Below are 72089 nucleotides of genomic sequence, written 5' to 3' on the forward strand. Positions count from 1 at the left end.
AAGACAACTACAGGCTGAGTGCAGTGGCTCACACATCTGTAATCCTAGCACTCTGGGAGGCCGAAGTGGGTGTATCCCTTGAGCTCAGTTCAGAAACCAGCTGGGGTAACATGGTGAAAACACGTCTCTACAAAAAATACAAAAATTAGCTGGGGGTGGTTATATGTGCCGGTAGTCCCAGCTACTCTGGTGTGTCAGTCGGGAAAATTTTGAAGTGACTTGTGTTTTAGATAATATTATCAATCAATTATAGGTCTCCTGAGTGTCATAATGATTTTGTGGTTACGTAGGAAAATGTTCTTTTTTTTAGAAATATGTAAGTTGAGGCCAGGCATGGTGGCTCTTGCCTGTAATCCTGGCACTTTGGGAGGCCGAGGCGGGCGGATCACCTGAAGTTAGGAGTTCAAGACCAGCCTGGCCAACATGGTGAAACCCTGTCTCTACTAAAATATAAAAATTAGCTGGGCATGATGGCAGGTGCCTGTAATCCTAGCTACTCGGGAGGCTGAGATGGGAGAATCACTTGAAACCGGGAGATGGTGGTTGCAGTGAGCCAAGATCATGCCACTGCACTCCAGTCTGGGTGGCTGACCGAGACTCTTGACTCAAAAAAAAAAAAAAAAGAAATACGGAATTTGAGTGTATTAAATAGTCTGTTCTCATGCTTTTAATAAAGACATACCTGAGACTGGGTAATTTATAAAGGAAAGAGATTTAATTGACTCACAGCTCCACATGGTGGGAGAGGCCTCACAGTCATGGAGGAAGGTGAAGGAGGAGCAAAGTCACCTCTTACATGGTGGCAGGCAAGAGAAAACATGTGCAGGGGAACACACCTTTATGAAACCATCAGGTCAGCTGGGTGTGGTGCCTCACACCTCTAATCCCAGCACTTTGGGAGGCCACGGCTGGTGGATCACCTAAGGTCAGGAGTTCAAGACCAGCCTGGCCAACATGGTGAAACCCTATCTCTACTAAAAATACGAAAAATTAGCCAAGCATGGTGGCAGACGCCTGTAATCCCAGCTATTCGGGAGGCTGAGGCAGGAGAATCACTTGAACCCGGGAGGCAGAGGTTGCAGTGAGCTGAGATCACGCCACTGCACTCCGGCCTGGGCAGCAAGAGTGAAATTCCATCTCAAAAACAAAAACGAAACAAAACAAAACCATCAGCTCTTGTGAGACTTATTCACTATCACGAGAACAGCATGGGAAAGACCTGCCCCCATGATTCAATTACCTCCTACCAGGTACCTCCTCCATGATATGTGGGAATTATGGGAGCTACACTTCAAGATGAGATTTGGGTTGGGACACAACCAAACCATATCATTGAGGAAATGCTTTTTAATCCATTGAGATATGAGAAGGTATTTCTGGATTGAGGCTACAAAAACTTTCTGCCTCTTCCCCAACATAACCTTTCTTACTTGAGATCTAAACTGAATGCCAGGAAAACCCCTCCCCAGCCCCTTCACACATGGACCACTCTTCAAATGGAGTTTGAGGGGCAATGACACTGGGTAGAGTGAAGCAGAAGAGATTTAGAAACAGTCGTGGAATTTGTGGGGAAAATAAATATCCAAAACATAGTACCATATTCCCCAAAACTTTCAGCCTAAAGACTGTGGGTCTCAAAACTGAGAAAAGAATGCCCTTTTCCCCAAAAGTCTACCCTAGGAAGTCTGAGTCCTTAAGGCCCACCTGTATGCAAAAGTCACTGATTTGGTTCTTCCATCTCCAGGTCTGTAACCATCAAAATACTGTTAGACACAGATGGCCCATTTTCCTCTGTTTCCATTCTTCCCTCCTTGATCCTTTGGAGCACAGGATTGTACCCCTAACATTGTACTGACTACAGTCTACCATATATCAGAGTAAGTCTTTATGTGATTACTCCCAGAGCTGTACTGTCCAATACAGTAGCCACTAGTCATATGTGGCTCTTGAACACTTGAAATGTGGCTAGTCCAAAATGAAATGTGCTATAATTATAAAATTTACAAGCACTTTGAAGACTGAGTACAAAAGAAACATTAACTCACTAATAATGTTTACATTGATTAAATATTGAGATGATAATGTTTTGGATATACTGGTGATATGGTTTGGCTCTATGTTTCCACCCAAATCTCACCTTGAATTTTAATAATCCCCATGTGTCATGGGAGGGACCCAGTGGTAGGCAATTGAATCATGGGGGCGAGTTTTTCCTGTGCTGTTCCCATGATAGTGAATAAGTCTCACAATATCTGATGGTTTTATAAAGGGGAGTTCCCCTACACAAGCTTCTTGTCTGCTGCCATGTAAGACATGCCTGCTCTTCCTTCGCCTCCTGCCATGATTGTGAGGCCTCTCCGGCCATGTGCAACGGTGAGTCCATTAAACCTCTTTCCTTTATAAATTACCCAGTCTCGGGTATGTCTTTATTAGCAGCATGAGAACAGACTAATAAAACTGAGTTAAATAAAACATTTTAAAATTAAACTGGGTGTGTTGGCTCATGCCTGTAATTCCAGTACTATGGGAGGCCAAGGTGGGTGGATCACCTGAGATCAGGATTTCAAGACCAGCCTGGCCAACATGGCAAAACCCCATCTCTACTAAAAATACAAAAATTAGCCAGGCATAGTGGCATGTGCCTGTAGTCCCACCTACTCAGGAGGCTGAGGCCTGCGAATCACTTGAACCCAGGAGGCGGAGGTTGCAGTGAGCCAAGACTGCACTACTGCACTCCAGCCTGGGCAACAGAGTGACTCTGTCTTAAAAAAAAATTAATTTTACTTGTTTTTTGTTGTATTAATGTAGCTGCTAGAAAATTTAAAATTACATATGTTTCTGTTGTGGCTTACATTATATTTCTGTTGTACAGTGCTGCTCTAGAGTATCAGAGCCTTAAAGGAAGAGAATTTATCTTGCTCAAATTGTGTTCCTCACAGGTATAGGGGCAATAACCGGCATACTCTTTACATGCTCAAGAGAACTCCATTGACAATATTCAGTATTTGAGAATCTTCTATTCCTTGTATGACAATCAGCCTCTCTCTTGAGTCAAACTCCAATTTCTGGCAATTGAAAGGGGCATTTTTAGTCGGAGAAAGCAGGAGGAGGTAGCCCTAGGCTTGGAAGTTGTGCGGGGTGAGAATGAGCTAAGGATGAACAACTGGGACATGCTTCTGCTAAAAGAAGGCAGCTCTGGATATGGTACATTATGAACCCTTGGGTCAAGGGGTTTTATCTTTCCGTTTCTTGGATCTGTTTCTCCTGTGTTTGCTCCATATCCGGCAGCCTCCCTCCTCTTCCACTGCTAGTAGCTTCCAGGACCATGAAAGCCTTTCAGATTTGTGGCCATTGTGGGAAAAAAGGAAGTCTGTTTCCCTAATAGCTGAAACATAAGTTCAGAAACTGTTCCTGATTGGTAAACTGGGGTTAAACTCTATGCCTGTCTTAGCCAGAGTCTTCTAGAAAACAGAGCCTGAGGCAAGGATTAGAGTACTTTTTTTTTTTTTTAATTTGGAAGGTGTTAAGCACGTAGTAGCATGGATAAGAAAAGAGGGATGTGGAGCAAGTAACAATGTAAAGCAAATTGAAGTGGTAAGTTATTGCACTGGGCTATTGCCTCATGTTGAGACGTGGTTCTCCCAAACTGATTTCATAGTAATTTTATAAAATTTAAACCCCACGTTGTCACTTTCTGATCTCAAATCCTATAGGATAAGGCTTATCTCTTTATTTAGTCAATCCAGCCAGGAATTCAAGGGCTCATCCAAGAAAGATATAAATTTTGTGAGGTGTATCACATGTCATTTCCTTGTATGATGCAAACTAAATCTGGGAGGATGAGTAGGAGCTAACTAAATAAAGAAGTTGGGCTGAGCACGGTGGTTCACACCTGTAATCCCAGCACTTTGGGAGGCCAAGGAGGGAGGATCACCTGAGGTCGAGTTTGAGACCAGCCTGGCCAACATGGCGAAACCCAGTCTCTACTAAAAATACAAAAATTAGCCAGTCACGGTGGCAGGCACCTGTAATCCCAGCTACTCGGGAGGTTGAGACAGTAGAATCGCTTGAACCCAGGAGGCAGAGGTTGCAGTGAGCCGAGATGGTGCTACTGCACTCCAGCCTGGGCAACAGAGTGAGACTCCATCTCAAAAAAAAAAAAAAAAAGTTGGACAGAAGAGGAAATTGCGCCATTGAGGACCAGAAACCATGAAATAGCATGGAATATTTAGGGAACCATAAGATCTTTATAGCTGAAGCAAAATATGCTTGGGTGGAAATTTGGGAGCCACTTCTAGACAAATAGGAAATGCTCTATACCAAGTGGTCTGAACTAAGAAATTTACCTTTTTTTTTTTTTTTTCTTAGACAGGGTCTTGCTCTGTCACCCAGGCTGGAGTACAATGGTGCAATCTTGGCTCACTGCAACCTCTGCCTCCTGGGCTCAAGCAGTCCTCCCACCTCAGCCTCCCTAGTAGCTGGGACTACAGGCATGTACCACCATGCCCAGCTAATTGAAAAAAAAATTTTTTTTTTGAGACGAAGTCTCGCTCTGTCCCCTAGGCTGGAGTGCAGCGGCACGATCTCAGCTCACTGCAACCTCCACCTCCCAGTTGAAGCGATTCTCCTGCCTCAGCCTCCTGAGTAGCTGGGATTACAGGCATGTGCCAGTACGCCTAGCTACTTTTTATATTTTTAGTAGAGATGGGGTTTCACCATGTTGGTCAGGCTGGTCTCGAACTCCTGACCTCAGGTGATCCACCTGCCTCACCCTCCCAAAGTGCTGGGATTATAGGCATGAGCCACCGCGCCTGGCCTAATTTTCAAATTTTTGTAGAGAGAAGTTCTCACTATATTGCTCAGGCTTACCTTTATCTTAAAGTTATGAGAAATCATTGAGGGATTTTAAGCAATGATGTGGTTTGATTAGACATATGTTTTAGAATGATTACTCTAGAAGCAGTGGGGAGGCTAGAGATTAATCCAAATTACAAATAGAAACACCAGTTTGGAATCTTTTAAGCAGTTAGAAAGTGCTAAGAACCTGATTAACACATTGGTAATGGGAATGGAGAGAAAAAGATAGACTGAGAAGAATATACAGGACTTGGTGACTGATTGGGGGAGGTAATGGATGAGAGCAAGAAGTTTAAGCTGGAGAATTGGGTAGATGGTAGTACCACTTCCTGGGTTACGGAATACGGATTTTATTGAAAAGATGATGAGTTGAGTTTTGGACATATTGACTTTGAGGTGACTATGGGATATCCAAGTGGAGATATCCAGCTGGACGTTGAATACAATGATCTGGAGCTCAGGAGAGATTTCTAAGATAGAGACATAGAGTAAGAAGTGTTGGGGCTGGGCGTGATGGCTCATGCCTGTAATCCCAGCACTTTGGGAAGCTGAGGTGGGAGGATCACTTGAGGCCAGGAGTTTGACACTAGCCTGGGCAACAAAGTGAGCCCCTATATCTACAGAAAATTTTAAAAATTAGCTGGGCGTGGTGATGTGAAATATAAAATTTAAAATTTTTAAATTTAAAAAAAATTTTAAAAATTAGCTGGGCGTGGTGATGTGAGGCTATAGTCTTAACTACTTGGGAGGCTGAGGTGGCTTGAACCCAGTTCAAGGCTGCAGTGAGCTATGATTGGACCACTGCACTCCAGTCTAGGTAACAGAGCAAGGCCCAGTCTTTAAAATAAAAAATAAAAAACACAAATAAAATTAGCGTTTAAAAATAAGTGTTGGGATGTCAATAAAATAAATCAGACAGGCCAGGCGCAGTGGCTCACAGCTGTAATCCCAGCACTTTGGGAGGCCGAGGTGGGCAGATCACTTGAGGTCAGGAGTTTGAAACTGGCCTGGTCAACATGGTGAAACCCCATATCTACTATAAAATACAAAAAAATTAGCCAGGCATGGTGGTGCACGCCTGTAATCCCAGCTACTCGGAAGGCTGAGGCATGAGAATTGCTAGAACCTGGGAGGCAGAGGTTGCAGTGAGCCAAGATCATGCCACTGCACTCCAGTCTAGGGGACAGAGTGAGACTTCGTCTCAAAAAAAAGACAATCAACCAGACAAAATGTCTAGCTAGACAAGAGACTATGCCTACTGACACACCCCTAGAGAAGGACATTTCTGTGATCAGCAAAGGGAGGGAATAGTGCCTATGCGGTAAACAGAATAAACAGGCACTGATAACAAGCCAAGCCAGTGGGTAGGCTCTGAAGCATAACATAAGGCTTCCTGGAGCAGTAGTAAACCTAAGAAGTAAACGTCTTTCAAATGGCAAAGTGTGGCTATATTTGGCCAATTAACAGCAGGTGTATGGAAAGCTAGGATGACAAATTTGGAATAAATGTGCTAAAAAATGTGACTCAGTTATAGGATATGAGTAATTGAAGATGGTTATTCTCCATTTATGGGTTTAGATTAGGTGAGTTCCTAAACCCTTCTCAGCTCTAAAATCCTGATCCTATGAGCTGGCATTGAAGAATGGGTAGGATTTGGAACTCTACAAACACTAAACCTTTCCTCTGGGAACTGCTCTCCTGCCCTTCCAGCCACTACTCTATCCATATGGTTCCCATAAAAGCTGACATCTCTGTCTACAGTTGATTTAAGGGTTGGCATCTGACCTAGCTGGGCCAGTAAGAATCCTTACCCCAGGAATTTTACATCGAAAATGAGAAAGAGAAGACAGCTGTTGTCTGGGTGATGGAAACTGAGTATATGTAAAATATGGAACTGACAGTAATCATGATTTGCAATCAGGTGTTTAAAAAGGCAGGGCCAGAATGAAGACAGAAACAGAGGTGAAAGATGGAGAGGAAAAAACGATCTGGGTTTCCCGAAGTCCTTCAAGACCTGGTCCCAATCCACTGTTAGAATGTATCACAGCCCCTGAGTTCCAGGAGATACCCCAATATCCTTCTAATAACATCATCCTCCTTTGAGGCTTCAGGTAGCCCCAGTTGATTTCTAGTTATTTGCAACCTAAAGAATCCTAACAGACTGACTTTGGTCAGACCCATATGGGAAGGAGAAGAGTAAACGGAAGCTGAAGCTATAAGGTAGGACTAGATATAATGAGGATCTTAAGTGCCAGGCTTTGGATTGTAACTGGAGTAGTGGCTGTGGGGAGAGACCTGATGGGAAATCCATTAACACAGAATCACTAAAACTTTCATAAAATGTTATCAGATTGAAAAATAAAACATGTTCAAAATCAGTGGTTGGGCATGATGGCTCACTCCTGTAATCCCAGCACTTTGGGAGGCCAAGGCGGGTGGATCACCAGGTCAGGAGATCGAGACCATCTTGGCTAACACGGTGAAACCCTGTCTCTACTAAAAATACAAAAAACTAGCTGGGCGTGGTGGTGGGCGCCTGTGGTCCCAGCTACTTGGGAGGCTGAGGCAGGAGAATGGCATGAACCCAGGAGGCAGAGCTTGCAGTGAGCCGAGACCGCGCCACTGCACTCCAGCCTCAGCAACAGAGAGAGGAGACTCCATCTCAAAAAAAAAAAACCAAAAAAACAAAATCACTGTGGTGCTGGCTTTGGTATTTAGCTTTCACCACATCATAAGCAAATTTAATTAATGCTCATTCATTAATTTTTATTAGAAAGTTGTGTCTCCTGCTGTCTCCTTCCATGTGTTAACTATAACTCACTAACACAAGCATCCTGTAAAATGCTATGTATGTTCAGGCTATCAGTCATGATAGACCCTGCCATCCTAAATACCTTGCCTCAATCATTAGTCCTCTTCCATTCCAATCAGAAGGATTGCAGCCAAGATTATATTCACTGCAATGAGTCCTTTTAAAGAGACTGATCCTTTTATCTTTTATAATCTAAAAGGATCAGTTTCCTTAAAAGGACTCTCATCCATCAAATAGTTCCAGCCTCGTAAGTCAGAGACTGAGGCAGTTGGTGGAAAGGTGTCTCCTTCTTGAGCTGAGACTTTGGTGAACTTGGTTACCAATCAAGAAGATGCAGATTCCTCTCTGGCTCCAGGTATGGGAAGTGGTCACTGTTTCTAGGGGGTGCAGCTCAGCTGGTCCTTCTAGACCATGTTATTGAAACAAGCTGATGCTCCTCAGATGGCAGACAGGCCTGTTGATCCAGGTCTAGGAGATGCTTCAGCACCAGATATGGCTCCTACAGTTCCATATCTTGCCGGTGGGAAAATAAATAGGTCCAAACCTCTATGAAGGTCCATTTGCCAATATCCATAATAAAAACACATATACTCTCGGCCAGGTGCAGGGGTTCACACCTGTAATCCCAGTACTTTGGGAGGCTGAGGCGGGTGGATTGTTTGAGGCCAGGAGTTCAACACCAGCCTGGCCAACATGGGGAAACTTTGTCTCTACTAAAATACAAAAATTAGCTGGGCATGGTGGCACATGCCTGTAATCTCAGCTACTCAGGAGGCTGAGGCAGGAGAAACACTTAGCCCAAGAGGCAGAGGTTGCAATGAGCCGAGATTGTGCCACTGCACTCCAGCCTGGGAGACTATGTTTCCAAAAAAAAAACAAACAAACAAACAAAAAACCCCACACATACTCTCCAGCACAGAAATTCCAGTTCTAGGAATTTACCCTACATACTTACATGTGCGTGAAACAAAAATGTGTAAGACTATTCACTGAACACTGTATAAACAAAAGACCGAAAATAACCAAAATCCATCCATAGTGAAGTGTTAGAGTACATTTATACCATGGAATACTATGCACCTATAAGAAAGAATAAGTAGGCACTTTATATAGTGAAGAGGAATGACATCTATGATATATTGTTTGGTTTTTGTTTTTGAGACAGGGTCTCACTCTGTTGCTCAGGCTGGAGTGCAGTGGTATGATCATGGTTCACTGCAGCCTCAATCTCCCAGGCTCAAGCAAACCTCCACCTCAGCCTCCCAAGTAGCTGGGACCACAGGTGAGTACCACCACCACACCCAGCTAATTTTTAAATTTTTTTCTAGAGATAGTGTATCACTATATTGCCCAGGCTGGTCTCAAACTCCTGGGTTCAAGCAATCCTTCTGTCTTGGCCTCCCAAAAGTGCTGGGATTACAGGCATGAACCACTGCAACCAGCCTATATTATCATGTAATAAAAGTAACATGCAGGCTGGGCACAGTGGCTCACGCCTGTAATCCCAGCACTTTGGGAGGCCGAGGTGGGTGGATCACCTGAGGTCAGGAGTTTGAGACCAGCCTGGCCAACATGGTGAAACCCCATCTCTACTAAAAATACAAATATCAGCTGGGTGTGATGGTACCTGTAATCCCAGCTACTCAGGAGGCTCAGGTAGGAGAATCACTTGAACCTGGAAGGTAGAGGTTGCAGTGAGCTGAGATCGTGCCACTGCACTCCAGCCTGGGTGACAGAGTGAGACTCTGTCTCAAAAAGTAACATGCAGATGTGTTTGTATAGGAGGTGGCCATTTCTGCTTAAAAAGACAAAGGAGGCTGAGCGTGGTAGCTCAAGCCTGTAATTCTAGCACTTTGGGAGGTGGGCGGATCACCTGAGATCGGGAGTTCAAGACCAGTCTGGCCAGCATGGTGACACCCCGTCTCTACTAAAAATACAAAAATTAGCTAGGCGTGGTGGTGGGCGCCTGTAATCCCAGCTACTTGGGAAGCTGAGGCAGAAGAATTACTTGAACTCTGGAGGCAGAGGCTGCAGTGAGCTGAGAACCTGCCACCACACTCCAGCCTGGGCAATAGAGTGAGACTCCATCTCAAAACAAACAAACAACAAAAAGACAAAGGAAAACTGTATATTTGTATTCTCTTGGATATAAATTTAAAAAGCTGAATGGATACACAAAAAATTATTAAAAATGGTTGCCTCTATGCAGAAATCAATGGTGGAAAATACAGGAAGGAGGCTTTTCACTGTATACAATTGTTTCCACTTTCTGGACTTTATACCATGTGAAAGCTTTCCCCATTAAAAAATACATTATTTTATTCTTTTTTTGTAGAGACAGGGTCTCACTCTGTTGCCCACCTGAAATGGAGTGGTGATCACAGCTCATTGCAACCTTGAACTCCTGGGCTCAAGTGATCCTTCTGCTTCAGCCTCCTGTGCAGCTAGGACTACAGGCACATGCTACCATGCCTGGCTAATTTTTTAAAAACTTTTTTGCAGAGATGGGTCTTGCTATGTTTTCCAGGCTGGTCTTGACTTCTGGCAAGTGATCCTCCTTCCTTGACCTCCCAAAGTGCTGGGATTACAGGCACAAGCCACTATGCCTGGCCAAAAAAATAAAATTTTAATTTAAAAAAATAGGGTTGATGATATTTTAAGTTATAGTTCCCAAATGCTAGTCTGCAAATCATGAACACCCATGAAAAATAATTTATCAATCCACCATGAAATCAGAAAAAAACTATGTTGTGAATTTTTCATAATGCTGAATTCATTTAAGGACCAGATTTTAATCTTAAGTACTTTTTATAGAGGTATTAGTAGTCAGTACCTGTCAATGTAATGTTTATTTACAATGGGAAAAATTAAAAGTTGGCATCATTACACCAATTCCTCATATTTAAGTCCTGAAATTTTAAAGCATTCTAAATCACCAATTTACACTTGGCTTTTGTTCTCATGTCAAATATCTGTTTTTACACATTATTTCGGAAGGCGTTCCTCCTGTGTATTTCATGGTGTCGACTAAGTGATGAGTTATAGCTGAAGGCTTTTCCACATTCGTTACATTCATAAGGTTTTTCTCCAGTGTGATGTCTCTGATGTTTTTTGAAGGATGAATCATGCCTATAGGCTTTTCCACAGCGGTTGCATTCATATGCTTTCACTCCTGTATGAACAGTTTTATGGTTACTAAGGTGTATCCTCTGCCTAAAGGCTTTTCCACATTCTTTACATTTGTAGGGTCTCTCCCCAGTATGGATTCTCTGGTGATGTGTTAGATACGCTCTATGACTAAAGGTTTTACAACATGCAGTGCATGCATAGGGCTTCTCCCCGGTATGAATTCTTATATGTTCACTAAGGTGTCTAATCTGTCTAAAGGTTTTCCCACATTCATTGCAAGTAAAGGGTTTCTCCCCAGAATGAGTCCTCAAATGTTGAACCAAGCTAATGTTCTGGCTGAAAGCTTTCTGACATTTATCACATACATAGGGTTTCTCTCCAGTGTGAGTTCTATGATGCTGATTAAGTGATGAGCGATGTCTGAAGGCTTTCCCACATTCCTCACATTCAAAGGGTTTCTCACCAGTATGGATTCTCTGGTGTGTACTGAGGGAAGCACTTTGACTAAAGGCCCTTCCACATTCCTTACATCTGAAAGGTTTCTCACCAGTATGAATTCTCATATGTTCAGTAAGGTGAATAGGTTGTTTGAAGATTTTTTCACATATATTACATTCATAGGTTTTTGTTCTTATGTAACTTGTTGGATGATTAATCAAATCTAATTTGTATGTGTTCCGCTTTGTAGGTGTATCATATTTATGGTGCCTCTGTTCAATAATAACATTTGAATGCACAATGATATTTTCCCCAAATTTGTTAGTTTCTTGGACTCTCTTCTTATGGGTCAAGATGGCTTGTCTCACATCTCTCACACAAGTTTCCTGGTGCCTTTCTAAGACATCATCATATGTGGAGACTTTTCTCAATGTGGAATAAAGTATATCATCCCTCATGAACCTTTCCATCATAATGCCATGATATAAGCGCTCCTGTGAAATGGCACTCTTTGCAGTTGACTCAGTGGTTTCCATTTTACTCTTCGAGTCTGAAAGAAATGAAAAAAAGCTTTGAAAAACCAATTACTGTAGTGGTTATGGAACAGAGATTTAGACAATAATATGGATAAGTGCATGAGATTTTGACTATATTTAAATATGATTATGCTGCTTGGAGAGGTAGTGGGAAAGGAAATTAAGAAACAGTGAACAGGTTAAAAGTGTCATTTTATATATATATATGTGTATATATATATATACATATATATATATATTTGAATCTTTTAGTCCTGCTCTAATAATACTAAGTAATAAAATTTCAGAGCTATGACTTAAGAATATAAGTATTTTTAACTGACAACTACTTTTGGAAAACAATCTCAGAAAGATAAAAAGATGTTTCCCTCCCCACTCTGGCAGCAGCAGGAGACATTAGTTCAAAAAATACGGTTTGAACTAAGAACATACACAAGAACATTATGCTTTTATTGAAACGTGTGTGTGTGTATATTTCTCTTTCTATAGTTATTAATATGTTCATGGAAGTATTACTTATACAAAGGAGACTTGTAAGAAACCCAGATTGCTATGCTGTTACTACTGCTAGATTCTAGGAAAATACCCTTTAATAAACCTTTAAGATTTTTACTTGATAAATTTGTTGCACCATTACTAATATTTCAACTGACAGGTCTGTATGTATTCCTGAAAGGTTTAATTTCTTACAAATTCTAAATGACGACAGGCAATAATAATGTCTAATAATATCTATGCTCTGCAGGTCCCTGATTCTGGTCTTGAATAGGGGAGGAGGAAAAGAAGATGACGGGGGAAAAGAAAAGAGGCCATTTATGCATCCCTCCCTAATTCAGTATCCGAGCATGAGGGAGTGTCAAGCTAGTGGGGAAGAAGAGAGGGTTTAGTTTTGAATGAAGTTGGGAGTTTTTATTATTGCACTGAACTAAGTAGGCATTTTACTAAAGTCAAGACTGTTCTTGTTATGTAAAGGAATGGGATCATCAATGGAACTCTCTGAGATTTCATCCAGAGGCTGGGAGAGAACATTCATGGTAGCTTTTATTATTATTTTCATTATTATAAGTTGAGGAAGAGAAAACCCAGGAAAATATACAAACAATGATTGGAATTAATAATAGAGTAAAACAAGGTGGCTGCATAAAAGGTCAATATTCAAAATCAATTTTGTTATTACTTACCAGCAACATAATTTTTTTTTTTTTTTTTTGAGACAGAGTTTCACTCTTGTTGCCCAGGCTGGAAGTGCAACGATATGATCTTGGCTCACTGCAACCTCCGCCTCCTGGGTTCAAGCAATTCTTCTGCCTCAGCCTCCCGAGTAGCTGGGATTACAGGCATGTGCCACCACACCTGGCTAATTTTGTATTTTTAGTAGAGACGGAGTTTCACCATGGTGGTCAGACTGGTCTCAAACTCCTGACCTCAGGTGATCTGCCCACCTCAGCATCCCAGAATGCTGGGATTATAGGCATGAGCCACCGCACCTGGCCAGCAACATAATCTTTAAAAATATACCTGTTCACGACTGAGGCTCGGGGAAAAGAAAAGGAAAAAAAATACCATCTACAATAGCAACAAAATAAATATAAGATTTTCAGAATCAATCTAACAAAAAATGTATAATATGTACAGGAGAAAATCCTGAAATGTTACTGAAAAAAATTAGGAAATATCAATAAATGGAGTGCTATATCATATTCCTGGAAAGATTCAATAGCTATTCTAGAAATTCAATTCTATTCCAATCAAAATGCCAGCAGAGTATTTGTGGGTGTGATTTGATGCTCTGATTATATAATTCAAATAGAACAACAAGGAGCCAAGAATAACCAGAACAATTTTAAAGAACAAGGTAGGTGAACTACCTCTACCACATATTAAGTCTCATTATGAAATACAGTTTTTAAGACATCCTGGCATTAGAGTAAGGACAGAAAAACAAAAGAATAAAACAACATAAAGAGAGAAACACGATAGAAAAAGAATATGCAAAACAGAAACAGACCCAAACATATAAAGAAACTTGACAGGTGACAGAGCAGCATTAACTATTCCTGGACTGATTATCCATGTGGAAAAAGTTAATCACATTTCCACCTCATACATACAAATTTATTTATATAAAATAAATTCCAGATGAATTAAACCTAAATGTGAAAAGCAAAACTTTGAAAATATAGGAATATGTAGAAACATGTATGTATGATCCACATATATGATAAATGGAGGATAGCAGGGCACAGCAGCATGCACCTGTAGTACCACCTACTAAAGAAGCTGAGGCAGAAGAATCACTTGAGCCCAGGAGTTCGAGGCCAGCTTGGGCAACATAGCAAGACCCAGGCTCTAAAAACAATTTTTAAAAAAAGTTTACAAAAAAGAATAATAAGGCATAAAAGGGTTTCTTAAACAAAAAGCACAAACAATAAAGCAAAACCTGATAAATTCAGTAACATTAAATTTAGAAACTCACATCTATCAAAAGACACTAATTTTGAAAAGTCAAAGATGGGCCACTGACCTAGAGTAAACATTTGCAAAACATAAAGCTATCAAGGATTATTATCTAGAATGAATACACACACACACACACACACACACACACACATTTTTCTACCAATCAATAAGAAAAAAGATTATAGAAACATTGGTAAGGGATATAAACAGGTAATTAACAGAAGAGCCTGGCATTAGAGTAAGGACAGAAGAAGAGATGGATGGATGGTCAATGAACATGAGAAATATACTTCCTTTCACTGGTAATCAGGAAAATGAAAGAAACAAGATACCATAACCCAGTGAATTTACAAAAATCTTAAAGTTTGACAATAACAAATGTTGACAAAGATGCTGAGTTATGGAACCTCTCAAACCCTGTTAATGGGAGAATAAACTGGTGTAACAGCTTTGAAGAGCAAATTGGTAATACCTAGCAAAATGAAAGTGCATTTATTCTACAACCCAACAATTTTGCTTTTACCAACTATCTTAGAGAAACACTTGCATTATGTATACAATAAGTTATGTACACAAAGGTTTGCTGTAGCATCTTTGTAACCCCCAAATTTGGAAACAATGTAAATGTCTATCAACAGGAAAATGAATAAGAACATTGTGGTTTATTAACTCAATGGAAATGAATGAACTAGAATAACATACTGAGGAATATCACCAGTGTTGAATGAGAAAAGCAAAAGGAAGAAGTATATATACCATTTATTTAAAGAAAGAGAACATGCAAAACAATGCTATATATTGTTTAGTATGTATACACCGATATATAGACTGCTTTTACTACATTATACATGTAATAAAAGCAAGAAGACATGGAAATGATAATTTTTCAACGCAGAGTGGTTATTTCAAAAGGTGTGAGGGGGACAGTGGAGCTTCAACTCTGTTTTATTTCTTAGTCTAGGTGGAAGCTACACAGAAATGTGTTATAATGTTTTCTATGCCTTTCTGAATGTCTAAAATATTTCACAATAAAAAGCAAAGTTTGAGGAGATTGCTAGGGACCCCGAGATTTGGTGAGAAGGAATCCTTTGGTAATTTATCTTACAGAAGTTTTCATAAGTAGCTGTTACAAAAAATTAAGATATATAAGTTAAAAAGAGAATGAGAATTGAAGCTGGAATTGTAAAATGAACACTGGCAAGACGTAAAAATGGAGTGCAGGAAAATTAAAGATTTGTAGAATGCAATGAGAGTCTTGGAAAGAGATTGGTTTTCTGTGAAAATACCACATACATCTGACTGCTTAGAGAAAGCTTTAGATTGGCAGCCCTTAGGATACTGGAAAAAGGGAAAATCAAGCTCAGCCTTAATGAGGACAAGACTGCTCTTTCCTCCAACTCCAGAGGGACTTTTGCAAGGGCTCAGTGAAGGAAAGGGCTAAGGAAGGGACGGGTGATATTAGTTTAGTGGAGGGTCTGTCCAGTGGTCTGAGCCCTCCCCACAGCCGAGGCTTTGAGCACTCTGACCTGCATATTAAAATTCCATCTGCCTTGGTGATTTGGTTTGAATATTTATCCCCTCCAAATTTCATGCTGAAATGTGATCCCCAGTGTTGGAGGTGGGGCCTGGTGGGAAGTGTTGGATCATAGGGTTGGATCACTCATGAATGAGTGTCCTCCCCATGGTAATGAGTGAGTTCTCACTCTGAGTTCACGTGACATCTGGTTTTTTAAAAAGCCTGGCACCGGCCTGGCGCAGTGGCTCACGCCTGAAATCCCAGCACCTTGGAATTGGAAGGCCAAGGTGGGCAGATCACAAGGTCGAGATCGAGACCATCCTGGCCAACATAGTGAAACCCCATTTCTACTAAAAATACAAAAATTAGCTGAGTGTGGTGGTGCATAACTGTAGTCCCAGCTACTCGGGAGGCTAAGGCAGGAGAATCGCTTGAACCCCAGAGGCGGAGGTTGCAGTGAGCCAAGATTGCGCCACTGCACTAAAGCCTGGTGACAGTGCGAGACTCTGTCTCAAAAAAGAAAAAAGGAAAAGAAAAAAAAGAAAAGGAAAAAAAAAAGGCACCTGGCACCTCCTCCTTCACTCTCATGCTCCAGCTCCCACCATGTGATATGCCTTTCACCATGATTGTAAATTTCTTGAGGCCCTCACCAGGAGCAGATGCCAGCGCCATGCTTCCTGTACAGCCTGCAGAACCATTAGCCAATTAAACTTCTTTTCTTTATAAATTATGGAGTCTCAGGTATTCCTTTACAGCAACACAAAAACAGACTAACACACTTGGTCTCACCTGAACTGGGATCTCCTGGGCCTTCTTTCTCTGCCATCCATGGCTCTTCTCCTTTCTCTAACTGGGATATCACACTAGGTTTGGAAAGTTGATATCCTGCTTACGTAGTAGAAAAAAAAAAGTGTGAATGTTTACGCTGATGTCTAAGAACCATCCCCAGAATTTTGTTCGAGTCTTCTGGTATTCAGGGTCTCCACAAGTGGAAAGGGGTGGGTCTTTCTATTCTAACTGTGTGTAGTAAAGGTGTTCCCCAAGAAAGTCAAATCAGATATGCCCTCACTTGGTTTTCAAAGGGAATAAGACATCTTTAATACAGAACCCAAATCAAGCCTCAAGGAATCCACACATCAATAACTTAAAATAATGACTCTCCTGTAATGGGTGGGTTTCTGGATGCATGGATAGCCAAGTCTTACCCACTGACACCAAGTTGCTGTAGTTCTCCAGCATCACCTCTCGGTATAGATTCTGGTGAGCAGGAGCCAGCTGCCCCCACTCTTCCTGGGTGAAGTCAATAGATATGTCCTTGAAAGTCAACAATTCCTAAAACATCAAACACATTCCTTTTTAGCTGGAGACCACTTCTGTTAAGTTCCAAGGAGTTCTGACAGTATTCTAAATTCTGAGAGATTCTAAACTTACTTTTATCAGGAGCCTTCTCTGGATCTGTTTGGAGATACTCTGATCTCCAAATCTGATCAACAAAACTGTCTGGAACTGTAGACTGTTTGGATCTCTAATCTGGAGATTACTATAAATAATGTAATATATAGAAAGACAGATGGTGATACATGCCTTAGAAAAAAACTAAGCAGGTTAAGAGACACTGAGAGAACCACAGCGAGGGTAGGATAATCTTTTATGTAAAGTGGTTGGGGAAGGCTCTCTAAAAGGATGATATTTGACCAGAGACATCAATTCAGTAAAGGAGAGAACCACATGGAAATCTGAGAGAAGAGCATCCTAGGCAGGTGCAAAGGACCTAAGGTGACAGCGTCCTTGGCTTGAGGAACAGGAAAGTGAACAGCATGGCTGGAGGTAGCCTGGTTGATTGGAGAGTGGAAAGAGATGAAATCAAGAGAGGTGGAGATGAGGAACAGGGTGGGATAGGGATAGAGGTTCCCCCACCACCTCGCGCACTTATTGTCACAAAGACCTATGCATTCTTACTGAGCTTGAATTCTGAGGCCCTGCTGGAGTTTAATGCAAAAATGAACAAAACTGTCTGGAACTGTAGTCTAATCCCTTCCTAAGCTCAAATGCTAAAAAGAAAAGCCCTCAGCAGTTGTGGCATGGGCTAATGAGAAGTATACTCAATCAAATTAAAGCTGCATGACAGCCAGAGCTCAGCCACAGCTCTAGGAGGAGCCCCTCACCTTAACCACCAGAGAGATGAAAGGGTTTGCAAATCGAACAAACCAAAACAAATGAATAAACTGTATATATGTGTGTGTGTATACATACAAAACACACACATGTATGTGTGTATATACACATGCACTCCTGCCTTGGCCCCTCAAAGTGTTTGGATTACAGGCATGAGACACTGTGCCCAGCTTAGAGATCACTTTTTTTTTTTGAGACAGAGTCTCACTCTGTTGTCCAGGCTGGAGTGCAGTGGTGCGAGCTCAGCTCACGGCCACCTCCCGAGTTCAAGCGATTCTCCTGCCTCGGCCTCCCAGGTAGCTGGTATTACAGGTGCACGCCACCACGTCCAGCTAATTTTCGTATTTTTAGTAGAGACCGGGTTTCACCATGTTGGTCAGACAGGTCTCGAACTCCTGGCCTCAGGTGATTCGCCCACCTCAGCCTCCCAAAGTGCTGGGATTACAGGCGTGAGCCACCGTGCCTGGCCTGAGAGATCACTTTTTACTGTGATATGCAATTTACTGGAGAGATGAAGTGCTAATACAGAGATGCTTAGCATCACACTGAATTTTAAGTAGATACTCGAAACACCTGAGCACACTACAATAGCCACAGGAGATAGCTATAAAATTATCATACTAATGCAATATGTGTACTATAGTTTATTTTATGCAGTAGTGATTTAATACTGCATCTTTACATTTGTTTACATTTCTCTCAACTGCGAATGGCACCATGAATAGTCTGTGCACATAAGCTTTGAAAATTTTTAACTTTTTATAATAGATAACGTATATCTCTTATGGTAGTAAATGATAAAATAGACTAGTACCTACATATATTTTATGATTCATAACATACCTAACTTTTTCTTAATTTTTTTGATACTCCTAGGCTACACGGTCCATCTGCAAGTTTTTTCAAATTGTCACAAATCTCCAAAAAATGTTTCAATATTTTTACTGAAAAAAGTCTGTATAGAAGTGGATCTGCACAGTTCAAACCTGCGCTGCTCAAGAATCAACTAACTGTAGGCCGGGCGCAATGGCTCATGCCTGTAATCCCAGCACTTTGGGAGGCTGATGCAGGCGGATCATGAGGTCAAGATATCGAGACCAACCTGGCTAACATGGTGAAACCCCATCTCTACTAAAAATACAAAAATTAGCTGGGCGTGGTGGTGTAGGCCTGTAGTCCCAGCTACTCGGAAGGCTGAGGCAGGAGAATCGCTTGAACCCGGGAGGCGGAGGTTGCAGTGAGCCGAGATCTCGCCACTGCACTCCAGCCAAGCAACAAAGCAAGATTCCATCTCAAAAAAATAAAAATAAAAATAAAAGAACCAACTGTAAATGAAAATTCTACAAGTGAAAAATACATCTACAAAATTCACTGGATGGGCTTAAAGTAGATTAGACCATGATGAAGATAAGATCAGTGAAACTTAAGATGGGTCAATAAATATTATTCAAACTACAGTACCAAGAGAAAAAAATCTGTGGGATAATATCAAGTGGTCTATTATACATGTAATTAGAATCTCAGGGCTAGGTGGGGTGGCTCATGCCTGTAATCCCAGCACTTTGGAAGGCCAAGGCAGGAGGATTGCTTGAGCTCAGGAGTTTGAGACCAGCCTAGGCAACATAGGAAGACCCTATCTCTACAAAAAAATACAAAAATTAGCCAGGCATGGTGGCGTGCACCTGTAGCCCCAGCTACTCAGGAGCTCAGGAGGCTGAGGCAGGAGGACCACTTAAGCCTGAGAGGTAGTGATGGAAGGGAGGAAGGAAGGAAGGGAGGGAGGGAGGGAAGAAGGGAGGAAGAGAAGAAGGAAGGGAGGGAGAAAGAGCAATCTCAGAAGAGAGAATAGGTAGAAAAAATATTTGAAAAATAATGGCTGAAGATTTTCCAAACTAACGGGAAAAAAAAATTAACCCACAGATCCAAGAAGCTCAGCAAACCCCAAAAAGGATAAACTCAAAAGAAAATCACAGCAAGGCACAGTGGCTCATGCCTGTAATTCCAGCACTTTGGGAGGCCATGGTGGCAGATCACTTGAGGTCGGGAGTTTGAGACCAGCCTGGCCAACATGGTGAAACCCCATCTCTACTAAAAATACAAAAAATAAAAAATAAAAAAATAAAAAAAAAATAAGGCGGGTGTGGTAGTTAACATCTGTTATCCTAGCTACTTGAGAGGCTGATGTGAGAGGATTGCTTGAACCCAGGAGGTTGAGGTTGTGCAACTGCACTCCTGCCTGGGTGACAGAGCAAGACTCTGTCTCAAACAACAACAACAACAACAAATCACACCTATGCACATCAGATAAAAGTTGACATAAAACAGATATATCACATAAAAAGAATAACAGCTGCCTTCTCATCACAGATAATACAATCTAAAAGATAACGGAACATTTTTAAACTACTTAAAGAAAAAGCAGTCAACCTAGAATTCTTTATCCAATAAGATCCTCAAATAGAAAGATAATATAAAGAAATGTTTAGATCAATAAAAGTTGTGAGAATTTGTCACCAGAACACCCACATTATAAGAAATGCTAAACGAAGTTCTTTAAGCTGAATGGAAATGATGCAAGATAGAAACCTGGAATGAAAGGAAAAAGGAAGAGTGCCTAAATGGATAAATATGAGGGCAAATACGAAAGACATATTGTTTTCCATTTTCATAATTTGTTATAAGACAGTTTACTATTAAAAGCAAAATTAAGAACAATGTGCTGTGGTGTTTTTACATAAAACAAAATGTATACTGACAAAACACTAAGAGTGGGAAGGAGTATATGAAAATACACTGTCTTTCATATCATATGTGAAGCCATAAAACATTAATTCAAAGTAACTGTGGAATGTTACTTTTGTAACGTGTAATGTTAAATACAATTTGTAACATTCCACAGTTACTTTGAATTAATATTATATGGCTTCGCATATAATATGATTGTTTTAAAACCAAACAAACAAAAAAGAAGGCAGGAAAAGAGAAACAAATAAACAAAGTCTAGATAGGACAAATAGCAAACAAAAACAAAAGTATACACTTAGACCCAACCATACTGATTGCTTTATTTTTTATTTTATTATTAATTTTTTTGAGACGGAGTTTTGCTCTTGTTGCCCAGGCTAGAGTGCAATGGCGCAATCTTGGCTCATGCAACCTCCGCCTCCCGGGTTCAAGTGATTCTCCTGCCTCAGCCTCCTGAGTAGCTGGGATTACAGGCATACACCACCACGTCCGGCTAATTTTGTATTTTTAGTAGAGATGGGGTTTCTCGATGTTGGCCAGGCTGGTCTCAGACTCCTGACCTCAGGTGATCTGCCCGCCTCCGGCTCCCAAAGTGTTGGGACCACAGGCGTGAGCCACCATGCCCGGCCACTTAAGCTTTTTACAATCTCAGTTTCCTCAAATAAGAAGTTCAAATGCTAATATCTGCAATCTAGGATTGGAATATATTGCAGCTTTATTTATAGTAATATGGAAGAAGTAATGATAATAGTCTAAAGAGTTATCGCTACATTCTACTTATCTGGAATTTTTCACTTCCTACATTTATCATAAACTGATGGGTTTAAAGGATTAAATTTTTTTAAATTGAAGTACAATTTACATACAGGAAAATACACTAAGAAAGTGTACAGTTTGGGCTGGATACAGTGGCTCATCTGTAATCCCAGCACTTTGGGAGGCCGAGGCAGGATTGCTTGAGCTCAAGAGTTTGAGACCAGTTGGACAACACAGTGAGACCCTATTTTTTTTTGTCATTTTTTAAATTGGCAGAGTATGGTGGCATGTTCCTGTAGTCCTAGCTACTTGGGAGGCTTAGGCAGGAGAATTGCTTGAGCCCAGGAGTTTGAGGTTGCAATGAGTTATGATTGTACCACTGCACTGCAGCCTGAGCTACAAAGTGAGACTCAGTCTCTAAAAAAAAATTTAAAAAGGTGTATGGTTTGATTTTGACATACGTAACATTATGTAATCAAGATAGAGAACATTTCCACCATCTCAGAACATTCCCTCATGCCCCTTTTTAATCCGTATTCCACTCCACCTCCAGTTGATCCATCAGTTGATTCCACCCCACCCCCAGATCTCATTTAAAAATGAGATCTCTATTTTTAAAAAGAATATATGTTCTGCAGTTGTTAGACGTAGTGTTCCATAAGTGTTAATTAGGTTAAATTGGTTGATAGTGTTGTTCTAATCTTCCATATCCTTGATGAGTTTTTGTCTACTGGTTACATCAATTACTGAGAGAGGAGTGTTAAAGTTTCTAATTATTGTGATTTTGTTTATATCTCTCTTTAGTTCTGTTAATTTTGCTTTATTTTGAAGTTCTGTCATCACATGTATAAACACTTAGAATTGTTGACCCTCTTATTATTATGAAATGTCCCTTTTTGCCTAGTAATACTCCTAGGCAAAATACGCAGAAGTCCACTTTGCGTGATATAATATATGCCTCCAATGTTCTTTTAATTATTGTTTGTACGGTATAGCTTTTTTCATCTTTTTACTTTAAACTTGAAACTGTCTCAAAAAAAAAAAAATCTAAAGTAATTGCCCCAGATCACTGAGCAACCAGACAAATGTTGTACCATCTAATTTCAGGACTCCAGTTCGTTTCACTTAAAACTCTTCTGTCCTCCAATAAGATCTAAGTCTTTCTTTCACATATATTCTACAATTTTCCTTCCATTTCATCTCTGTTTCCAATATGCAGTACAGACTATCCCATTTGTGACAAGCTGTTGTAGCTGCTCTCAGTGGCTACTCTAGCTTTTCTGCCCAGCCTGTCTGATGTGTGCACTGTGTGGCCTATTTCTTCTCTACTCACTTCTCCTTTGGTTCTGGTTTGACCTGTGTTTTCAATATTACACGGGTCACCTCTCAAAGTTCACGGTTTAATACATGTACATCGCTAAGAAAGTCAGAACCTTCTTACACATTTTGATTTTGAGTATTTTATTGATATTTCTTTTAGATCTCAAGTGGTATCAGTTGGTTTTTAGGGGCTAGAAGTATATCACTCATTTCACTTTCTTTATAGAAAGTAGCATCATACTAGATTCAGATGTTGGTAAGAAACAAGAGTGACATGGAGGGAGACCCCTATGAGTAGGGAAATTGCCACCACTGGAGCCCAATTTTCTGTAAAAGTGCAACTTGCATTGAGCTCCTTAGGTTGAATTTGTTAGTCTTAATACCCTACCTCACCACCACTCCCACCTCTGCAAAAAAGACAGGTTATATACCCTAAAAACACAAGAAGCAATGTCAAGAAAATGAGACGAATCCCTATTCACCTGGGATTCTGCTGTCGGGAGTCCAGGGGTCACTTCATCCTCTAAACTTTCTCTCTGGGTCTTTATGTGATCAGCATCCTGAGACAGCAGAGCTGGGGAAGGAAAAGAGCCATGAGTTTTGCATCTCCCCAAATCACCCAAATAGAGAAACTGCCTGCAGACCCACTCAATGTGGCTCCTCCACCAAAAAGGTTCACAAAGAGGGACATTGAGAGTGACTCAAGAGCAGCCTGAAGCCTCCTTAATGAGGAGGACCTGCTGCAAGTTGCTTTGGGCATTAATGTTTCCCAATGATCAAAAACTATGTATGAGAGAACAAAGTATTTAAATGGAGAATCCTTTAAATCCCACACCCCCTCCAAAAAACTCTACCAATGCTCAATACTGGTCCAAAAGCACAGCTCTAACAGGCCACTCCTTTGTTCAAAAATCCTTAAAGGTTCCCCACTGACAAGAAAGAAAAATGCAAACACTCCACCATGGACTTCAAGGCACTCTACAATCTGCCCAAAGCATATTTTCTCAACAATGGGTACTGCTAAACCACCATCCCTTATACATGGGACACGTCCACCCACCACATTATTAGTCAGTCAGACTAAAGATTCTCAGACTAAAGATTCCCCATTTTCTTCAAGGCACCCACTTTTGTATCCTTTCCCCAAATCTACACAAAAAACCTAAGACATTCTTCAAGGCCCAAATCAATGCTACCTGCTCTGTGAAAATTTCCTAAATACATACAACCAGGCCGGGTGCGGTGGCTCATGCCTGTAATCTCAGCACTTTGGGAGGCTGAGGTGGGTGGATCACGAGGTCAGGAGTTCGAGACCAGCCTGGCCAATATGATGAAACCCCATCTCTACAAAAAATACAAAAACTATAACAACGTAAAAGCTAATTAAGGTCACAAACTTTGATGAAACCCTTGAAGTCCAAATCTTCTTGATATTGTGAATTGTACTCCTTCCAGTTTAGTTTCTTCTGGACTTCCCTTACTTAACTGACTACCTTTTAAAATTTGCACACATTATGATTAAAATTGGGCCTCTACTCTGATGATTCCTATTTCCTCTCATTTTAAAGTGCAAACTAACATTCAAATAAACATTAGCATCAAGTAGTGCAGACATTTGTATGCATTTCCTTGATTCAATTTTTTTTTTTTTTTTTTTCTAAGACGGAGTCTTGCTCTGTTGCCCAGGCTGGAGTGCAGTGGCGCGATCTCCGCTCACTGCAAGCTCTGCCTCCCAGGTTCATGCCATTCTCCTGCCTCAGCCTCCCGAGTAGCTGGGACTACAGGTGCCTGCCACCGTGCCCAGCTAATTTTTTTTGTATTTTTAGTAGAGACGGGGTTTCACCATGGTCTCGATCTCTTGACCTCATGATCCACCCGCCTCGGCCTCCCAAAGTGCTGGGATTACAGGCGTGAGCCACCACGCCTAGCCTCCTTGATTCAATTTCTTGTGACCTTACTAGCTTTGAACTGGAATTGCACCATTTCGTAGATAAAGGAAACTAAGTACATTGCTGCACTTTTAAGTTTTCAAAACAGTGTTTTAAAATTGCATGATTTTTTTTTAACTCAGTTTAAAAAGACTAAAACGTTCTTTCAAAAGAGGCATCTAACTGTGTTCCTAATTCTGTATATGGGCTTAGGTTTTGTAACCAATAAAAAAAAAAAAGCTGCTATCAAATAAGAAAAAAGCAATGCAAAAATTAGCCGGGCGTGGTGGTGGGCACCTGTAGTCCCAGCTGCTCGGGAGGCTGAGCCAGGAGAATCACTTGAACCTGGGAGGCAGAGGTTGCAGTGAGCTGAGATCACGCCACTGCACTCCAGCCTGGGCAACACATCGAGACTCCATCACAAAAAAAAAAAAAAAATTACAACCAGAACAAAGTTTCCTGTCTCTTGTGTTCCAAAAGAACTTTTCTTAGGCTGCTTTCTATTATTTTGATTGAGGTGTATGCCTATCTCAATCTATTGGTAATCAGAATTAGAGATAATTATTCATTTTTCCATCTTTTAAGATCTTTAGCCAAAGTCCCTGCCTGACACAGCTAGAACAATAAATACTGGTTGAGTGTAAAGCATTAAAAGTATGAATTAAAACACCACATGAGATACATGACTTCCTCCATCCTTCTATTTACTCCTAACCAGACCACTAAATAAGGTGATTGCTGGGCATCTCTCTCACAGTTCAAGATAACATGAGAGTAATCTGGCATGTCATTCCTGCCTCTCAGCAGATGAAAAGAAAAAACTGATACTTGTGATAATATTGGGTTGGGGCTAAAATGACTGGAACCTGTGCAGGAAAACCCTTAGAGGACTTAAGGACGGCAGAAATCTTAGACCCGTGTCTGTGAATCAGATTCCCACACTCAGGCACCACTGGCGAGGATCACCTTGTATTCTGTCTTCCTGCCACATGTAGTATTTGAAGATGGGAGATGAGAGCAGCTGAAAGCACGGGTCACAAGGAGTCCATGCTGGAGCCCAAGATTTTCCCTCGCAGCTGTCCCTTTCCCAAAAACCACAAGAATGAACCCCCAGAGACTTTCTCTCCCTCCTTCTCTCCACTTCAATGAAGTGTGTACCTATCTTTTCACACACAAGTGAGATCCCCTTCTTCCCCCTCCATCAGTCCATTCTCACCTTCTCCTTCAAACATTTTAGTCACATCCTCCCACAGGGGCGCCCCCTCCACAGCCTTCTTTGGATGTCGCAACTTCACCCAGGTGCTGGCCTCGGTAGGCAGGGTGATCAGGAGCTGCTGTGGCATGATGCCTGCCTTACTGGACTTGTCCACTTCTGGTGAGGAAATTGCCAGAAGCTCTTGATGAGACGCTTCACAGTTGTGGGGTGTTGCTCAGATTCCAATCACCTGCCCTCAGGACTTTGGTGTGTCCCTGCAGCACCAGGACCCGGGGGTTCCTAGAGGCTGATGTGACTTTAACAATTCTGGAAAACAAACTCCCCTTTAAATCAAGCACTTTCTTTGGGAGGCAGCCAGTTAGTTAGGTTTGAGTTCATGTCTCCATACTCTTTAGAGGAGCAAAAGGGAAGGGAAGAGGGATCCAGAAGTACTTGTCTCCAGAACTCCAGAATCTGCAGAAATATATTTAAAACTGCAAAATACGCAAAAGAAAAATATGTTATCCATGCAGGAATAAATATAATACATGTTCCTGGATGTGGCTCTATTTCCAGTTCCATACATACATACACAAACATACAAAGATGTACAAACATGCACAGACCCTGCCTCATCTTCCCTCCTTGTAAGCTGCATGCATCTTCTGCCTGGGTACAGACGGGGTTTAAGAGGGCAGGCTTTGAAATCAGCCTGGCTGCTTAGAAACCTGGCTTAGAAACTTAGAAACCTGACACTTGCACTTAAAAGCTCTAAGACACTTCAACTCTCAGCTTCAGTTTCTTAATCTATAAAATGGAGATAATAATTGTATTCTATAGAGTTGTAATGTTGGTTGAGACAATGCTAGGCATACAGTAAACCCTTAATAAACATTGTTATAAACCTGTTATCATATTGCTGAATCATAGTATTAGTTTTTAAAGTTAGAAACAAATCTGAATTTAAAGTTCAAAATATCTCAACTGACAGAATAATGACATAGCTGCATTTTGGCATGAGCAAGCAGTGACAGCCACGTCACCACCCACGCAGATGCCCAGCAGCTGGCAAGTTCCTTTGAACCACACTGGGAAGATGCATCTTGGTTTCAGAAATGTTAAAATTGGGGAAGAGGGTATGTCTTCAAATGGTGTAAATTTAGTATAATGAGGACTATTGCAGAATGGTAATAGGCAAATTTGGAAACCACTCAAATCCATCACCTCAAACAACCCCTAGAACCTGAGCAGGTGCTTTGACCGTGACCAGGTCCAAAGTATACGGCACCCCAAGAACAGTCGGAGCTATGCGGGAAGGGAGCTGGCCCAACTTTTTGAAGTTTGTTGGAGAAGGATGGGTATGTGACTTATGGGCGTGTGTGCGTGTGTGCGTGTCACTATATGCAGAGACAGGAGCTGCGTGTATTCTAGGAATTGGAGCTTGTGAAAAATATCCCACCCCTGAATACATAAAAAGTCTTGTTACCAAAGTGCAGGAATTTTCGAATCTTACTTGGGAAACAGTTAATGGCTGAGAAGCTTCATATCGAAGATGCCCCACCCTCACAGTGCTCCCAGACATGCCACTCTCGGACTTAAAGATTGCACACAGACTCCTACTCACCACATCGGCCTTGGACCCAGGTAGGACCAGAGACGGGGGCGTGGGAGTGCTCGCTCTTGAGGTTTTCAGCGGTAAAGAGTGTCTCTTTAGAGACGGACTAAGTGGTAACAGATATAAAAGGACTGGTCTCAGCCTTTTATAGACAGATCACATCTCCACTCAACGCAATCATTCTCCAAGAAGCGTCCAGCGTTGAGGTCGGCTTCCTTCGGAAGCCCGGAGGACCCTCGGCCTCCGAAGTGGACGAGAGTCTGCTCCAAATTCCCATCAGGGGCCCGCCAGGAGGATGGGCTTTCCCAGCCGCGCCCCCAGGAGCGAGGCTTTGAGGGCCGGAATGGGAGGGATGCCCTGAGCCGGCGTCTTGCAGACCCGGGCGAGGATACACCCCCCTGGCTGCGGCTTTAACACGGGGCCGGCGGCTGCAGCCAAGCCCACCCAGCCTGGCCTCTTAGGCCGCAGCCGGGTGTGTCGCCTGGCCTCTGCCCTCCGGCCGCGCCCTCTCGGCCGCTTGCACCGCCGGCCGCTCTCGCTCCAGCCCTGGCGGCTCCGGGGCCCACCCCGCCCAGTCCCGCTGCAGCAGCCACAACCCGCGCGTCTTCCGGCGGGTTATGAGCCGCCTCCGCCGGCTCCGCCCACAGGGGGCGGCCACGGAGCCCTCCCTCTCCCGGGAAGCAGCGCGCGCCCTCGAACCCGGAAGCTGGAAGCTGCCCGAGCGCGCCTCCGTGGGCCGCCCGGAAACGTGGGTAGCGGCCACCCAGCCACACCGCCCCACGTTTCCTCACAGCGGTCCTTGGGAGACCTCCTTCAGCCTTTCCGGTGAAGCGCCTTCTCTGTCATTCATTCATTCACTCATTCATTCATTCATTCATTCATTCATCTATCCTGATTGTGTAAGATCTACCCCCACATTCTTATAGGCCCTGAGTATACAGCAGTTAACAAAACGCAGTTCCTGCTTTCTTGGAACTTAATTACATTGAAATTAATTGACAATAACAAATAGAAAAATAAATAGATAATACCCCAGGCGATGGTGAGGACCATGAAGAAAAGGAAAGCAGGATGGGGAGATGATGGGCTAGGGTATTTGTATCAACCCACCGTAGAAAACAATTAAATTTAAAAATAAAATTCTGGAATACATATATTTGTATGTGTGTGTGTGTATATACATATATATATATATATATATATAAATTTTTTTTTTTGAGACGGAGTTTGGCTCTTGTTGCCCACGCTGGAGTGCAGTGGCACGATGTCGGCTCACTGCAACCTCTGCCTCCCGGGTTCAAGCGATTCTCCTGCCTCAGCCTCCGGAGTAGCTGGGATTACAGGCATGCACCACCATGCCCAGCTAATTTTGTATTTTTAGTAGAGATGGGGTTTCTCCATGTTGGTCAGGCTGGTCTCGAACTGCGGACCTCAAATGATTCACCCGCCTCAGCCTCCCAAATTGCTGGGATCACAGGCGTGAGCCACCGCACCCGGCATATATATATAATTATTCTTGAGACAGAGTCTCACTCTGTCGCCCAGGCTGGAGTGTAGTGGTGCAATCTCTGCTCACTGCAACCTCCACCTCCCTGCTTCAAGTAATTCTCCCTGCCTCAGCCTCCTGAGTAGCTGGGATTACAGGTGCCTGCCACTAAGCCTGGCTAATTTTTGTTTTTTTTAGTGGAGACGGGGTTTCACCATGTTGATTAGGCTGGTCTCAATCAAACTCCTGGCCTCAAGTGACCCAACCACCTCGGCCTCCCAAAGTGCTGGGATCATAGGTGTGAACCACTGCGCCCAGCAGGAATATATATTTTTAATGTTCTTAAAAGCGTGTTATTAGTTTGCTAGGGCTGCCATTAAAGAAATCACAGATTAGCTTAAACAACAGAAATTTCTCACAGTTCTGGAGGCTAGAAATCCAAGATAAAGTGTGGGCAGGTTTGGTTTGTCCTAAGGTCTATCCCCTTGGCTTGCAGATGGTCACCTTCTTTGTCTTCACATGGTTTTGAGGTAGGAGAGCCGCAGGACTTATTTCCCTGGTAGCTAAGGGATGAAGTGTAAAAACCTGCAAGAACCAGCAGATGGTGAGGAAAGAGATCCCTAGCCACCCTCATTGTTCATTATCATAAGATATTCCCACCAGTGCCAAGACAGTTTACAAGTGCCATGGCAGTGACCTGGAAGTTGCCATCCGTTTCTATGGCAATGACCTGGAAACTATTAACCTTTTCCTAGAGAGTTCTAAATAACCTACTCCTTAATTTGCATGTAATTGAAAGTGGTTATACATGAATATAAATACAGTTGCCCAAAGCCCACACATTGCCAACTATGAGTGCACTCCCTATGAGTTATCCCTGCTCCAGAAGGAACTGTGCAGTTCAGTAAAAGATTACTAACACCACCAACTCACCCTTGAATTCTTTCCGGGGAAAAGGTAAGAATTCTCCTAGGCTAAGCTCGGATTTTGGCTTGCCTATCTTGCATCAATTTCATGTGTGTGTGTGCTCTCTGTGTCCAAATTTCCTCTTTTTATAAGGATACCAGTCAGATTGGCTTAGAGCACACCCTAATGCTTCATTTTAACTTAATCACCTCTGTAAAGGCCCCATTTCTGAACACAGTCATATTGGTTAGGGTCTTGTGAATGGGTCTCTTGAGCCCATGTCGTATCGTATCTAAGATACGACAAGATAGTAGGAGGTCCATCACAGTGGCTCACACCTGTAGGCCTAACTACTTGGGAGGCTGACGTGGGAAGATCCCTTGGGCCCAGGAGCTGGAGGTTGCAGTGAGCTATGATCATGCCACTGCACTCCAGCCTGGGTGAAAGAGCAAGACCCTGTCTCAGAAGAAGAAAAAAAAAAAAAAAGCCAGAATCCAGGTAGGTAATACAACTTGGAAGCTGCTTTTGTCCTGACGGCATTATTTACCTAGAAGGAAAATGATAATCGTCCTTTTGAACTTCAAAGAGGAAAAAAATAAAACACAATGAGTGGGGAGTAAGATAGAAGACCTTCCTTACTGCTGGGCGTGGTGGCTTACGCCTGTAATCCCAGCGCTTTGGGTGGCCAAGGCGGGTGGCTCACCTGAGGTTGGGAGTTTGAGACCAGCCTGACCAACATGGAGAAACCCTGTCTCTACCAAAAATACAAAAATTAGCCGGGCATGGTGGCACATGCCTGTAATCCAAGCTACTTGGGAGACTGAGGCAGGAGAATTGCTTGAACCCAGGAGGTGGAGGGTTTGGTGAGCCGAGATCCCGCCAGCCTGGGCAACAAGAGTGAAACTCCACCTCAGAAAAAAAAAAAAAGAAGAAGAAGAAGACCCTCCTTACACTAACTGGGACCCCAAAGGGCAACAGCCTCAGGGTGAGGATGAATTGAAAATGGAACAGCTTAAAAGGAATTTACAGACTGGATCAAATTGCCTGTCTCGGACATGATCTTGGTTTAAGACTGTCTCTGACTATGGTGTCACCAGATGCTTGGCAAAAGCAAATATGAATCCTTTTGGAGGAAAGCCTTATAATTGTAGGGCCCACATTTTTCCTACACATATGTTTTCATAGACAATGTCAAATACAGAATTAAAGATAACCAGGTACACAAAGAAACTAGAATCTTTTAGTGAGAACCAGCAGAAACACAAACATTGGAAATAGACCTGCAGAAACAACTGCTTTTGGAATTATTTGATGCAAACTACAAAATAATATTTTCTTGGGCCGGACACAGTGGCTTATGTCTATAATCCCAGCACTTTGGGAGGCCAAGGCAGGTGGATCGCTTGAGCTCAGGAGTTCAAGACCAGCCTGGGCAACATGGCAAAACCCTGTCTCTACAAAATATCAAAAATTAGCCAGGCATGGTGGCACAGGCCTGAAGTCCCAGCTCTTTAAGAGGCTGAGGTGGGAGGATCTCTTGAGCCCAGTAGGTTGATGCTGCAGTAAGTCACAATCATACCACTGCACTTCAGCCTGGGTGACAGAGCAAGACCCTGGCTTAAAACATGTATATTTTCTTGCTTACCTATTAGAGATTTTAGGAAAAAAAGTAAAATAAAATCATATTTTCTTTGCCTGAAGAAATAAAAAAGATAACTTGGACAATTTTGGCAGGTACCTAAAAACTATACAAAGTGATAGAGCAGATTTAAAAAAAGAAGTAAATAGACTTCTATGATTGAGAAATATAGTAACTAAATTAAGAACTCAGTTAATGGCAGATTAGACATTGCTGAATGGAGAATAAATTGAAAGGAAGGTAGGTCACAAGAAATTATCTAGAATAAAGCATTGAGAAACAAAAAATGTACTCTACAGAAGACAGAGTAAGAGAGACAGAGAATACAGTAAGAGGACCGAACTAAGTTTAACAAGAGATAAAGCTAGGGCAGAGATAGTATTTGAAGAAATAAGGGCTGAATATTTTTAGTACCTATGAAAGCAACCAGGTCACAGATATAAGATGCCATATAACTCTGTAGTGGGATAAATAAAAGAAACCCTTTTATTTATCTAGTCAAAGAAATCTACACCTAGTAGAAGAAATCCACGCATTATAGTAAAACTACAAATTGTTATAGAACCAAACTGGGATCCACTTGCCTGGTGCAGTAAAAACAGATATCCACACTGAGGTTGCAGTAGTAGAAAAGAAGGCATTTATTTGCAGAGCACCAAGCAAGGAGTTCCAAGCAGCTAATGATCAAATTCTGACCTCCTCCATGGCTGGCAGGTAAGGGTTTTTAAAGGCAGGGGTAAATTTCAGGAAAGCAGAAGCTACAGGCAAAACTGTAAATCAATACATGAAGATTACACGTTTAGTTTTGGCCTAAAAGGGTGGGATATCTTGAAGGGGGGTGGCGTGTAGGGTGGGGATGGCTTACAGGTAATAGGTAGATTGGAGGATTTTCTGATTTGTAGTTGGTTAAGGAAGAGAGGCTTTGTCTTAAAATTTGGGATCAGCAGAGGAAAATGTTAACTGGTTTGGGGCTGTAACTCCCTCCAGGCCCCTCTGGAATAAATTTAGAGCAAAACACTGTGATCGGAGCTTAATCTTCAATTCTCCTTATGTGAGGTCTACTTGCCAGCAGATCTGTTCAGTTAGGGATCCTCAGTGATGGGGTCCGGATTTCCGAAAGACCACTCAGGGACATATGTTAAGATGTCATCTTGGCCAGGAGCGGTGGCTCATGCCTGTAATCCCTGCACTTTGGGAGGCCGAGGCGGGCGGATCACAAGGTCAGGAGATCGAGACCATCCTGGCTAACACGGTGAAACCCCGTCTCTACTAAAACTACAAAAAATTAGCCGGGCATGGTGGCGGGCGCCTGTAGTCCCAGCTACTTCGGAGGCTGAGGCAGGAGAATGGCGTGAACCCGGGAGGCGGAGCTTGCAGTGAGCCGAGATCACGCCACTGCACTCCAGCCGGGCAACAGAGCGAGGCTCCGTCTCAAAAAAATGTCATCTTTGGTTTCTATAGGGAAACCAAACATCTTCGGACTCCAACTTCCTTGGCTATTGTTTTAGGCTACTATTACCTTCTTGCTTAACAAGTTACTTATTTACTTTTCGGAGATAGCTAGGTACCTGGAATTTCCTTTGAAGAAATTCAATGTTTTCCTTTATTTCCATGCTTGGGGGTCTCCCAGGCCCCTAAGAAGGAGTCCCTGCTCCGTCTCAAAAACACTAAAGGCAAAGAGAAAATGGTAAGTGTGGCTGTGATGGTTTCTAAACATTGGAGACTCTCTCGAATGTGAGGCCAACTCACTTCTAAAGAATGGAATGTAGGCCAGGCACGGTGGCTCACGCCTGTAATCCCAGCACTTTGAGAGCCGAGGCGGGCGGATTACGAGGTCAGCAGATCGAGACCATCCTGGCTAACAGGGCGAAACCTCGTCTCTACTAAAAATACAAAAAATTAGCCAGGAGTGGTGACGGGCGCCTGTAGTCCCAGCTACTCGGGAGGCTGAGGCAGGAGAATGGCGTGAACCTGGGAGGCGGAGCTTGCAGTGAGCCGAGATCACGCCACTGCACTCCAGCCTGGGCGACACAGCGAGACTCCATCTCAAAAAAAAAAAAAAAAAATGGAATGTGGTGGAAGTGATGGTGTATGATTTCCAAAGCTAAGCCATGAAAGACATTGCCATTTCTGCCCTGCACACTCTTTGATTGCTTGCTCTCAAGAAAACCATCTGAGTAACCAGGATTAACCTAACAGCCATGTGAGTGAGCCATCTTGGAAGCATATCCCATTCCTTCAGGCAGCGTTCAGATGATTTCAACCTCAGCCAACGTCCTCGACTGCAATTCGTCTTGACTACATCCTTCGCCCAGAATCCGTCATCTAAGTAGCTTCTGAATTTTTGATCCCTGAAAACATTGTAGTAAAAGAAATCCACACATTATAGTAAAACTACAAATTGTTTTAGTGAGATTAAAAAATGTTTGTTTTATTAAGCCACTAAGTTTTGGGGTTATTTGTTATGCAGCAATCCATAACGAATACAATGCATGGCACCACAATTAATAACTAACTCAGGTGACATTGTGGCAGTATTAAGTGGTATTAGTGTCATCAGTATTAATGAAATCCAGAAGACAGTGGGATGAAATCTTCAAAGTGTTGTGAGGAAATAACCAACAACCCAGAATTCAATGCACAGTTAAAAAAAAAAAAAATCCTTCAAGAATGAAGATGGCTCGGCACATTGGCTCACACCTATAATCCCAATGTTTTGGAGGCTGAGGAGGGTGGATCGCTTGAGCCCAGGAGTTCGAGACTAGCCCTGGCAACATAGTGAGACTCCCATCTCTACAAAAAATTAAAAAATTAGCTGGACATGGTGGCACATGCCTGTAGTCCCAGCTGCTTGGAAGGCTGAGGTGAGAGGATCACTTGAGCTTGGAAAGTTGAGGTTGCAGTGAGCATGATTTTGCCATTGCACTCTAGCCTAAGCAACAGAGTGGGACGCTGTCTCAAAAAAAAAAAAAAAAAAAAAAGAATAAAGATGAAATGAAAACATTTTCAGACAAACAAAAACAGAGGGTTTATTTACCACCAGCAGACTACATTAAAGGAAATTCTCAAGTTTTAACTTTAGGAAAAAAGAAAATGATTCCAGGCCGGGCACAGTGGCTCATGCCTGTAATCCCAACACTGGGAGGCCGAGGCAGGAGGCTTACTTGAGGCCAGGAGTTCGAGACCAGCCTGGCCAACATGGTGAAATCTTTCTCTACTTAAAGTACAAAAATTAGCCAGGTCTGGTGGTGAATGCCTATAATCCCAGCTACTCCAGAGGCTGAGGCATGAGAATTGCTTGAACCCACGAGGCAAAGGTTGCAGTGAGTCAAGATCACACCACTGCACTCCAGCTTGGACAACAGAGTGAGACTGCCTCAAAAAAAGAAAGAAAGAGAGAAAGAAAGGAAAAAAGGAAGGAAGGAAGGAAATGATACCAGATGCAAAGATGCAAAGAGGGCTGGGCATAGTGGCTCATGCCTGTAATCCTAGCACTTTGGGAGGCTGAGGCAGGAGGATCACTTGAAGCCAGGAGTTCGAGACCAACCTGAGCTACAAAATGAGACCCTACCTCTACCAAAGAAAAAGTAATTGAAAAACAAAAATTTTTTAAATGCAAAGAGGAAAAAAGAACAAAGTAAAAAACATATGACTAAATCTAAATGAACATAAATAATAGACTAAAAATCTCAATAATCCATGAGGTTTAAAAAATAGATATAGCATATTGAGTATATGTGTGTGTGTGTGTGTGTGTGTGTATTATTATTATTTTTTTTTTTTGAGAAAGAGTCTCTCTCTGTTGCCCAGGCTGGAGTGCAGTGGTGCCATCTCGGCTCACTGCAACCTCCACCTCCTGTGTTCAAGCGATTCTCATGCCTCAGCCTCCTGAGTAGCTGGGATTACAGGTGCGTGACAGTATGCCCAGCTAATTTTTGTGTTTTTAGTAGAGAAGAGTTTTGTCATGTTGGCCAGGCTGGTCTCAGACTCCTGGCCTCAAGTGATCTGCCTGCCTTGGGCTCCCAAAGTGCTGGGATTACAGGCGTAAGCCACCATGCCCAGCCATTTTTTGGCTGGAATTTTTATATGTATTTTTAGCTGGAAGGGCATATTACTGAATGTGAAGACCAAATATAAAATTATAGTAACTAAGACAATGAGGTAGCTATTGGTATAAGAATAGATCAACTGAGCAATGAAGGGAATAGAGTCCAGATGCAGACATACAAATAGACCACCACCTTACATATGACAGGGGTGGGGAAAGGAAGGTATTTTTAATAAATTGGTGCTGGGTCAATTGGATATTCATATTAACTCCTGGTTTACAACATATACAAAAATATTCCAAATGGACTGCAGATCTAAATATAAAATAATAAAACTTTTTAGAAGAAAATCAGAGAATGTTTTTACAACCTTAATATAGGCATAGATTTATTACATGCTATAGAAAGTACTAAACATAAAGAAAAAATGATATATTAACATAGATTAAAATTAAGGACTAGATTTTTCAGATACTGCTAGTGAGACAATACATTGGTACAACTATTTTGGAAAAGTATTTAGCAGTATCTACTGAAGCTGAATAATATGACCCAGCAATCCTGCCCCTGGGTATATACTCAACAGAAATGCATAAATATGTTCCCTAAAAGACATATACTAGAATGTTCATAGCAGCCTGTCAACAGTAGAATGGGTAAATAAATATCTGTATATTCACATAATGAAGTATACACAGCAATGAAAACAAACAACTATGCACAATATTGATGAAGCTCACAAACATAGTTTTGAGCAGAAGAAGCCTGACACAGAAGAATACACACAGTGTGATTCCATTATTTAAAAGTACAAAAGCAGGTGAAATTAATCTGTGGTGTTAGAAGTAACCCTTTTTAGGCTAGTGACTGGAAGTTGGGGGGCTCCGGTGGCTTCTGGAATGCTATAATTTCTGTTCTTAATCCACGAGGTGGTTATACAGGTATGTTTAATTTTGAAGATTCATCAAGATAGTTATCTCTCTCTATATATATATGTAATTTTCTGTATTAATATTGTAATTTAATAAAGTTTTAAAAAAATGTATGTTGTATCTTTCAGAACTAAAAGAACAGAAGCAGAGCACGCAACTTCAGATTAGCAAAGAGGGGGAAAAGCATAATAAAATATAATCAATCCAAAAGTGAATATCTATAAGAAGTGGGGGGCTGTTTTACAGAGGGTAATCAAGGAACATCCCTCTGATAAGATGCAATTTGAATAGAGACCTAAAAGAAGTCAGGAAGTGGACCCTATTGATACCTGGAGAAAGCAAGCATCTTTGCAGAAGAAAAAGGCCCCGAGGTGAAAGCGTGTGTGGGCACATGCATGGACTGGCAAGGAATCCAGGATGGCTTGAGGCAAACCATGGTATGAACTTGGATCTATTCTGAGAGAAATGGGAAGCCTTTGAAGACTTTAGAACTGAGAAAGAGCAGAATCTGATTTCTGTTTTAATACAGTCATTCGGCTGCTATCTGGAGGATAATAAACTGTGGGGACACAAGTGTTCAGGAAGCCAGGTGAGAGAATGGTGAACTGGACTGAATGGTAGCAGTGGAGATGATAAGAAAATACATATTTTGAAGATTCAACTCACAGAATTTTCTGATGGGTTGAATGAAGAGTGTTAAAGAAAGAGGAGTCAAGGATGATTCTGAGAATTTCAGCTTGGGCAACTGAGTGTTCCCATTTACTGAGGCAAGAAATACAGGGGATACAGCAGGTTCAGAAATGGACCTATTAAATTTGAGATGCCTAATACATATCCAAGAATGAAGTATGCACTAGGAGTCCCAAGTGCAGATAGAATTTGGGGCTGGAAATATAAATTTGAGTCTTCGCAACATACATATATGGAGTTGAGGGTGTTTGCAAAATCATGACCAAAAACTGAGTAGGGAAAGGAGCATGTGATCAGGAAAGGTCTGTGAAAAGATGATATGGCATTAGCACAAGTGAGTTTGAAGAAATTTTCAAAACTGGGTACTAAAATGTGTCTGCTGGAAAGAAATACTCCAACTTTTTTATTGTGGTGAAAACCAAGTAACATAAAATTTATCATCTTAATCATTTTTTTTTCTTTTTGAGATGGAGTCTCACTCTTGTCGCCCAGGCTGGAGTGCAGTGGCACAATCTCGGTTCATTGAAAACTCCGCCTCCCAGATTCAAGCGATTCTCCTGCCTCAGCCTCCTGAGTAGCTGGGATCACAGGTGCCCACCACCACGCCCAGCTAATTTATTTTTGTTCTTTTAGTAGAGACGGGGTTTCATCATGTTGGGCAGGCTGGTCTTGAACTCCTGACCTCAGGTGATCCGCCCCTCCTTCGGCCTCCCAAAGTGCTGGGATTACAGGCATGAGCTACCGCGTCTGGCCCATGTTAATCGTTTTTAAGTGTACAGTTTAGTAGTGTTCAGTATATTCACATTATTGTGAAACAGATCTCTAGAATTTCATCTTGCAAATATGAAGCTCTATACCCATTAAACAATTCTTCTTTTTCCTTTTCCCTCGGCCACCATTCTACTTTCTGTCTCTACTAGTGTGACTACCCTAGATACCTCATATAAGTAGAATCATACAGTATTTGTCTTTTTGCCTCAAAGTTTTAACATTGCTAATATCTAGGTTCTGTCATGTTTGTTTTCTTTACCTATCTCTGCTTTCATAAATGAGCATTTACTTTTTTATAACAAGTAAAAAACACAAAATACAATATTAGTAGCTTTTATTTTTGAGTCGTATACGCCTGGTATAATAAACCTGTTGTGTAGTGCCTATTACAAATGCCTCTTTACAAATGGAAAAATAAGACTAAGAAAAGTTAAGTAATTTGACTAAGATCACAAAGGTAGGGTGTGATCAAGCTGGAATTTGAATATGGTTTTTAATGATTCTTGAGCTCAAGCTCTTTACCACTCTGCTATGAATGCCTAAGATCTGAGAACAATTTAATATTGAGTGAAAAATAATTCCATCCCACTTTGTAGGGATGATGTAGTTCTGAATAAGGTCATATATGTAGATGTATATAGAGTGTGTTGACATACACAGTCAATTAAGAAGGGATGACATAAAATGCAAGGTCTTTGGATAATTGATTAGAAATCTGGAAAGCAGAAATGTTTAAGCTGGGTGAGGTGGCTCACGCCTGTAATCCCAGCACTTAGAGAGGCCAAGGTGGGCAGATCATCTGAGGTCAGGAGTTCAAGACCAGCCTGGCCAACATAGTGAAAGCCCATCTCTACTAAAAATACAAAAATTATCCAGGTGTAGTAGTGGGTGCCTGTAATCCCAGCTACTTGGGAGGCTGAGGCAGGAGAATTGCTTGAACCCGAGAGGCAGAAGTTGCGGTGGGCCGAGATCATGCCAATGCACTCCAGCCCCGGTGACAAGAGTGAAACCCCGCCTCAAGAAAAGAAAAGAAATGTTTAGATCTTCAATTACATTGGATGTAAAAACACTAACTTAAAATATAGGAAATAACCTTATCAGTTATGCTAACATCCAGAAAAGTCAGAAAAATATTCTGAGATAATAAAACACAAAAATACTCTAGAATTTGAAGGATGAAAAAAAATTCTGTATGAAGTGATAAGTAAAATATTTTTAAATGTAAAAATGGAATGACACACACAAATAAAACTCGAAGGAAATTAAAATAAGTGTCTATCTTAGGAATGTTTTTACATGAATCCCAGATCCTAGGTATTAATTATCTCACTTCCTGAGTCTAAAAATGGAGTCTATTTTCTGCCCTCCTCGTTGGAAGCACTTGTTCTCTAGATCCTTTGACTGCCTCTTTTTGTTGTTTACTCCCTTGTCTTGATAGAGCACATCCTCCTCCAGCTTCCCAAGAAAGGGTGCAGAGAAGGTAAATTTTGACACCTGGCATATCAAATGTTTTTATTTTGCCCTCACATTTGATTGACAGTTGGCTGGGCATAGACCCCTAGGCTGAAAGTCATTTTTCTCAAGAAATCTTTTTTTTTTTTTAGACACAGGGTTTCACTCTGTTGCCCAGGCTAGAGTGCAGTGGTGTGACCATGGTTCACTGCAGCCTCAGATGCCTGGGATCAAGCCATCCTCCTGCCTCAGCTTCCAGAGCAGCTAGGAGGACAGGCACATGCAACCACACCCAGCCAATTTTTCTATTTTTTGTAGAGACAGGGTCTCAATGTGTTTTCCCAGGCTGGTCTCAAACTCCTGGCCTCAAGTGATCTTCCTGCCTCAGCTCCCAGTGTTGGGATTACAGGCGTGAGTTGCCGTGCCCTGCCCATTTTCTCAACATTTTGAAGACATTGCTCGATTATTGCTGTGAGAAGTCTAAAGTTTTTTCTGCTTCCCGTAAAGGCAAATGACCTATCGTCTTGCCCCAGAAGGCTTTAGGGTGTTTTCTTTTGCTCTGCATATTTAATACTTCATCATTATGTTCCTTGATGTGGGTTCTTTTGAGAAGCAGATTGCCTGGATTCAATTCCCAGATCGGCCATTTACTACCTGGGTGTCCTTACTTGCTTAACTTCTATATGTCTCTATCTCCTCATTTGTGAAATGGGAATAATATTAGCATTCACTTCAGAAGATATTGAGAATTAAATTAGTTGAAATGTATAAAGCACTTAGAACAGTGCCTAGCACATTGTAAATTAATGATAAATGGTAGCTACTGGTAATGACTGTGCTGGGCAGACAGAGGACCCTTTTAATCTGAATATTTGTGTCCTTTGATTCTGAAAAACTGTCTTGTGTACATGTATGAATTTCCTACCATTCATTTTCTCTTCTCTTTATGGAGACTGGAAGCTTGGTCTTTACGTGCAGGGTGTTTAGGCCATTGATATGGTTTGGCTCTGTGTCCCCACCCGAATCTCATCTCAATTTGTAATCCCCATGTGTCAAGGGAGAAAGGTGATTGGATCACAGGGGTAATTTCCCCCATGGTGTTCTTGTGATAGTAAGTTCTCATGAGATCTGATGGTTTTATGTGTTTGGAAGTTCCTCCTTCACTTTTCTCTCTCCTGCCACTTCGTGAAGGATTTGCTTCTCCTTCTCCTGTGATTGTAAGTTTCCTGAGACCTCTCCAGCCATGTGGGACTGTGAGTCAATTAAACCTCTTTCCTTTATAAATTACCCAGTCTTTGGTATTTCTTTATAGCATGTGAAAGTGGACTAATACAGTAAATTGACCTCTATGTTTCACTGAAGTATCCACAAATGTCAGTACTTTTTCTTTGGAGCCATCCAGTTTCTTTTTCTTCTTTCTTTCTTTTCTCTTTCTCTTTTTCTCGTTCTTTCCTTCTTTCTTTCTCTTTCTTCTTTCTATCTTTTTCTTTCTTTCTTTCTTTTTTGAGATGGAGTCTCACTCTGTCACCTAGGTTGGAGTGCAGTAGAGCAATCTTGGTTCACTGCAACCTCTGCCTTCCAGGCTCAAGCAATCCTCCCACCTCGGCCTCCTGAGTAGCTGGGACCACAGGTGCATGCGCTGGCATGCCTGGTTAAATTTTCGTATTTTTGGTAGAGATGGGGTTTTACCATGTTGCTCATGCTGGTCTTGAACTTCTGAGCCCAGGAGATCTACCAGCTTTGGCCTCCCAAAGTGCTAGGATTACAGGCATGAGCCACCACGCCCAGCCTGCCAACCAGGTTCCCCAGAGGATTCCTCCAATCTCCTGCTGGGGTTGGATGGAAGATGGTTGAAGGGATGAAAACCTGGTTTTCACTAGAAAAGGGTGCTGAGGGCCCCACAGTTCAATATGCAGCCTTACATTAGTCCCCATTTCAGCCATATTTTTACCCCAGTCTCTACTGCCTGGTGTCCCTGATTCTAGAACAACTCTGGAATCAAGGACACCAAAGTCAATCCACAAATCACTAACATGACATGAAATTTTTTCTGGCACATAGTGAAGTGAGAAAAGTAAGGACAAATTTGGGAGTTTGTCATAAAGCTGATGTAATATACAGGGCTGCTCCTGGCCGGACATGGTGGCTCATGTCTGTAATCCCAGCACATTGGGAGACCGGTCCTTCACCAGAGAATAAACCTCTAGTCTCCTTTGGGATGAGGGAAGGGTAATGGGATGAAGAAAGGCATGAGGGAAGAATGTGTGCGTAACAGCCAGCTGTATGGGTAGGTGAGGGGGTCTAAGGATCCGACAATAGAATTTCAATGAATCCCCATTTTCAGCCCTCTTTCTTCCATAATGCCCACTGTCTCCGAGGCCTCTGTCTTCCCAGGAACACCCTTGTGCCAGTATACTTTTCTGCAGGCTAAGTCAGTATACTTTTCTGCAGCTAAGTCAGTCACCACTCTTCTATTTTCTCACCACCAAAAACTTGACGTCTCATGTCTGCTTCTATATTCTCCTCTATTGTCTTTTATACGCTCCATTTTGCTTATGCACTCAGGTTCACCAAATAAAGATAAACTCATGTTGTTAATCAGCCATATTTAAATGCATTTTAAACAAATTAGGCTGGGCACAGTGGCTCATGATTTGTAATTCCAGCACTTTTGGAGGCTGAGGCAGGTGATTGCCTGAGCTCAGGAGTTTGAGACCAGCCTGGGAAACATGGCAAAACCCCGTCCTACAAAAAATACAAAAATTAGCCAGATGTGGTGGTATGTGCCTGTAGTCTCAGCTACTCAGGGGGTTGAGGTGGGAGGATCACTTGAGCCCAGAAAGTTGAGGCCGCAGTGAGCCATGATCATGACGCTGCACTCCAGCCTGAGCAACGTAGTGAGACGTTGTCTCAACAAACAAACAAAAACAACCAAACCAAATTAAAACAGAAATACCCTTTTATCTTAAAGTATTGTCAGCTATGATTCTCAAAGGTATACGATTCTCAAATATTGGTCCACTTGCACAGAAAAGAAAAAGGAAACAAAAAATATTTCCTCACATATAAAATGTAGGTAGGAAAGTATATGGATTACATTTCTTTACTTTCATCATGGATACATAGTTCAATTCAGTTCAAATCAAAAGCATTCAATACATATTTACTGAGTCCCTTCTGCGTGCCAGGCACTGTTTTAGGTACTTGTGATACATCAGTGAACAAAACAAAGGCCCCTGCCCCCATGGGGCTTACATTATAGCCGGGGGAAAGAACAGTAAACAATAAACACAAATATGTGAAGTATCTAGGGTGTTAGAAGGTGATAGGTGATATGAAAAACATAGAGCAGGTGAAAGGGGTATGGGATTTCTCGATCTGGAAGGTAGACAGCTGCAGGATTAAATAGTATAGACAGGAAAGGCTTCAGTAAGAAGGCAACAACTGAGCAAAGATGAGAAGGTAAGGGTATAGGGCATCTGCAACAGCTAGTGAAACGGCCCAAAGGTTAGAACAAGGCTGGAGTTCGGGAGGTCTGGGCTGGAGATGCGAATCTGGCAGTTGTTAAACAGAGATGGTATTTTAAGCCAAAGCCTGTACGAGATCACTGAGGCAGGAACTACAGAGAAAAGTCATAGTGATGTCTTTCAGGGAAATAAGCAATTGGAGAAATTCAAATTCTTGGGAAATCTAAGACCATAGAAACATGGTAGAGTAATTTAAAGAAACAGTGTATACTCCACTCTTTTTCTGCCCATCTAAGTCACACAGGACTTAAGAGTTAGAGGCCAGCTTTTTTTTTTAAGTAAATGTAGTAATATGAAAAAGTCTAGAGATACTGGTATATATTCTGGATTTATAGCTTTACTTTAATTTACACTTACAATACTCATGTTTTTGTTCTATCTCCACATACAACAGTAAGAAGTTGAAGTTGACTTACTTCCAATTATGTCTGTAGGGATGGAGTATCTATTTCATCAAGTACAGTGAAGCCAATTCCTCCGCTTTTTCTCCAGATTTCCCTGCCTGAGTATGGCTCCTGCAGTCACCTTTCTCTGGTCGTCTTTGGTGGGCCTCTTCATGTGTTGTTCTAGGGGCTATCTTAAGAGACACTTCCACTTGATACAAAGCATATTTCAAATCTAATGTCGTATGCTTGGCAAAGGAAAAGTTAAATAAAGTTATCTGAAAGGTTTCTCCCCAGAATGAAGTCTCAATATATCTCTCTTCAGAAAGGTATCATTATGTTTTAAGGAATTGTGGTTAATTTTTGTAGGTATAATAATGGCTCTGTGGTTATGTTTTCAAAGAGTGCTCGTTTTTTAGAGATATATCTCAAAATATTTATGGATTAACCACAATAAAAAACCGATCATTATAGAGGGAAGTCTGCATAAATATCTCCAAAAATAATTCCTAGGCTCCAAGACAGCATTACAAATGCAGCGTTTAAAGAATTATTGCAACAAAATACTAAAGGAATTGCTAAGGAAATAATTTATGGCATATACACATACTAACCTGATACTAAATGATAGTCATTTCTAATCATTTTACATACTCTATGTGGGGGGAGAGAAAAATGACAGCCCTTGAGCCAAATGAAAAGTAACAGCTGTTTTTTAAATGCAGTTTATGGGAACCACTACTGCACACATTCATCAGTGGGTCTCAACCAGGGACAATTTTGGCCTCTAGGTACACCTGGCAATGTCTGGAGACATTTGTGACTGTCACAACTGGGGGAGGGGCAGCTATCATCATTGAATGCTGGCATCTTGTGGGTAGAAGCCAAGGATACCACTAAACATCCAAGGATGCACAGGGCAGCTTCCTATAGCAAAGTATTATCCAGTCCAAAATATTGGCAGTGCCAAGGCTCAGATACTCTAGTTTATATATTGTCTCTGGCTGTTTTTGTACTAAAATGGGGAAGTTGAATAGTTGTGACAGGGACCACACGGCCCACAACACCTAATGTATTTACTATCTGGCCCTTTACAGAAAGTTTGCCAATTCTTGCTCTATAGAAAACCATAAAATATAAATAAGCATCTCATGTACAGTAACTTATCTATCAATGCTAGAAAACTCCCTTTAACATTTTTTCTTCTAGAAATGAGAATCAACATTTTAATTTCTATCTCTTCTAGCCACATAAAGGGCTAGAGTAAAAGGCTGTACTATATTTTATTCTGATTTATTAAAGGGATACTTAAAACAGTGTTTCTCAAAAGTCAATCCACAGATCACTAACATGCCATGAAATTTCACTGGCACATAGTGAACTGGGAAAAGTAAAGACAAATGTGGGAGTCTGTCATAAAGCTGACATAATATAAAAAGGCTGTTCCTGGCCAGACATGGTGGCTCATGTCTGTAATCGCAGCATATTGGGAGACTGAGGTGGGAGAACTGCTTGGAGCCAGGAGTTTGAGACCAGCCCAGCAACATAGTGAGACTCTCTCTACAATAATAATAGTAATAATAATAAATTAGCCAGACATAGTGGTGCACATCTGTAGGCCTAGCTATTTGGGAGGCTGAGGCAGGAAGACTGCTTGAGCCCAGGAGTTTGAGGCTGCAGTGAACTATGATTACATCACTGCACTCCAGCCTGGGCAAGAGTGAAACTGTTTTTTAAAAAAGGGTCCGGGTCCGGGGGGCGGGGCAGGCACGGTGGCTCACACCTGTAATCCCAGCAGTGTGGGAGGCTGAGATGGGCGGATCACCTGAATAGTTCAAGACCAGCCTGGCCAACATGGTGAAACCCTGTCTCTACTAAAAATACAAAAATTAGCTGGGAGTGGTGGTGAGCACCCGTAATCCCAGTTACTCAGGAGGCTAAGGCAGGAGAATTGCTTAAGCCCAGGAGGTGGAGGTTGCTGTGAGATCAAGCCACTGCACTCTAGCCCAGGTGACAGAGCGACTCCCTCTCAAAAAAAAAAAAAAAAAAAAAAAAAAAAGAACAGGAAGGGGGAACTGTTCCTACATTTAAAAATATTAAAATGTCCTTTTTTTTCTGAAACAATGCTGATAATAGGTGGTTGTGTTTTTAATATGGCAAAATTAAGAGTTGGGAACATTGTGCCAAACCATTTTTTTAAATGTTTGTTTTTGGAAATCCGAAAATCAGGGAACCACTGATTTAGAATCTTTTGCTCCAACATAGATTCTTTGATGTTTAGTATATTTCACACAACATTGCTGAAGGTATTTCTTAAATGTGTTTTGCAGTGTCTAATAAGGGATGAACTACAGCTGAAGGCTTTTCCACACTCATTACAATCATAAGGTTTTTCTCCAGAATGAATTCTCTGATGTTTAGCAAAGGATGAATCATGCCTAAAGGCTTTCCCACAATGACTGCATTCATAAGGTTTTACTCCAGTATGGACTCTCTGATGGATAGAAAGATGTATTCTCTGGCTAAAGGCTTTCCCACATTCCTTACATTTATATGGTCTTTCTCCAGTATGAGTTCTCTGGTGTTGAGTTAGGTATGTACTATGGCTGAAGGTTTTACTACATACATTACAAATATAGGGTTTCACACCAGTATGAATAATCTCATGTTGCCTAAGGTGTCTAATCTGGAAAAATGCTTTTCCACAGTCTTTGCATGTAAAAGGTTTCTCTCTAACATGAGTTCTCAAATGCTGGATCAGTCCAATGCTCTGGCTGAAGGCTTTCTCACATACCCTACATTCATAGGGCTTCTCCCCGGTATGAATTCTAACATGTTGAGTAAGCGATGAAGGATGTCTGAAGGTTTTCCCACACTCCTTACATTCATAGGGTTTCTCACCAGTATGAATTCTCTGATGTGGAATAAGAGATGAACTTTGGCTAAAGGCTTTTCCACATTCCTTACATCTGAAAGGTTTCTCCCCAGTATGAATTCTCATGTGTTCAGTAAGGTGAATAAGCTGTTTGAAGATTTTTTCACAAATATTACATTCAAAGGTCTTCATTTTTGTATAACTCCTTGAATGATTAACTAAATCTATGTTGTATCTGCTTCTCTTTCCAGATGTGTCATATTTATGATCTCTTTTTCTTGGAAGACCTATTGGTCCTGGCATAACTTCTGACTTCACATTAATTCTTTTCTCAAATCTATTAGATTCTTGGCCTCTCTCCTGAGTGAATGTTTTCTTGCACATCAAGGGGATTTGCCCCTCACCCATTCTTTGGTTCTCTTGTTGGCTTTCTAGCTTATTACATTTGGAGATTCTTCCCCAGGTGGAATACATGGTGCTTCCTTTTGTAGATCCTTCCATGATTAGGCCACAATGTAATTCTTCCCACGAAATACCATTCTGTAAGGCTGACTCTTTGGTTTTTGTTTTGCTCTCCAAGTCTGAAAGAAATAAAAAATAAAATGACCCATATTCCCTGCACTTTAAAAAATTAATTGCCACAGTGAGAATGGGAGGACAAAATACATATACCAGGTACAGGAGTTTTGGATTGTCCTCAAATGTGATTCTGCCACCTAGAGAGCTGATATGAATACAAGTGAAGAAGTAGAGAAAAGAAGCTGTTAGAAGTATGTAAGGTAGACCAGGTGTGGTGGCTCATGCCTATCATCCCAGCACTTTAGGAGGCTGAGGCTGAGGATTGCTTGAGGCTGAGGATTGCTTGAGCCCAGGAGTTCGAGACCAGCCTGGGCAACATAAAGAGACCCTGTCTCTACAAAAACAAAAAACAAAACAAAAAACAAACAAATCAAAAAGCCAGACATGGTGGTGTGTGCCTGTAGTCCCAGCTACTTGGGAGGCTGAATTGGGAGGATCACTTCACATCTCAGCCTGTAATCACACCACTGCACTCCAGCCTAGGCAAGAGAGCAAGACTCTGCCTCAAAGAAAAATGTAAAATGATTTTAGGAAATTAGGAGGAGCTCATCCATGTGAACTGCAAGATAAAATAAACTAATAAGACAATAAGAGCAAATATCAGAAGATAAGATCAAGGAAAATAGAATTTCTTTTGACAGGGTCTCTCACTCCATCACCCAGACTGGAGTGCAGTGGCGTGATCATGGGTCACTGCAGCCTTGACCTACCAGGCTCAAGCAATCCTCTCACCTCAGTCCCCCAAGTAGCTAGAACTTCAGGCACATGCCACCATACCTGGCTAATTTTTGTATTTTTTGTAGAGATGGGGTTTTACCATGTTGCCCAGGCTGGTCTCAAACTCCTGAGCTCAAGCAATCCACCTGCCTTGGCCTCCCAAAGTGCTAGGATTACAGGTGTAAGCCACGATGCCTGGGTGGAAGATAGGATTCTAACATCGTATCTTCTCAAGCCCATATTTCTATGACAACATTTTCTTTATTTACAAATAAAAGTATTTTAAAAGGTATCTCAAATACTTTTAAACACTAAAATAAAACACTGAATAATGTAGGAATGCACTGACTTTTAACAAAGAATAGCATCTCCCTAACTAGGATAAAATTCCCTCCAGTTGCTGAGGATTCTGAAATGTCTCCATTCATACATTTCCCACCAAAATGTATATGTGAATGTATGCATTTGTACATCTATGGTCTTAAATATACAGCTGTTAAAAAAAAAAAAAAGATCATGGTATACATATCTACATCTGTTTTAAGTCTTTTTTTTTTTTTTTTTTTGTGATGGGGTCTTGCTGTGTCACCCAGGCTGGAGTGGAGTGGGGCGATCTTGACTCACTGCAACCTCTGCCTCCCAGATTCAAGCAATTCTCCTGCCTCAGCCGCCTGAGTAGCTAGGATTACAGGCATGCGCCACCACACCTGGCTAATTTTTTTTTTTTTTTTGAGACAAAGTCTCACTCTGTTGCTAAGCTGGAATGCAGTGGTGCAATCTCTGCTCACTACAACCTCTGCCTCCTGGGTTCAAGTGATTCTCTGCCTCAGCTTCCCGAGTAGCTGAGACTACAGGCATGCGCCAACACGCCTAGCTAATTTTTGTATTTTTAGTAAAGACGGGGTTTCACCATGTTGGCCAGGATGGTCTCGATCTCTTGACCTTGCGATCCGACCACCTCAGCCTTCCAAAGTGCTGGGATTACAGGCTTGAGCCACCATGCCCAGCCACTAATTTTTTGTATATTTTTAGTAGAAATGGGGTTTTGCTATGTTGGCCAGGCTGGTCTCAAACTCCTGACCTCAAGTGATCTGCCTGCCTCGGCCTCCCAAAGTGCTGAGATTATAGGTGTGAGCCACCACACCTGGTCTTAAGTCTATATCTTTATGGGCCTCTTTTTATATCTGTACATTAAGTTTTATCTCATTCTTTATTTTTAAAAAATTTAAATTATTATTATATTTTAGAGATGGGATCATGCTATGTTGCTTCGGCTGGTCTCCAACTCCTTGACTCAAGTAATTCTCCTGCCTCAGCCTTCTGAGTTGCTGGGAAGACAGTGTAAGCCACCCAGCTAGGCTATCTTATTTTTTCTACAACTGCATTGCATTCTACCGCATGAACATAACATAATTTGACTTGTCCCTACTGAAAAACATTTCACTTGTCTCCAATTTTTCACTGTTATAAAATTACACCATAGTACATCGTTATACACAAATGCTTGTATACTGCTGTCAGTATTTCATTGGCTTTACTAGAGAAATTGATGGGTTGTGGATGCGTGCACACTCAGCAAATACGGGTGCCTTTCCCTGCATACTCACTGGATTTGATCAACCTTCAAATTTCTGCCAATATAAGAGGTAGAAAATGGCTTTTCAATTTGTGATAAAATGTTAATTACTCTGTAACATCTTTAAGGATAGAGAATATATATTTTATTTATTGTATACCTGGCATAAAATTTTTGGATGAAGGAGTTTCTCTGATATTTACCCTTACTATTCCTATCCATCCATTTTGGACTTTGCCAACCTAAAGCACCAATACTTCCTGTTCACAAAAAAATCTTATTCCTTAGTATTTCTAACTTCACTTTAGTAACAACACATAAAAAATGCTCAGAAATAGCTGAATAAATTTTGGAGTCAGCTTAAAAAGCAAGCAGAGATGTTTAGATTACTGATTACAGGGAATACGGAGATGTTTAATTTTTCTTTTTAAGGTAAAAACAAGATAAATGTTGTATTTCAAGTGGTCAAACCTGGCAGTAACATTCAAGAAGATTCAGAAAAAGAAAATAAGACATCAGCAAACGCAACTAGAAGGTTGAGTAACTCAGGCATAAAATGATGGAAACGTGCCTTAGTGTTGCCTCAACACAGATGAACAGTAGAAGTGGATCTAACAGGTAATATTAAGGAAGAAGCTGTGGGGAACCAGGGAAAAACAGAGTAGAAAACATGCTTAATGTTCTTGCTGATACCATGATTTCTAGAAACTGAAAGAACAGAGGAGGTTAGGATGAGAAACTTGTTTAGATGATATGGCTTCTGTTTTTGGATGTACTGGGTTTGAAGTACAGTGCTTCTATGTGGAGATGTTGTAAATGCCAGAGATACATAAGAATAGGGTTCATATGGATGTATAAAACAAAGATGAAAATATGGAGAATATGGGCATGGAAGGAATATTTGAAACCATCACAAAACATCTGTGGGAGTTTGTACAGAAATAGTGCAGCAGTGTAAAAAAGACAGAGATTCCTCAGAAATTGTGGTAGTCTGCTGGTTATTCCCTAAACTCTGTTCGCCCTGATTTTGGACATACGAATAGATTATATTTCCCAATCTCCTTTGAATTAGATCGAGTGAAGTCACAAAGGTCTCTCCTGTTAAGAGAATGAAAGTGAAAGTGATGTGAACCACCTTAGACTGGCCCATAAAAACCTCCCAAATGAGCTCCTTTGCTTATTCTATTCTAACTCCTCGCTTATTCTATGCTGGCTAAATGCAGATGATGAGGAAACCCTAGTGGACAGACGAGCCACGAGGTAGAAGAATCCTTCTGAATCACCAGATGAAGAGGAACTGTCCAGTGACCTAAACAATTTCTCCAGGGCCCAGTGCAGTGGCTCATGACTGTAATCCTAGCACTTTAGGAGGCCAAGGTAGGCAGATCACTAGAGGTCAAGAGTTCGAGACCAGCCTGGCCAACATAGCAAAACCCTGTCTCTACTAAAAATACAAAAATGATTAGCCAGGTACAGTGGCTCACACCTGTAACCCCAGCTACTTAGGAGGCTGAGGTAGGAGAATTGCTTGAACCCAGGAGGTGGAGGCTGCAATGAGCCGAGACTGCACCATGGCACTCCAGCCTGGGTGACAGAGCAAGACTCTGTCTCAAAAAAGAAAAAAAAAAATTATCCAGATCAGTATATGATCAAGGAATAAGTTCATATTCTGTTTGAGATAACTTATAGCTCAAAATCTGTTGTGAAATTTTGGAGTCAATTTATTATAGTAGTTTAGCCTATCCTGACCTAGGCAGAAATCATGCATCTGCATTAAAAAAGACACTGATGAGAAACACTGAAAAAGCAATAAGAGAAACAGAGGAAGCAAAAATTACTAAACTAGTTGATAGAGGAAAGAATATTAAGGTGGCAAGGTCTGCATGTATAATCTAATGCAGCCATGTAAAATAGTGCCGTAAGAACACACAAATTGTGGTGTCAGAATGATTAGAGTTAAGATATTGAGTTCACCAAGTAGTAGCTAACTGTCCTGTATACATTTCTTAATCAGCCTCCTTTTCCTCATGTGTAAGACAGAGGTAATGTGGGACTTACAGAGAACCCAGCTATCGTTCACAGAGAACCCAGGTAAATACCTGTCATTATTACTGTACTTCAATGTTAAAGAAGACTGTTAAAAGCCACTGGATCTGCTAAGAACGAATTCTGTGGTTGATTTCTCAAAGAGCCATACATTTTCTGGCATGAAAAGTTAAATTACACAAGTTAAAATGAGAGAGTTACAATTGAAACTGTGATCACAAAATAAGGATTAGAAAAATATTGAAAATGAAATCATTGAGAGACAGTGAAACTGACGGTAAAATGACATGAGAGTCCAGTGAAGTGGACTCTGTTTAATGAGGAGAGACCTGTGTAAATCTAAATGTACATGGGAAAGAAACTATGATCAGAGGAAGGCTTAGAATATTGGAGAAAGAGGTAAAAATCATGAAAGTCAGAACAAAAGAAATGATGAAGAAGGTTAACCCTGATGAGAAAGGCATCTCTTTTCCTCTGATTCCAGAGAGACTAATGAGAAGATGCAAGTGTGGGAAAAGGGTGACAGAGATAACAGAATCAACTTTCTTGAATGTACCATCCACATGGCCTCAGTCTTCCCCACAGCTTGGAGAAGGCCTTGAGGGGAATTCTCTGGCTAACATCACAAAGGCCCCACCTGCCTTGCACTTACCTGAACTTGGAACTCCTGAAATATCTCTCTCCATCAGCCATGGTTCTTCTCCTTTCTCCAGCTGGGAAATCACGCCAGGCTTGGAAAGCTGATATCCTGCTTACGGGGAAGAAAAGACTGTATGTGCTGAGGTCACAGAGCCATCCCAAGAATTTAAATATGGTTCTTTGGTATTCGGGCCTTCTAAAGAAAGCAGAGTAGAGTAGAAAGAACAGAGCAGAAAAGAGCATAGCAATCCTGACTGGGTGTTCAGAAGGAAACACAAAACCTCTAATACAGAACCCAAAGCCCAAACAAAGCTCTTAATTTAGAAACAAAGGTTTTCATCCAATAGGTACATTCTATTTTCAAGAGAAGCCCATCCTTACCCACTGAGACCAGGTTCCCATAGTTCTCCAGCATCACCTCCCGGTACAGATTCCGGTGAGCAGGGGCCAGCTGCCCCCACTCCTCCTGAGTGAAGTCCACAGATACGTCCTTGAAGGTTAACAGTTCCTAGAATATCAAATACGTTCCTTTTCAGCCAGACTTCGGGAAGTTGTTCTGACCTTGTCTGGATGCTAAGAGATTCTAGTCAAGTTTTCCTGGATACTCTCTTGCTAATCATTTAATTTATTCTAATGATTATAGATTACATAAAATGGAGGTTATAAAACAATGCATAAAACATGTAAGTTACCTCTGCAACTTACAATCTGGCTGAAGGGAAAATGTTCATGAAATATTAAAGAAGGTCACACTACAGTGTACAGTAATTTTGATTAAAGACAATAAAGTTCAGGAGTATCTGGGGAAGTGGGGAGTTCAGAAGGGGCTAAGGCCACAAGAGAAGACAGGGACTTTTGTTGGGCTGAAAGAATTGGTTAAAATGAGAATACTTTAGCATGGGTAAAATAACCTTACCTAGGTTTTTCTATTACTAATAAAAGTATGAGAGAACAGCACATTTTTGGAGGGAACATGAATTCTGCCTAGTAATGAAGATATCTGGACAGAGATAGACATTCTGGGGTAAGAAGTGTAAGTGTCTATTATGTATGATCTACAAAAAATAAATAACCATTTGACAATTATTTTTTAAAAATACTCCATTAGAGAAATGCAAATCAAAACCATGATGAGATACGATCTCATGCCAGTTAGAATGGCGATCATTAAAAAGTCAGGGAACAACAGATGCTGGGGAGGCTGTGGAGAAATAGGAACGCTGTTACACTGTTGGTGGGAGTGTAAATTAGTTCAACCATTGTGGAAGAGAGTGTGGCGATTCCTCATGGATCTAGAACCAGCAATACCATTTGACCCAGCAATCCCACTACTGGGTATATACCCAAAGGATTATAAATCATTCTACTATAAAGACACAGGCACACATATGTTTATTGCAGCACTGTTCACAATAGCAAAGACTTGGAACCAACCCAAATGCCCATCAATGATAGACTGGATAAAGAAAATGTGGCATATATACACCATGGAATACTATGCAGCCATAAAAAGGGATGAGTTCATGTCCTTTGCAGGGACATGGATGAAGCTGGAAACCATCATTCTTAGCAAACTAACACAGGAACAGAAAACAAAACACCTCATGTTTGCACTCATAAGTGGGAGTTGTACAGTGAGATCACATGGACACAGGGAGGGGGACATCACACACCAGGACCTGTCAGGGGATGGGGGCTAGGGGAGAGATAGCATTAGGAGAAATACCTAATGTAGATGACGGGTTGATGGGTGCAGCAAATCACCATGGCACATGTATACCTATGTAACAAACCCGCACATTCTGCACATGTATCCCAGAACTTCAAGTATAATTAAAAGAAACAAACAAACAAACAAATAAAAACCTCCCAAAAGCTAAGAGAATTCAGAAGCTGGAAGGCTGAAATAACAACAAATCCCCTAAGTATAGAAAATATTTTAATGCTTTTGTATTGTAAATAATTCTGAAATGCATTTCAGGCCTATTAGGCTGATGTTAGCATCCACATTTAACCTATGAGAAAGCTGAATTTGAGAAAAGTTAAAGACATAGGATTAAACCCTATGATTTAAACACATGATTAAACCATGTGATTTTGGGAGCCAAGATCACTCCACTTTAAAACTCTTCTGTTCTCTAATAATACCCTCTTCTGTTTCTCTGACTCCTCTCTAATTTTCTTGAGTTTCCCTATGCCTCTGGGGTTTGGTAGTGCAGAGCTTTGCCAATGCTATCAGTTTTCTGACTACTTCATTTAGGACACACGGCACACTGTTAAACTGCTATTAGAAGTTTTCCTTCCTTTTCTGCTTAGCCTATTTAGCTCATGCTCTTCATGACCTGCCAGTATCTTCTCTACTCATTTCTTTTTTCAGTTACAGTTCTGCTCTAGGACTTGACCAAAAATCCTCACTTAAAGGTCATCAATGAAGTGTATACATCTCCAAGAATATCAGAAACTGATTCTGTTGACTTTTACATGTTGCTTAAAATGACTCATGTTTGTCTTTCTCCCAGATGATATGTGAATTTCATGGGCAAGGACTACATTACATTACTTCTTCTCCTCTCTTTTTCTCTCTCACACACACATGCGGCCTCAGCACAATATATTTATTGGATAAATGGCTAGAGGTTTGCAAAAACAAGAGGTTTCCTGTGGAGGGTTACTACTGGTGGGGAGATTACCTATGAAATCAACTGATGTGGCCTGGTTTTCTGAGGAAGAACAGGCAAAGAAAAGCCAATCGACCGGGCGTGGTGGCTCACGCCTGTAATCCCAGCACTTTGGGAGGCCTAGGTGGGCGGATCACGAGGTCAGGAGATTGAGATCGTCTGCCTAACACGGTGAAACTCCGTCTCTACTAAAAACACAAAAAATTAGCCAGGCGTGGTGGCAGGCACCTGTAAGTCCCAGCTACTTGGGAGGCTGAGGCAGGAGAATGGCGTGAACCCAGGAGGCGGAGCTTGCAGTGAGCCGAGATCGCGCCACTGCACTCCAGCCTGGGTGACAGAGTGAGACTCCATCTCAAAAAAAAAAAGAAAGAAAAGAAAAGCCAATCCAGGAAGTTGAGTCAAAGAAAATCAAACTCCTACACTCTTAAAATCTGAGAAACAATGTCAAGAAAGTGACCAGAAACTCCAACCCACCTGGGATTCTGCTGTCAGGGATCCAAGGGTCACTCTACTCTCTAAACTTTCTCCCTGGGTCTCATCAGCATCCTGAGACAGCAGAGCTGGGGAAGGAAAAGAGCCATGAGGTTTGCATCTCCCCAAATCACCCAAACAGAGAAACTGCCTACAGACCCACTCATTGTGGCTTCTCCCCAAAAACGTTCACAAACACGGACATTTAGAGGGACTCAAGAGCAGCTCAAAGCCTCCTTAATAAGGAGGACCTGCTGCAAGCTGCTTTCACCATTAATATTTCCCAATGGTCTTAGAGATCTCTCAGGCCAATCTCTTGTTCAAAAATCCTCAAAGGCTTCCCCACTGACAAGAAAGAAAAATGCAAACACTTCAATATAGATTTCTTTTTTGTTATTTTTTAATTATTATTATTATTTTGAGATAGAGTCTTGCTCTGTCACCCAGGTTGGAGGGCAGTAGCATAATCTTGGCTCACTGCAACTTCCACCTCCCAGGTTCAAGAAATTCTCGTGCCTCAGCCTCCCGAGTAGCTGGGATTACAGGCGTGTGACACCACACCCAACTAATCAACATAGATTTCAAGATCCTCCACAACCAGTCCATGGCTTCTCCAAGTATTATCTCCTCTAAACATTATCCTTCATCCACTGGACACCTACCCACACAATCCTAGTACCATTCTTTGAACACATCTGGATAGTACCCCACCCAAATCCTATTTGGTGAAAAACTGAGATATCCTTCAGGCCCAGTTGAAGTAAAGTTTTCCCAGACACCCCTAATGAGAAGAAAGTTTATTCTCTCCTATGCTTCCCAAAAGCTTGGTTTTTATATCTATTCTAGTATCTATCTCAGGCTGCTTTTTACTTTATTTGTATAATTATCTCTCTCAATTGAGTATTAATGAGGGTATGGATAAAAACTGTATCTTGCTCATTTTTCTCCATCTGCTAAAGTGCTACACATAACACACTGCCAGCTTTCTAGAATTTAAGTAATACTGGCTGAATTTGAGGTATTAAAAATATGCACCACAGGCCGGGCCCGGTGGCTCAAGCCTGTAATCCCAGCACTTTGGGAGGCTGAGGTGGGTGGATCACGAGGTCAGGAGTTCGAGATCAGCCTGGCCAAGATAGTAAAACACTGTCTCTACTAAAAATACAAAAATTAGCTGGGTGTGGTGGCAGGCGCCTGTAATCCCAGCTACTTGGGAGGCTGAGGCACGAGAATTGCTTGAACCCGGGAGGCAGAGGTTGCAGTGAGCCAAGATCGCGCCACTGTACTCCACCCTGGGTGACAGAGCAGGACTCTGTCTCAAAAAAAAATATATATATATATATGTGTATATATATACACACATATATATGTGTGTATATATATACACATATATATACACACACACATATATATGTGCACTAGAGGCCGGGCGAGGCGGGCAGATCACTTGAGATCAGGAGTTCAAGACCAGCCTGGCCAACATGGTGAAACCCCGTCTCTACAAAATACAAAAAACTTAGCTGGGTGTCGTGGTGCACACCTGTAATCCCAGCTACTTGGGAGGCTGAGGCATGAGAATCGCTTGAACCCGGGAGGTGGAGGTTGCAATAAGCCAAGATCGCACCATTGGACTCTGGCCTGGGTGACAGAAAAAAAAAAAAAAAAAAGCACTAGGAATTAAGGGACACGAATAACTGTCTTTGTATTTTATTCCAACTTTTTATCATGAATATTGAACATCCATACATCCACCTCTAGATTCAATAATTGTTAATATTTATCATATCTGCTTTACCTATCTACATTTTTTCTGAAGCACTTCAAAGTTGTCTGCATCATAATACTTTATCCCTAAATATATCAAATAAGGATCTTCTCTTGTATAACCACAATACTATTTATTAAATCTATGAAAATTAACAATAATTCCATAGTATCATCTAAATATTCAGTCCATATTTAGATTTCCTCAACTGTTTCCTCAACTTTTATTCTGGATTTTTTCCAAACCAGGAGTTAATCAAGGCTCGCACATTCAAAGTGGTTGTTACCTCTAGTCTCTTTTATTCTAGAATAAGTACTTCCCCTTTCTTCATGATGTTGTCTTTTTAAGATACAAGAACGGTCTGACTGTATCCTCAATGTGGGGTTTATCTTATTTCTCCATCCCCTGTATTTTCTGTAAACCAGCAGTTCAGTCTTTAAACTTAATTTAGGATCACGTTCAACATTTTTGGTAGGAATACCTTGTAGGTGGTACTAGGTGCTTTATATTACAGTATCCGCAAAGTATAAAGTGTCCGGCTATCCCATTACTGAGACATTTTATTAAAACTGTGACCACCACACCTCACCACTGGAAAATTATGTTCATTCCTTGCCATTTAGTATGTAATTTCAGGGGATAATACTTTGATATCATGTGAGTATCTGTTCCCCATTAACCTTTCAATTATTTTATTTACGGTAAAAGATTCTATCATTCTTTCTACATTTATTTATTTATTTATTTATTTTTGAGACAAGGTCTTGCTCTAACACCCAGCCTGGAGTGCAGTGGCGCCATCTCAGCTCATTGAAACCTCCGCTTTCCTGGTTCAAGCGATTCTCGTGCCTCAGCCTCCCGAGTAGCTGGGATTCCAGGCATGTGCCACCACGCCCAGCTAATTTTTGTATTTTTAGTACAGATGGGGTTTCATCATGTTGGCCAGGTCTCAAACTCCTGGCCTCAAACTCCTGGTCTCAAGCAATCCGCCCACCTCGGCTTCCCAAATTGCTGGGATTACAGGCATGAGCCACCACACCTGGCCTCATTCTACCTTCATTATTGGCAGGCATTTTCTGTAAAAAGCTTTCCCTCACCAACTGAAGAGGATCTAAAAGGCAAGGTAAATGCACATTCATTCCCATAATAACCTGTTTTTCAGAGTAAGGAATCAGTGTATTAATTACCTCCAATGTTTGCAAATGAATTTCCCCCCCGTCTTTCTCTATTTTAAGTGTCCAGGTGATCATGTGGAATTTTACTTATTCAAGGTGTTACCATCAGTTTGGATACTTAAGCTTTCCTAAAGCTGTCGAGTGAGAGACCCTTAAACCTGGCCTCTTTTGACACATATCCATTAGTCTTTAAGCTCTTCCTTGCTTTCTAGCACAAGTTACTCCAGGCTCACCTGGTACTTCCCCTGCTGCTTCTCCTTCTGACCTAGCCACCAAGTTCCTGTGTGACCCTGGGCATTCCTCCCATTTGATTTACATTTCCCCACTGTTAGAATAAGAAAAATCAGGTTAAGTCCATCCTGCCCCACATGGCCATGGGAAAGATGAAAATAAATAATATACATAACCATGACACTGAAATACTGGTCCTAGGCTGAACTGACCACTACTACTTAGGAAAACCCCAGACTAGGAGCCACACTCAAGAACTCCGGAAACCTTCCACCCACTCGTCTCCCTAAGAGATGCTTCCGCTCAAGTGACTCATTCCTTCGCACACTAGAGGGGCTGCTTTTCCTCCCTCCTACCCAGCAGTTTATTCTCACCTTCTGCTTTAAACATTTTAGTCACATCCTCCCACAGGGCCACCCGCTCCGTGGCCATCTTTGGATGACGCAACTTCACCCAGGTGCTGGCCTCGGTGGGCAGGGTGATCAGGAGCTGCTGCAGCATGACGGCGTCCGCACTCCTTTCTGAGGACCCTCTGTCTTAGCCCATAGGGCTTGTCCACCTCTGATGAGGAAATTGCTGGAAGCTCTGACAGGAGGCTTCCCAATTGTACTGATCTCCTTAATCGCCGACTCCTACTCCTCAATGTCCTCTCTCAGGAACCCAGGGAACATACAGTATCAAAATCCGAGATCTGGACTTGTGTCTGTCATCGGCTCTCAGGGCGCATCTCCCAACTTGAGCTCCATCTGTCTCCTCGGCCAGCAGCTGGAGGCGCCAAGTATTTACTCTCAGCAGCCCCTGCAGATGCTGGGCAGAAGACAACAGAATCAGCAAAGGACCAAGGAGGCTCAGTCATAGGGCAGAACGCTAGAACGTATATGGATCACTGTAAAATGTTTCCAAAAGATACACGGAGGCAGTGGGCAGACACAGCCCACAAAGTTCAAAGCACCGCGCAGGTGTCAGGAAGCACAAAGAGACGAATACAACCCAACTCTTTGCTTGGGGCAGTAATTATGTGTAAAGTAGCCGGGGATTTGGAATCTCAGCTCTTTCACTAGTCGGCTGTAGCAAACCGCGAAACCGCCAGACCCCGCTTCCTCCTCCCCAAATGAGAGGCTAAGTCCTCCCCACAGAGCGGGACCCGTCCGGCCCTAGCCTCCCAGCCTTTGTCTGAGCACGACTCCGGGGCTGCAGAGAGCACCGCGCGCGACAGGGTGGCCGCGGGCGGAACTCGCGCTTCCCGGCTCGCCCAGCTCCCCAAGCCCGGGACAGCCACCCGCTCACCCTCTCCTAACTGGGCCGGCACGCCCCCGCCTTCCCACCGCTGCAGCCGGGTCCCGGCACCGCGCGGCCAAGCTCCCACGTAGCGCGGCGGCGGGCAGTCGGGGCCCAGTGCGCCTGCGCAGCGGCTGCCTGGAGCATGGCTCCCAGCGTCCTACCCGGGAGCCGCTCCGCCGGCGCAGACGCCCCCACCGGTGCGCGCCGGGTTGGCTGCATTCAGGGGCTCCCAGTATCAGATCCCTGCGAGCATCATCAGCTTGGCTCCTGCAGGAGGAGACGGAGCCTACGTTCTTGGGCCCCAGACTCTGATGAAGAACAACCATCTTTCCTCCGCTGGGAAAATGCACGTGAACGTTTAGGGTGAGCCTTTGAAACCCTTGACAAGAGGGAGCCATCGGCATCACGTTTTTTGGTGAAACGACACTGGTGTAAAATAATCCATAGCACTTTCCCTAAATATTATGTATATGCCAGTTATTTCTCAGCAGACAGTTGAATGGACTCCGGTATATTAAAATAATACCACAACAGTTTTCTGTTCTAGTTTTCAATAAAAGTTCTCAGGTTTATTGCTTACCTTGTATTTCTGAAATGCCAGAAAATACACAAAAACAAACAAAAAAAATTATTGCCTATAATTTCAGCAAGCAGCGGTAACCTTGGTAACAGTTGGTGTACAGCCTTTCCTACCCACACACAACGTTTTTCATGCATTGTTATATATTTTCCACAAAAGTGATTATACTGTAATGCTGTTTTATTGCTGAGTTTTCTCCCTCCAACAAAATTTGAGTACATCACTCCAAATACATTTCTGCATCAATAGTTTACAAAAACAACAAATTAGGAAATAGAATACAATTATAGTACTTGCTAGCTGTTATGAACCGAATGTTTGGATTCCCCAAAATTTATCTTGAAGCCCTAACCTCCATTGTATTTGGAGGGTATTTGGAGATAGGGCCTTTATGGAAGTAATTAAGGTTAGAATATAGTCCTAGTCAGAAACGAACCCAACTGGACCTTACGTGGGGCTTCTAGTCTCCACACTGAGAAAATAAATTTCCGTGTTTTTTTGTTGTTTGTGATGGAGTCTCGCACTGTCCACCGGGCTGGACTGCAGTGGCGTGACCTCGGTTCACTGCAACCTTCGCCTCCTGGCTTCAAGCGATTCTCCTGCCTCAGCCTCCCAAGTGGCTGGGATTACAGGCGCCCGCCACGACGCCCAGCTAATTTTTTGTATTTTTAGTAGAGACGGGGTTCCACTATGTTGGCCAGGCTGGGTCTCAAACTCCTGACCTCGGTATCTGCCCGCCTCGGCCTCCCAAAGTGCTGGGATTACAGGCATGAGCCACCGCGCCCGGCCAGATATCCGTGGTTTAAGCCACCCAGTCAATGATATTTTGTTACAGCAGCCCAAGCTGATGAATACACTAGCATATAATAGTTACAGAATATGAAGCTCTGTCCTAAGTGCATTTCATATTTTAACTTATTTTGTCATCATAGAAACCACTTGAAGTACTATTATTATTCCCACTTTACAGATAGAAAACTGAGGTTTAGAGAAGTTGAATAACTTGCCCAAGATCATGTAGCTTACAAGTGGTGAACACAGGCAGTCTATGTTCCTATCTGCTACTCAGCAAAAATACAGCATAAAATACAATAAAATGTTAATGGTAGAATCTAAGTAGTGGTATAGGGATGCTGTACTGTAAAATTCTTTCAATTTTTCTGTATATGTGTATGTTTTCATAATAAAATGTCAGAAAAATACAGCTAAGAATAAACAACAAGAATTATGCAGGAAATTATAAATCAAACTCCAAATTTTTTGTTTAAATGGTGAGAATAGTGATATAACACATTCACGAGTTGAAATAGAACATTCTAAATATGTCACTTTTCCTCCAGTTCACATAAACTCTGATGCATCCCAATCAAAATTTCAACTTTTTCGGCCGGACATGGTGGCTCACACCTGTAATCCCAGCACTTTAGGAGGCCAAGGCGGGTGGATCACCTGAGCTAAGGAGTTCGGGACCAGCGTGGCCAACGTGGCGAAACTTCATCTCTACTAAAAATACAAAAATTAGTTGGGTGTGGTGATGTGTGTCTGTAATCCCAGCTACTCAGGAGGCTGAGGCAGAAGAATCGCTTGAACCTGAGAAGTGGAGGTTGTAGGGAGCCAAGATCGTGCCACTGCATTCCAGCCTGGGTGACAGAGCAAGACTCCATCTCAAAAAAAAAAAAAAAAAAAAAAAAAAAAAAAAAAAAAAAATCAACTTTTCTGTTTACAAAACTAAATGATTCTAAAGTTTAGCTAGTATGGCAAGTGTTCCAGAATGGCCAATAATGTTTTCCAACAATAATGAAGGCAGACTTGCCCTACCAGATATTACCTTGTATTATGGAGGCAAAATAATCAAAATAAAACTAGTGCCAAAATAGACTTGGAAATCAGTGAGATGAAACTGGAAACTCAGAAACAGACTTGACACTTTATTTAAATTTAGTATATTGTAAAGCTGGTGCTTCAAAGCAGCTGGGTAATGATGGATTATTCATCAAATATCATTAGGACAACTAGTTAGCCATTTGGGGAACAGTATGAGTCTTCTCTGGCTGACAACAAAATACCATAGACTGGGTGGCTTAACCAAAAGAAATTAATTTTCTTATAGTTCTGGAGGCTGGGAAGTCCAAGATCAAGGTGTGAGCAAGGTAGGTTTCCTTCTGAGGCCTTTTCTTTTGGCTTGTAGGCAGTCACCATCTCCTTGTATGCTCACAAGACCTCTTCTTGTGTGCTTGAGGAGAGTGAGCTCTCTGATGTCTCTTCTTTTAAGAACACTAATCCTATCAGATCAGGGCCCCACCCCTGTGACCTCATTTAAACTTATTACTTCTATAAAGGCCCCATCTCCAAATACAGTCACTTTAGGGGTTAGGGCTTCAACATATTCGTTTGTGGCGGCATACAAACATTCAGCCCATAGCAAGAACAAATCAGGTTGGGTTCCTGATGTACATGTTACACATCGTATAATTTCAAGAAAGTAAAGTTTTGTTTTCTTTTTCACTTTTTAATTTTTTTAATTACCCCATATCCTAGTCAAGTAAACTTTTGTTTTAAAGTAAAAGCACAACTGTTAACGTGTTCACATAAAGGTGATTCTAGACATAGTTTTGGGATAAGAAACTATTCTATACATAGTTTTGTGATTAAGGCCCTATTATTTGCAAGTAACTAGCCCACCAGAATTGCTTTCTAAGTTAAAATGATTATTATTATTGTTGTTGTTGGAAGGATTCTGGAGTCTTCAGGAATTCGAGGAAGAACTGGTTAGCCTAGTCTGTGAAAGGTTAGGAACCAGCGGATTTCTGGGCACCACAAAGCAAATGCCTAGAGAGATGCCCTCTAAACCACCACCCTTAACATGATTCAGCTCTGGCAACTTTCAGTTGTGTTACTCAGTTCAGAATTCCAAATTTTGGCAGGATCATTTGATCATTCAGCTTTGACCAGGGGCCAGGGAGTGTCACGGTAGAAAGAATTGGCTTCTGGGCACCCACCCAATGAACAGTTAGCAGTTCCCAACAAAGGGGAAATGTTTCGGGATAAGGAAAAAGATGAATGTTCCTTAATTTATTTAATAACAGAAGTAGAACTTTAATACTAAACCATGATTTTTCAAGTACAAAAAACAAAACTATAGATTAATTTATGACTGTAAGTACAAATATTCTAAATAAAATGACAAATAGAACTAGTGATGAATTTTTAAAAATATACGTGACCAACCAAGTTTTTCCCAGGAATATAAGGGTGTTCCAATACCAGGAAGCATATTAAATAACCTATAACATCAAATTCAAGAGGAAAAACTATATGACCATGTCAATAGTCAGTGAAAAAGACTAATAAACTTTAGCAGTCATTTCTGGTACATCATTATCTGCTTAACAACTAAAGAGCATTTACTGTTTGCCAACTACTGTTCTAATTCATATACTAAAAACTCTAAGTAAAATAGGAATAGAAGGAGATTACTTGGTATAGACTGAATGTTTCATCCCCACAAAATTCATATGTTAAATCCTAATTCCCAGTGTGATGGTATTTGGAAGTGAGGTCTTTGGGAGGTGATTAGGTCATAAGGGCGGAGCCTTCATGAGTGGGATTGCTACCCTTATGTTGGAAGTAAAGCTTGGAGTTGCAAAGAAAACGAGCACTTAAACAAAAGATTTCTTAGCAAGGCAAAATTTACTTCTGTAGAAAGGTGCTGTTCGCAGGTTTGGGCACCACGAGAGCACACTGAACAAAGGAGGGAAGGGGTTTTTATCCCTAATGCAGCTTGTCCCTGTCACTGTGTCCTGCCTCCATTGGCTGGAGTTGGACCGCACAATCTAAGCTGAACCCAACTGGCTAATTCGGAATGTGGTTACACTGGTGAGAAGGGCAGTTTTGGCGGGAAGAGCCATTGCAACGGGAGGGGTAATTTACAGAGTGGGTAGCAGATGTGGTCTCTGTAGACAAGGACTGGCGGGAAAGTTGTTTACTGAAACTAACATAGGGAGGCACAAAGGATAAGGAAGTTGGTTTGGCCTTGGAAGTAGGGAACAAAGAATGAGACGTTGAACACGCCAAACCTTTGAAGAGGAACTTCTTTTGTATCTGACACCTTATAAAAGAGGCCCCAGAGAGCTCCCTGTCCCTTCCTTCTACCATATAAGGACACACCCAGAAGATGGCCTCTGGGAACCATCTGCTCAAACCTTGATCTTAGACTTCCCAGACTTCAGAACTGTGAGGAATAAATTTCTGTTGTTTATAAGCCACTCAGTCTATGGTCTTCTGTAATAGCAGTCCAAACAGACTAAGACATTACTTCTAAGAAAGACTATTTACAAAAATAAAAAATGTAAATGGTACCCTAAATAGTGTAACAATAAAACAATTTCAAATAAAATCAGAAACTTGCCATCATATTAGTTTGTAACATTGTCTTAGAGTATTTGTCAAATAAAATAAGAAAACTAGCACAAATATTGGACAAGAAGAGGTAGAGCTATATCTTTTTGCTGATGACATGATACAATATCTAGAAAAAGTCTCTAATAAAAACTGCTAGAATTAATAGGAGAATTGATGTGAGATAGTTGCCTCATAAGAAATACACACAAAATAAATATTTTCCTTGCTTTAGAAATCAGCACTTAGAAATTAGTAGGGCTGGGCACGGTGTCTCACGCCTGTAATCCCAACACTCTGGGAGGCTGAGTTGTGTGGATCATGAGGTCAGGAGTTCAAGACCAGCCTGGCCCACATAGTGAAACCCCATCTCTACTAAAAATACAAAAAATTAGGCAGGCGTGGTGATGGACACCTGTAATCCTAGCTACTCAGGAGAATGAGGCAGGAGAATTGCTTGAACCCAGGAGGCAGTGGTTGCTGCAAGCCGAGATTGCACCACTGCACTCCAGCCCAGGCAACAGTGTGAGACTCTGTTGCAAAAAAAAAAAAAAAAAAAAAAAAAAAAGAAATGAGCACCTAGAATAGAATGGAAATGGGATATATTCCATCCTCAGAAGGAGTGATTCTACCTATAAAATATTTAGAACAAATTTAATAATAAGAAAATAAAGGTGAAGAAAATACAAATAAAAATCATTAAAAGGCATAAAACAAGATTTGTGTAAATGAAAATGTATATCATTCATAGAGAAGATTTGCTATCATAACAATGTCAGATAATATAAAATGATTATAATTCTGATTAGAGTCCCAACAGGGTTTTGTTTTGATTTTGGAACTAGATTTTAAAATCTTATAATTTATATGCAAGAATAAAGGTCCAAGACGAGACAAGAAAAGTCAAGAAAAGAACAGTGATGGGGGACTTGGCTTACCAGATAGCACAACACACTAAAAAGTCACTTTCTCTATCCATTTTGTACGGCTATAATAGAATATCTGAGACTTGGTAATTTATAATGAACAGAGATTTATTTCTTACAGTTCTGGAGTCTAGGAAGTCTGAGATCGCGGAGCCCATATCAGGCAAGGGCCTTCTTGCTGTGTCATCCATGACAGATGGCAGACATGCAAGAGAGCTGGAGAGAGCAGGAGATTGAACTCAAAACCTCAAGCTCTTTTGTAAGGCATTAATCCATGCATGAGGGCAAAGCCCTCATGACATACACACCTCCCATTAGGACCTACTTCCCAACACTGTTGCCCTGGGGATGAAGTTTCCAACGCCTGCTTTCTGGGGGACACATTCAAACCATTGCAGTCACCATAGCCATATAATTATGATTCTGGCATGAGGAATGACAAAGAAACCAATGAAACAGACTAGAGAATCCAAAACCGATTCTAGTACATGGGAGAATTTAGTAAATGACAAAGATGGAGGCTCAATTCAATAGGAAATGGATGAATTGCTTAATAAGCGAAGCCTACAGAATTCTAGTATTTATCAATCTAGAAGAAAATAAAGTTTTGACATGGGTCCTCATCTTAAACCATATTCAGAAATAATTCCAGCTAGGTTAAACTCTAAAATATAAAATATAAAAAAGATCAAAATCCTGAAAATCTCGTGGGAGAGATGCTTTTAACCAAATCTACACACCTAGTCAATGTACTTGACTATTTAAAAATTAAAAATCTTTATAGGCAAAAGAAGTCTTAAAGTCAATATACAGATGACACACCTAAAAAAACATCCATAATGCAGATGACAGACAAAATCAGTATTTAATTGACTTTAAAACATCATTTAATTTGAGAAACATCATTATTTTATGTACTACTTAAAAAGAAAAATGCTAGGCTGGGCACAGTGAGTGGCTCATGTCTGGGTGACAGAGTGAGACCTTGTCTCAAAAAAAAAAGGCCAGCCGCGGTAGCTCACACCTGTAATCCCAGCACTTTGGGAGGCTGAGGCAGGTGGATCATGAGGTCAGGAGTTCAAGACCAGCCTGGCCAATATGGTGAAACCCCGTCTCTACTAAAACTACAAAAATTAGCTGGGCACAGTGGCAGGTGCCTGTAATCCCAGCTACTTGGGAGGCTAAGGCAGTAGAATTGCTTGAACCCGGGCGGCAGAGGTTGCAGTGAGCCGAGATTGTGCCACTGCACTCCAGCCTGGGCAACAGAGTGAGACGCCATCTCAAAATAAATAAATAAACAAATAAGTAAATGTAAATTTAAAAAATGCTACCATTTAATTAATGCACAATGTTTTCTTACAACTTAAGAGTTTTACACTTCACAAAAGAGCTATTTTGGATATTTTGGGTGTAAATTTTATCACATCTCATGCTGCTCTGCTTCTGTGCCATTTAATGTACATGATCTTTTTTTTATTGTAATGTCAAATCACCCTGTAACTTTTTTTGTTTTGTTTTGAGACAGAATCTTGCTCTGTCACCCAGGCTGGAGTGCAGTGGTGCAATCACGGCTCTCTTAAGTCTCAAACTCCCGGGCTGTAGCAATCTTCGCAGCTCAGCCTCCCGAGTAACTAGGACTACAGGCACATGCCACCAAGCCTGGCTAATTTTTTTATTTTTTGTGAAGACAGAGGCTTACTATGTTGGCCAGGCTGGTATCAAATTCCTGGGCTCAAGTGATCCTCCCTCCTCAGCCTCCCAAAGTGCTGGGATTATAGGTGTGCCCAGCCAAAAAATATGTACTTCTTCTTTTTTTTTTTTTTTTTTAAGACAGGGCCTCACTGTCACCCAGGCTGGAGTGCAGTGGTGCAAACTAAGCTCACTGCAACCTCCCGCTTCCGGGCTCAAGCGATCCTCCCACCTCAGCTTCCCAAGTAGCTGGGACCACAGGTGTGTGCTACCACACCCAGCTAAAAAAAAATCTGAATACAGTACTTTTATTCAGATAAAAAATTATCTGAATACAGTACTTTTGATAAAGGAATCCCACTCCTAAAAATGCATCCCTTGGAAACAAAAGCATTGTTTCAAAGGACAGTTGTATGAAGGTGATTATTACAGAACTGCTTCTTCTAGCAGAAAATAGGAAATTAAATGCCCACCCGTAAAGGATTTGCTGAATAAATGATACAGCCACACCAAGGACTTAAAAAGGCCTTTCAAAAGAATCCATTAGGACTATGCCATCACTTGGCAGGATTTCCATAAGATCTTTTCCAAGTGAGAAAATCAAATTGTCGAAAAATTTGTTAGATTAAATCATATGGACTTCCTAATATTCGATCAATTTTAACATACAAAAGGGGTTGGGCGCAGTGGCTCAGGCCTGTAATCCCAGCACTTTGGGAGGCCAAGGTTGGCAGATCTCTTGAGGTCAGGAGTTTGAGACCAGCCTTGTCAACATGGTGAAACCCCGTCTACTGAAAATACAAAAGTTAGCCGGGCGTGGTGGCGGGTGCCTGTAATCCCAGTTACTCGGGAGGCTGAGGCAGGAGAATCATTCGAACCCAGGAGGCAGAGGTTGCAGTGAGCCCGGATGGTGCCACTGCACTCCAACCTGGGCGACAGAGGGAGACTGTCTCAAAAAAAAAAAAAAAACAAAAGGGACAACTTCATGTGATTCAGCCTAATAATTACCCCACAAATATGTCTATTTGTTATTTGTGTGTGTGTGGTGTGGATTATCTGAATACAGAGGCAAATACAAACTAGATTGTTAACGTGCACAAATTAAAAAAAAAAAACATCTGAAATCAGATTATTTTCTCATAACACTGACTTTAACAAAGGATTTATGCCAAATGATGTTGGCTGCATCATAATGAAGCTCTGGATTCCCTTTTTAATTTTAGTAAATCTATTCAAAAGAGAATAATTTGTCTACTGTACATAGGAAACCATTACATGACATAAAAAAAAATCCAGTAAGTTCAACTTGTAAATAAAATAATGAAAAGAAGTATTAATAAATCCAATCAATTTACAAAAGTATGTATCTGAAAATAAGTTTCTTATTGGGAAGAATAAAACTTTATCAGTTTAAGGCCGGGCGTGGTGGCTCACGCCTGTAATCCCAGCACTTTGGGAGGCCGAGGAGGGCGGATCACTTGAGGTCAGGAGTTTGAGACCAGCCTGACCAACATGGTGAAACCCCGTCTCTACTAAAAACACAAAAAAATTAGCCAGGCATGTTGGCGCATGCCTGTAATCGTAGCTACTCCGGAGGCTGAGCTGGGAGGCAGAAGTTGCAGTGAGCCAAGATCTCGCCACTGCACACTCCAGCTTGTACGACAGAGTGAGACTCCATCTCAAAACAAAACAAAATCTTTATCAGTTTAAAAGGGGGAGAGATAGTTGGTTTATTATCAGTTATTAAAAAAAAAGATAGGCCTTATTAAAAAAAAAAAAAAAAAAGATGGGCTCAAGCTGAGGTGAGAGGATCACTTGAGCCCAAGAGTTTGAGACCAGCCTGGGCAACATTGGGAGACTACATCTTAAAAAAGTGATAATAATAAACAAGGCTGGGTGCAGTGACTCACACCTGTAATCCCAGCACTTTGGGAGGCCAAGGCAGGCAGATCACCTGAGGTCGGGAGTTCGAGACCAGCCTGATCAACATGAAGAAACCCCATCTCTACTAAAAATACAAAATTAGCCAGGCGTGGTGGCGCATGCCTGTAATCCCAGCTACTCAGGAGGCTGAGGCAGGAGAATTGCTTGAACCAGGGAGGCAGAGGTTGCAGGGAGCCGAGATTGCACCATTGCACTCCAGCCTGGGCAACAAGAGCAAAACTTCGTCTCAAAAAATTTAAATTAAATTAAATTTAAAAAATAAACAAAATTATCCAGGAATGGTGGCGCATGCCTGTAGTCCCAGCTACTCAGAAGGCTGAGGTGGGAGGATCGCCTGAGCCCAGGAGGCCTAGGCTGCAGTGAGTCAAGACTGTACCACTGCACTCTAGCCTGGGCTAGACCCTGTCTCAAAAAAAAAAAAAAAAAAAGATGAGCTTCTATGTTTCTATTTTTCACCACTGGAAACCTAATTTATAAGTATGCATAGTGCGTGTAAAGGCAACAAACTTAACTGTATTCTCTGATGGAATTATAAACTAACCAAAATTATGAGAAATTTTTGTTTAATAAACTATATTTCAATAGGACATCTAATACAATATCTAGAATCTGTTCTTCAAAATGTGTCAAGTTATTTGGTCATGTCTCCAAAGGTAGTGAGGAAAGGGCTCCTTATCTACTTGTCTCTGCCACTGGATTCTGAAAATCCCAATGAAGACTTTTTTTTTGAGACGGAGTCTTGCCCTGTCGCCCAGGCTGGAGTGCAGTGGCGCAATCTTGGCTCACTGCAACCTCCGCCTCCCAGGTTCAAGCGAATCTTCTGCCTCAGCCTCCTGAGTAGCAGGGACTACAGGCATGCGCCACCACACCCAGCTAATTTTTGTATTTTTAGTAGAGACAGGGTTTCACACCATGTTGGCCAGGATGGTCTCGATCTGTTGACTTCATGATCCACCCACTTCGGCCTCCCAAAGTGTTGGGATTACAGGTGTGAACCACCACGCCCAGCCCAATGAAGACATTTTATCAAGTCATTTAAGTGTCTCTTCATAATCTTCAAAAATGCAGTTTCAGGGAGTTAATAACCATACCATTTCAGTTCAGATGAGTTAATAATCATATCATTCAAGCAAAAGGAACCTGACTCACCGTTATAAAGAGGCATGCCCACAACTCCAGTTACACAACACTGTAATTTAAGGCACTTGATCTCTCAAGTGGAAAACTGGTTTAAACCTTGCCTTGCAGGACTGAATTTAGATTGTTCACGTGATATAGCCAGTGCCAGTTAAGCATGCGCTGTTAGAAAGGGTATGTAATCCGGAAAGATGAAGATGTTTTAGCATCTTGAAGAGATAAATAGGGGTTCTTCTGAGGGAAAACCAATAAGCTTCTGAACAAAACAAGAAGCTGCTTGAAATCATTGCCCATCTCTTCATAGAACTGAGAAACAGAGAGAATTCAGTGACCCATTATTATATGACTGGCAATTTTAACAGCTTTGTTAGGTATTTGTCTTAAACCTTCATGCCCAGGTTCTTCCTGTGCATAATCAGTAAACTTTTTCAAATCACCACCACTGTTCACATTTCCATTACAATCTCCAGCCTTATCCTTTAGAAATACCATTTTCATCATGGATTCATGATAGAATCAAAAGGAAATTGACATTATCAATACTGACAGTGAGGTCCAGTTCCAATTTGCAATTATATATCCTCCTACATATTTTCCATAACTAATGATAGTCAACTTCCAGCAGAAGAATGCTGAAAACAATGCAGGAGGGATTCACACTAGCACTCGGCATCATCTATACTGTCCATACTTCTGAGTATGTATCATGGAAGGTTTAGTTAGAGTAGCCAATGCTGTTTCTGTCCTGTGCATATCCTTGAGACCTTCCAGTGCCTCCAGCAAATGCCAGAGGCCAGTATCTGCGTCTGTCTGCCAGAAGCTGGGCTGCCCCAAATATCTGAGAATTATTACTGACCATTCCACCGTAGTCCCACCAACAGTCCTCAACAATGACATTTGGTAGTTGGTATGAAAATGCCTGGTCTGCTCACCACTAGGTGGCATAATTCTGAATATTGTATTTTGCAGTTTCCCAGTGTCACTGAGATTAAGCTCCAGTCTCCTGAGATGGTAACTAACTTCAAAGTGTATCCTTTATTGGTTATCTTCCTTTTCCTATCTCATTTCCCCTTCTCCCTATTGGTATTTCCTGTGTTTCCTAAATAAACTATTTGCACTGCAATCCTTGTCTTAGGATCTGCTTCTGAGATAACATAAACCAGGCAGTCACTGAATGCATGAACAATAAGCCTGTAAGTTATGGGGTTCTTGTAAGGTGAGTTATCATGTCTTACCAGCCTACACTACCCTCATCCCAAGGAATGACATCCTTGAAATTTCATCTTTAATGTGCCAGTTACATTTCTCTCAGTACACATTAAAAATGAATAAACAGACAATTCAACAAGGTATACATTTATAATTTGTATACTTTCCTATATGTAGAATACACTTCGATTACACAGTTAAAGACATAAATACACAATAATTGAAATCATCTTTCAGAGTCACAGTCACCTCTGGTTCTGAGTTTCTTCTTCCAGTGAGTTCATTCAGTTTATAGATCATCTTGCCACCCCTACTTTATCTAGAATTTTGCTGGAATCCTTTCTCTTCAAAGAACAACCTTCACTAACACACGAGGGTAAACAGAAAGTGATCACTCTTCTCTTGTCCTCCTCTCTGGAACAATCCTCCAGGATCTTGGGTCACTTTTCAGCTACTGGTTTCACTCGGAATGGGTACTCAAAGCTAATACCCCTTCTCTCTCCTGGGAGACAAGGGGACAGATCAAAGCCACACTCATCTTTCTTGCCTTAAGCTCCCACAAAATTAATAAACCAGACTGCAGTTTTTATGCTAATTTTAGGAGAGAATCAGGGAAATTCAGAATTAAAGCTGTAGTTAACTTGGACTTTCCTAAAGAGAAAGTACCCAACGATGTAGGGCTTCACAAGGATGACAGTCCCCACCCTCATCCTACAGGTGCCCTTTTCTTTGAGAGACTTATAGTCTACAATTCCCTTCCCTGGAAAACTGAATTCCTTGTCAAAAGAAGGGCCTCCTTCCCCGGCCTTTATTCTCCCTAGTCTCTGTCTTAAATTCTATTTAAGGGGAGTAGTTG

The 72089-nt window shown here is 41.6% G+C and overlaps 2 protein-coding genes across 7 annotated transcripts; both read right to left on the reverse strand.

The window, feature by feature from the left end:
* Positions 1-10499: 10499 nt before the first annotated feature.
* On the reverse strand, positions 10500-29662 carry ZFP69 (ZFP69 zinc finger protein). Of its 4 annotated transcripts, none has more exons than XM_054493052.2 (6): positions 29388-29662; positions 25889-26361; positions 23227-23318; positions 16954-17080; positions 16538-16633; positions 10500-11786 (listed from the first exon to the last, which is right to left on the reverse strand). In XM_054493052.2, the coding sequence occupies exons 2-6, from the start codon at positions 26013-26015 to the stop codon at positions 10648-10650; spliced, it is 1581 nt and encodes a 526-aa protein (XP_054349027.1). In that variant the 5' UTR covers positions 26016-26361; positions 29388-29662; the 3' UTR covers positions 10500-10647. The 4 variants fall into 4 exon arrangements, with proteins under 4 accessions (XP_054349027.1, XP_054348999.1, XP_054349018.1 ...); XM_054493024.2 differs by having other exon boundaries at positions 16538-16636; positions 29388-29651; XM_054493043.2 differs by lacking the exon at positions 29388-29662 and adding an exon at positions 27492-28168.
* Positions 29663-42348: 12686 nt separating this feature from the next.
* Positions 42349-59495, reverse strand: ZFP69B (ZFP69 zinc finger protein B). Of its 3 annotated transcripts, none has more exons than XM_054493009.2 (6): positions 59357-59495; positions 58444-58876; positions 54902-54987; positions 52131-52257; positions 51763-51858; positions 42349-46773 (listed from the first exon to the last, which is right to left on the reverse strand). In XM_054493009.2, exons 2-6 carry the CDS (start codon positions 58568-58570, stop codon positions 45605-45607), a joined length of 1605 nt encoding a protein of 534 aa, XP_054348984.1. In that variant the 5' UTR covers positions 58571-58876; positions 59357-59495; the 3' UTR covers positions 42349-45604. The 3 variants fall into 3 exon arrangements, with proteins under 3 accessions (XP_054348984.1, XP_063513351.1, XP_063513362.1); XM_063657281.1 differs by having other exon boundaries at positions 51763-51861; XM_063657292.1 differs by lacking the exons at positions 54902-54987; positions 59357-59495 and having other exon boundaries at positions 51763-51861; positions 58444-58569.
* Positions 59496-72089: the final 12594 nt, after the last annotated feature.

Source organism: Pongo pygmaeus, chromosome 1, assembly GCF_028885625.2.
Source record: "Pongo pygmaeus isolate AG05252 chromosome 1, NHGRI_mPonPyg2-v2.0_pri, whole genome shotgun sequence".
In the NCBI taxonomy this organism is placed as follows: domain Eukaryota; kingdom Metazoa; phylum Chordata; class Mammalia; order Primates; family Hominidae; genus Pongo; species Pongo pygmaeus.

Excerpts from the sequence above, each read along its gene's own strand:
- ZFP69 (XM_054493024.2), bottom strand. The coding sequence starts at position 26,015 with ATGCCACAGCAGCTCCTGATCACCCTGCCTACCGAGGCCAGCACCTGG. Across the intron at positions 23,319-25,888 it reads TAAAATGTTTGAAGGAGAAG|CTCTGCTGTCTCAGGATGCT; the intron begins GTGAGAATGGAC and ends TTCCTTCCCCAG. Across the intron at positions 11,787-16,537 it reads CCCAGGAGATCCCAGTTCAG|ACTCGAAGAGTAAAATGGAA; the intron begins GTGAGACCAAGT and ends CATTTCTTTCAG.
- ZFP69B (XM_063657281.1), bottom strand. The coding sequence starts at position 58,570 with ATGCTGCAGCAGCTCCTGATCACCCTGCCCACCGAGGCCAGCACCTGG. Across the intron at positions 52,258-54,901 it reads CCCTGACAGCAGAATCCCAG|GAACTGTTAACCTTCAAGGA; the intron begins GTGGGTTGGAGT and ends TTGATATTCTAG. Across the intron at positions 46,774-51,762 it reads TTCAGGAGTTCCAAGTTCAG|ACTTGGAGAGCAAAACAAAA; the intron begins GTAAGTGCAAGG and ends TATTTCTTTCAG.